A 71,391-nucleotide genomic window follows, 5' to 3' on the forward strand; every position below is an offset into this window, starting at 1 on the left:
TCTTCCCCACTTCTGCAGCAATCAGCAATTCCCAGCAACCTGATTGGTTGTTTGGGTTGGCTGATTCACCAAACAACCAATCAGGTTGCTGGGAATTACCTATTGAGGCAGAAGTGGGTAAGAAAAAGTTAATATGCGTGCCGGGACCATCGCTGACCAGAAGAGGAGCTGAGCTTCCAGGAGGAGGAGGAGGAGGAGGTGGAGGTAAGTATGTGGGTCTCGGGAGGGGCACTGTGGGGTGTCACTACTGCACTGGGGGCCGCTGGGGGGTGTCACTACTGCACTGGGGGGCCGCTGGGGGGTGTCACTACGGCACTGGGGGGTGTCACTACTGCACTGGGGGGGCCGCTGGGGGGTGTCACTACTGCACTGGAGGGCCGCTGGGGGGTGTCACTACTGCACTGGGGGGCCGCTGGGGGGTGTCACTACTGCACTGGGGGCCGCTGGGGGGTGTCGCTAATGCACTGGGGGCCGCTGGGGGGTCACTATTATCGCTCTGGGGTGGGGGACACTATTACCGCTGGGGCCACTGTGATGTTGGGGTCACTACTATCGCTGGGGGGTGGGGGTCACTATTACTGCTGGGTGGGGGTCACTATTATCGCTGGGGGTACTGGGGGGTTTCACTAGTACCGCTGGGGGTGGGGGTCACTATTACCGCTGGGGCTGCTGTGTGGTTGGGGTCACTATTATCGCTGTGGGGGGTCACTATTACCGCTGGGGCCGCTGTGGGGTGGGGGTCACTATTACCGCTGGGGCCGCTGTGGGGGTCACTATTAACCCTGGCGCTGCTGGGGGGTGTCACTATTAACCCTGGGGCTGCTGGGGGGGTGTCACTATTACCGCTGAGGCTGCTGTGTGGTGGGGGTCACTATTATCGCTGTGGGGGGTCACTATTACCGCTGGGTCCGCTGTGATGTGGGGGTAACTATTACCACTGGGGTATGTTTACATGTGGTGGAAATGGACAGGGCTGTTTCAAAATAGACAGGGTGCAGATTTTGACTACTTTTTGGATGCATAAATGCTGCAGGTTTTTCCACACAAATTTCCGCTGAGGACATTCTGCAGCATTTCCACATCCAAAAAGCAGTCAAAATCTGCACACTGTCTATTTTGAAACAACCCTGTCCTTTTTAGAACGACGGGGGTACAATCATACTTCGTGATAAGCCCCGCCCCTGACATGTTGGCACTTTGTTATAATTAAGTGGGTTTTAAGTTGCAGTTTGGGCACTTGGACTCTAAAAGGTTCACCATCACTGCTCTAGGCCATCAGATTGCTTGGGTATCCTCTTCCAGGCTGGTACTTCCCGCTGAAATTCGTTGTGGCAGTGTTGACAGTCCCATAGTACTCTTTTTGGATTGTGGAGCTAGTATTAATTTAATACATCAGGAGACTGTCAAACGTTTAGGCTTAGAGATGAGTGCTTTAGATTGTCCCATCCCTGTGTCCGCCATTGATGCTGCTCCACTATCTCAGAGAAATCTGAGTTTTTGTGTACCTAATGTCCATTTAACCCTTTCCAATCCAATGTCGGGCCTGCCCCGACATCATCATTTTCCTCCACAGCTCCAATGTCGGGGCAGGCCCGACACTGCAGTGCAGGAGTGCATCTGCACCCGATTGGCAGACACATCGGGTGCAGATACACTTGTGCACTGGTCCCCATTGAGGACCCCCTAGGAGAGGGCAGAAAGGGTTTTTAACCCTTTCTGCCTTCTCCTTTACACATTACATAGCGCTCAATTAGCTAATTGAGCGCTATGTAATGCATAGAGATTCCGGCTGGCCGGCGATCATGTGACCGCCAGTGTTACCTGACCCCCGGCGGTCACATGAACTCCGAGCCGGGAGCCTGCATTGTGGGACCTGCTTACCTGACTGGCGTCTTGCGTGTTCTCCTTCTGTCTCCCGGCCCGGCGATCATGTGACCGCCATGTGCCACCTGACCCCAGCGGTCACATGATCGCCGATACGGGAGGCAGAAGGAGAATGCGGAAGACGTCGGTCAGGTAAGCAGGTCCCTCCACGGTGCAGTGAGCACCTGCACCCTCCTGAACTCTGTCAGTTCAGGAGGGTGCAGGGAAATGTATTTTTTCTCACCCATTTTTGGAGCTGGGGAGAATGGGTGAGAAAAAATAAATGGATTGGAAAGGGTTAAGGATTGGGCTGTTTCACACGGAATGTATAACACTATATGTCATGAAATCCCTCCCTACGCAAGTAGTCTTGGGGTTGCCCTGGCTGCGCTTACACAACCCAGTAGTGGACTGGGAAAAGGGGGACATTGTTAAATGGAGCCCTGGTTGTCTGTTCGGTTGCATTTCAGCTGATATAGCCTCCATTCAGGCAGAGGAGTTGCCTGAATTTATAGCTGACTTCTCTGATGTGTTTTCCCAAGAGGGGGCAGACAAATTACCACCGCACAGAAAGGGGGATTGTGCCATTGAACTTCTCCCTGACTGCAAGTTCCCGAAGAGTCGCATGTTCAACATATCGGCCCCTGAGAGACTGGTGCCCAAAGATTATATCCAGGACAACCTGAGAAGAAATCATATACGGCCATCTAATTCCCCACTAGCAGCGGGTTTCTTTTTTGTAAAGAAAAAAGATGACGGGTTACGTCCCTGTGTTGACTTTAGGGAATTGAACAAAATCACGCAACGCAATCCATACCCTCTCCCCCTTATTTCGGATCTGTTTTCGCAGTTGAATGGCTCCAACTGGTTTTCCAAACTAGACTTGCGCGGGGCATATAATTTAATCCGGATTAAGGAGGGGGACTAGTGGAAGACTGCGCTTAATACCCCAGAGGGTCATTTTGAGAGTCTGGTGATGCCTTTTGGTCTTACTAATGCCCCTGCTGTATTCCAGTCCTTGATCAATGAGGTTCTCTCTCAGTTTGTGGGCAAATTTGTACTAGTATACTTGGATGATATTTTGATCTTCTCTCCGGATTTTGAGTCCCATGTTTCTCATGTTCGCCAGGTCCTCCAAGCTTTGCGTGAGAATTGTTTGTTCGCCAAAATAGAAAAGTGTGTGTTTGCTGTACAAGAGATCACATTTTTGGGGCATATAATTACCCACGAACGGTTCAATATGGATCCTGAGAAGGTCCGAGCGGTGCAGGATTCGGTCCTACCAGAAAATGTGAAAGCCTTACAAAGGTTCTTGAGGTTCGCCAACTATTACCGTAGATTCATTAGGAATTTTTCGGTGATAGTTAAACCTCCTACTGATATGACTAAGAAGGGTTGCTTTCCTACTAAATGGTCGATGGAAGCTATGCAGTCATTTCAGGGATTGAATAGGTGTTTTGCTACTGCTCCGGTTCTGGTGAAACCAGATTCTTCCAGGCCCTTTATTGTTGAGGTCGATGCTTCAGAGGTGGGGGTTGGAGCAGTTCTATCTCAGGGAACGGAGACATTGCAAGATCTCCGCCCGTGTGCATTCTTCTCCCGTAAATTTTCGTCTTCGGAGCGAAATTATGACATTGGGGACAGGGAATTGCTGGCGATTAAATAGGCATTCGAGGAGTGGCGTCATTTTCTAGAGGGGACGCGACACAAAGTAACGGTTTTCACGGATCACAAAAACCTCATATACCTGGAATCTGCCAAGAGACTTAATTCCAGACAGACATGCTGGTTGCTTTTCTTTTCCTGTTTCAAATTTTTAGTTACATATCGTCCAGGCTGGAAGAATGTGAAGGCCGATGCTCTTTCCAGAAGTTTTCTTCCAGTAGTTTCTGAGGAACCTCCTGCCCCTATCCTGTCTGAAGGGGTGGTGGTGTCGGCAGTGTCATTAGAGTTAGAGCAAGTCCGTAAAGCACAAAATTTGGCCCCGTCAAAGCTTCCGGCTGGGAAGCTTTTTGTTCCTGTTCATCTAGGGTTACAAGTGCTGGCCGAGATTCACAGTTCGGTGTTGGCCGGGCATCCAGGGATTAATAATACCCGTAAGTTACTCTCTAGAACATATTGGTGGCCGTCATTACGACGGGATGCGTTCAGTTTTGTTTCGTCATGTGAGGTGTGTGCCAGAACCAAGTCATCCCGCAGTCAGCCAGCTGGTATGTTATTGCCGCTGCCTATTCCTAAGAGACCATGGACGCATTTGTCCATGGACTTCATTACGGATTTACCACCTTCCGATGGCAACACGGTTGTGTGGGTGGTAGTGGATCGGTTTAGTAAAATGTGCCATTTTGTGGCACTCCCCTGTTTACCTAATGCCAAGACGTTGGCGAGTTTGTTCATTTGCCACATTGTTAGACTACATGGTTTGCCAGAGAATATAGTCTCCGATCGCGGCGTACAATTTGTTTCTAGCTTTTGGCGAATAGTCTGCTCTCGTTTGGGTGTCCAGCTTTCATTTTCCTCGGCATACCATCCTGAGACCAATGGGCAAACTGAGAGGTGTAATCAGAACCTGGAGCAGTATTTACATTGTTATGCCTCGGAAAACCAGGAGGACTGGTCGAAGTTCTTACCACTAGCTGAGTTTGCTCTAAACAATAGATCACTGGAGGCTACGGGGACTTCACCGTTCTTCTGTAACTACGGATTTCACCCATGTTTTGGCCCCCTTTCCAAGAGGGTTTCGGAGGTACCAGGAGCAAATGAGTTTTGTTCCGATATTGAGGCCGGGTGGGCGGAGGTCCAGAAAAATTTACAGCGATCCATTCGGCGCACCAAGCGAGTTGCAGACAGTCACCACTCTGAGGGGGCGGGATTCTGTGTTGGAGACTTGGTGTGGTTGTCTACTAGAAATATAAAACTCAAACAACCATCCGCTAAACTGGGCCCGCGATTTATCGGTCCGTTTAAAATAATGGAGAAGATTAACGCCGTGGCCTTCCAGTTAAAAATTTCCAGCACGATGAAGATTAACAATGTGTTCCATAAATCTCTGCTCAAAAGATTCATGGATTCCGCTCAATATCAGCACTTTCCAGCGATTTTGTGGTGTCTGTTCTATTTTTGAACGTTTAGCACTCCTAATCAATAATGAGTGCTAAAAGCCGCCGTCGGCCGCAGCATCGCTGTGCCCAAAAGTGAAAGTAAAATGCTGCAAAGCGCTGCGATTAAAATTGTGGCGCTTACTGCAACGCATGTGTGAGGGAGGCCTTAGTCTTTTACAGGTATGATGACGTTATCTTGAATTTTACCAATTACCTCTTCAAAATGTGTTACATTTTACAGCATATATTGTTTTGTGTAAATGTATTTTATTCTTATATTTGAACCACCTTACATTCAGCTTTCACTGAGTAATATGATCGGTTGTGTTTTTTTCTGTTCTTTAACAAAATTTCATTAAAAAATACAACACCAGAACCAAGTTCATACTATAAATGCAGCAGCAGAACCAAGCTCATACTATAAATACAGCAGCAGAACCAAGCTCATACTATAAATACAGCAGCAGAACCAAGCTCATACTATAAATACAGCAGCAGAACCAAGCTCATACTATAAATACAACACCAGAACCAAGCTCATACTATAAATACAGCAGCAGAAACAAGCTCATACTATAAATGCAGCAGCAGAACCAAGCTCATACTATAAATACAGCAGCAGAACCAAGCTCATACGATAAATACAGCAGCAGAACCAAGCTCATACTATAAATACAACACCAGAACCAAGCTCATACTATAAATACAGCAGCAGAATCAAGCTCATACTATAAATACAACACCAGAATGTTGCAGCCGTGCTGAGGCCTGCACCTTGCCTGCAGGCCAGACCAGATTTTGGGTGTGCCCTTGCTTCTCCTGGAGCTGAGGGGTGTGGTAGCTGCAGGAGGAAGGTCAGTCAGCACCTGGTGCTGAGTAGCCTGGCTCCTATTTAAACAGGGCCAGCACTATCTCCTGTGCTGGTCAATCACTTCAGTTGCATTTTGGACAGCGACGGAACAACACAGCTTGGTGGAAGCTCTCCTTGCAAGCTAAGTTCTTTTCTGTTTTGTTTGGTTCTGTTTCGCTTCTATTTTGTGCTAGGGCTCCCTGATAGGGACTTGTTAGTGGCCCAGGCACGTGTGCGGGCTTGCACTTGTCAGAGCGATCGGTCCACCGAGTAGGCAGGGCCCCCTCCCGGGTTAGGGGACTATAGGGAGAGTATTCCCCATATTGTTATGTTTCCTTTGCACAGTTGTGCCTTTGATTTATGTTATTGAGGTTGCACGTCCTGAGGACGCAATACAGAACCAAGCTCATTCTATAAATACAACACCAGAACCAAGCTCATACTATAAATACAACACCAGAACTAAGCTCATACTATAAATACAGCAGCAGAACCAAGCTCATACTATAAATACAGCAGGAGAACCAAGCTCATACTATAAATACAGCAGGAGAACCAAGCTCATACTATAAATACAGCAGGAGAACCAAGCTCATACTATAAATACAACACCAGAACTAAGCTCATACTATAAATACAGCAGCAGAACCAAGCTCATACTATAAATACAGCAGAAGAACCAAGCTCATACTATAAATACAACACCGGAACTAAGCTCATACTATAAATACAACACCAGAACCAAGCTCATACTGTAAATACAACACCAGAACCAAGCTCATACTATAAATTCAACACCAGAACCAAGCTCATACTATAAATTCAACACCAGAACCAAGCTCATACTATAAATACAGCAGAAGAACCAAGCTCATACTATAAATAGAGCAGCAGAACCAAGTTCATACTATAAATTCAACACCAGAACCAATCTCATACTATAAATACAGCAGCAGAAATAAGTAATTGTGTTGCAGGGTGCTGATGGGCTGACATTGGCACTTCGGGACATCAGAGGGGAGGAAACCAAGAAAACACTGCTCCATGGAGGAAAAAGATCATCTCGCCAGACGGTCCTTAGAGAGGCAATTGCCCCTAGGCTACACTCCTAGTGTGCCCCACCTTTTACCCTTAGAAGCTGCTGTCCGGTGCCCAATGCAACTGCACTAGTCACGCATAGCTAAGGCCAACCATGAGCCAACAGCAGTGTCCTTCTGCTAAAGTACTCAACCCCCAGGGTTGTACATGGATCTCATGACGGCTGCTGCAGGGTCCTTTATGTGACAGGAGCCTCCTTGGACCCCATCCTCACAGAAGCAGCAGAATCACTGAGGGTCTGCACCCCATGTGCCCTTCGTCACCCTCTCCGCCTTATGGCACTGCAGACAACCACGAGAGGGAAGCTCCCCTGCACACGATGCTGACTAGCGAGGGGTGGTCTCCAAGTTCACATGGGAATAAATAAGGTCGACATGCAGGAAATAAGAGATTGGGCCGACACATGATAAGGATCAGGGGGTGAGCGCCAGCAGCGGGCGTAGGGTGAGTGTGTGCTTGAACAGTCTGTTCCATTTCCCTATAGTGTGGGGGTAGTGCCATGCCCAGGGGGCAGATTACACAAGGGGTTATTATGGTTGGCAGCGGCGGGTGGGTGTGGTGTTCTGTACTTGTTCTCAGGATTCTCTGGAGGATATAATGTATTCCGGGGTTGGTGAGATATTTGGGGTCAATCGGCCTCCGTTCTCTCACCCATTCATTATTTAGAACATGAGATTGGGCATTATATGGGCAGCACTGGCATCTGGTCAGTTGTCTGGAGTCAGGTCTCCTGAGACAAGTCACCAGGTGTTACATGTTGAGGGTGACCCTGTACTCATCATGTGCAGGGGCCAGCAGGCAGGTATTTTGCCCCCCTGGTTGCTGCCAACTGTGAGTGCCACCTGCCTGGCAGGACTAGGATCTCTATATATATATTATATCTCCAGGCTTCGTGTTTGGAGGATTTTTGGTGACGTGTTTATTCAGCTACAAACGTGCGGTACACGACTGGCACGTTATAATGACCTGTGGCGGAGGCGTTGCCCCACGAATCGCTTGGGTTGTTATACAAGGCTGTAGGCTACAAATGTCGGGTTTTATAGGGAGCGTCTTTCAGTCTGAGTAAAGAGCAGAAAAAGGTCAAGAGGACAAGAACGCTGCAACCAACCCTGCTTGTGTCATTGCTAGTTACACCGCCACATACCGCTTATATCACTTGTAGTTACACCGCCACATACTAATAATTACATCGGCACATACCGCTTATATCGCTAGTAGCTACACCGCCACATACTAATAATTACATCTGCACATACCGCTTATATCGCTAGTAGTTACACCGCCATATACTAATAATTACACCACCACATACCCCTTATATCACTAGCAGTTACACCGCCACATACTGCTTATATCACTAGTAGTTACACCGCCACATACTAATAATTACATTGGCACATACCGCTTGTATCACTTGTAGTTACACCGCCACATAACGCTTATATCACTAGTAGTTACACTGCCACATACTAATAATTACATCTGCACCTACCGCTTATATCGCTAGAAGTTACACCGGCATATACCATTTGTGTCACTAATAATGACACTGCCACATACTAATTACACCGCCATGTACCACTTGTATCATTAATAATTACACCGCCACATACTAAGAATTACACACCACAAACCGCTTGTATCCCTAATAGACACACCATCACATACCACTAGTATCAATAATAAGCACACCTGTCCCATTAATAGGCATAGCAAGCCACATATGAAGAAAATCTAATAAATAATATGCACAGCGCTTCATACTACTTGTGTCACTGATAATTATGGCGCCACATACCGCTTTTATCATTAATGAGTACATGTCAGATTTAGCTTGTGTCACTATGTGACTACATAACTGCACAGGTCACTATTTACATATCTTACCTATGCTTATACATAGGACAGACAGCTGCCCTCCTATAAACATTCTTAAAAGAATAGCAGGTGGTGGTATAATTTAATCACTCTATGGCGGTATTAGTTGAGCACTGTATGGCACTGTTTGAGCACTCTATGGGATATTATTTGAGCACTGTGGCAGTATTATTTGAACCCTATATGGTGATATTAATTGATTACTGTATGCTGGTATTTGGGCATTGTATTGCGGTGTTATTTGGGCACTTTATGGCAGTATTACTAGAGTGTTGTAAGGTATTTAGGTGCCATATGGTGGTATTATTTGAGTGTCGTAGAATAGTATTATTTAGGTGTTGTATGGCGGAATCATTTGAGCACTGTATGGCAGAATTATTACCACTGTATGGCAGTGTTTGGGCATTGTATAGTGGTGTTGCTTAGACACTCTATGGTGGTATTATTTGAGTACTGTATGGCGGTGTTATTTAGCCACTTTATGGTGCTATATATAACTCATTGCTGGATCGATTTTACAGTCTGGTTATTCTCAGTATTTCTCCCTCCGGCCGCTGATTTACGGCGGTCAGATCAGCCGGTCGGAATTTTCACGTCTTCATTCTACATTTCAATGCGTGACATTAAAACCAGTCTGACGCCAAGAACAGGGATGACATCATCAGCGGGGAGGTCTGTAGTTGCCTCCTGAGTGATGACCCTTCTCCCTGCTGCTGTTTACTTGTCCACTGAGGTTTGGCGCAGTGTCTCCATTAATGATTGACCTTCCGCTATAAATAATCCCACCGACTAAAAATAACCTCCGAATTTCCAAACAAATCCAAAGGTAATAGTGGGAGGAGCTATGCAAATCAGCTTGCTAACCAATACGTCCTATAGGGGGTCATTACTAATAACCAGCCACATAAGTAGTGACTGCAACAGTATCACTTGATGCAATGATTTGGAACAATAAGTCCCATCATGCCCATCTTCGGTATTAGTGCAACATAATTCTGGTGAAGACATATTGCACTAACACCCCCATCTTCTACATCTATTATCATCCGGCTGTGTTAGAACCACAAGTCCCAGTAGATCGCAAGCAGAATGTCGCTCATCAAGGTGCCAGCTCATTCTTCAGTGACATGGCCAGCGATGTCATGGAGCGCCCCTCCCACACCCAGAATACTGTAACTCCTTCATTTCTGGAAAATAATATAATTATTTATTTCCAGAAGGGTATCAAGAAGCCCACCGGACCCTGATTTAAAACCTGTAAAACCAGTGCCCCTTCTCCCTCCCCCCTCACTTACCATTCCCCCACCCTTCACCACCATATGACATTTATAAAACTGAGGTCTTATGTGCCTGAGGGGGGGCATCAGGATCAGGTGTGCCCGCTACCCCTGCACCCCCTATAGCTACACCCCAGATTGCGTTTCGTTAGCTGTCGCCTTCCTGTGCCACTTCTATTCTGCAGCGGTCACTTTAATAGGGGCGTGGTTACACTAATAAGCCGCCCACACCCCTCTCGCTCTACGAGCCATGTGTTCCCTACGTCACGGATCTGACAGCGGCTCCGCCCCCCGGTATAAGAGCGTGGCGCTGGTCTCCAGCGCACAGTGTAGTAACAGCAGCTTGCGGTACAGAGCACGTTAGAGTATCCAACGCAGAGACACGTGTCCCGGCACAATGAAGGAATGTAACGGAGACGCCGATCCCCCGGTGCCCCCTGGCCTGCACCGACCCCCTGAGACTCGGTCCTGCTGCGCCCGCACCAGCCGCCTCCTCCGCGGGAACGCTCTGGTGCTGCTGACGGTGGCGGGAGTCCTGCTGGGCGCGGCGCTGGGGATGGCGGTGCGGCCGCTGCAGCTGGATGCGGCGCAGGTGTCCCGCTTCTCGTTCCCCGGGGAGCTGCTGCTACGGCTGCTGAAGATGATCATCCTGCCGTTGGTGGTGTGCAGCCTGGTGTCCGGCGCCGCATCCCTGCAGCCCGCCGCCCTGGGTAAACTCGGCGGCTGGGCCATGCTCTTCTTCCTGGTCACCACGCTGCTCGCGTCCGGCCTCGGGGTCTGCCTGGCACTGCTCATCCGGCCCGGGGAGGGTGCCCAGGGGCAGAGCGGCGCGGGAGACGGCGTGCCGGAGGGCAAGGAGGTGGTGGACTCCTTCCTGGACCTCATCCGGTGAGTGTGGGGGTCCTTCTGGGGGGTTTGGAGGTGTAAATTGTAGTTGAGTTTCTATAGGGGACTGTATAGGAGCTCCCCACATGTAACATGCTGCCCCCTCCAGAGTGACCGGTATATAGACCTGTCCCGATGCTGCAGCCTGTCGTCCTCCAGCTGCTGTTACTCAGTTGAACTCCTCTATAGGTGACAGTAGAGGGATCCCCATATGTGATGTGCTCCATGCAGAATTGTTTTGCATCCATCCAGTCTTCTATAGGAGACCCCCACATGTGACACGTTGCCCCTTTTGGAGTGACCGATAAGCTGATTTGTCCTGATGCTGCACTGCATCCCCTTCCAGCTGCTGTGTACACATCAGTCAGCTGACCTCTTATATAGGGATCCCCCATATGTGAAGTGCTTCCCCCTCCAGACTTGTCCTGCTGCCTTATACAGGGGACCCCCATTTGTAACATGCTGCCCCCTCTGGAGTGGCCGGTATGCAGACCTGTCTTCCACCCCTGCTGTATTCCATTAGTTAGGTGACTGTATGAGGGGATCCCCAGATTTGGCATTCTGCCCCCGCTGTGGTGACTAGTCCTGGATTTGTCCTGATGCCGCGCGGCGTTCCCTTCCAGTTGGGGCTGATGCAATGTTGACTGTGGATTGTGTGAGACACGTGGGAGGGGCGGAGCCATGTGTGGTGACATCACAGACGCTCCCACACGCGTCAGCAGCTCTGTTTCCGTCACTCGTGGTTGCTATTTACATGAGGAGGGTCCGGCTGCGGCTTCCTGGAATGTCTGCGCTGACTCTATGTGCGGGGAAGTTACTGGAAACGGAGGCGAGGGTTTCCATTGACACGAGCGTCCTGGACGCGAACCCCTTGTCGCCCCATATACGGCACATCTCTGTTACTGTCCCGTATCTGGTTGCTGTGTGAAGTTGCGCAGTCCGTGACGTCACCAGCAGAGACACGACGTGGCGGAATTATAACCGCAGTCATGTTCTGTAACATTCACTAAGGCAAGTGCCGCCCAGAAGAATCACCAAGCCGTTCTCACTGACTGGACTAGTTAATATAACTTCTAATAGTGCAATTAAAATCCTAATGAGACAAACAAACCTCTAGTGATACATTCCTTTCAAGGAGAAGCTAAATGAGAGGATTACTGGAAAAGACAGCTTCCAATGCTGACTGCCCCTCGCTCTCTGACCAGGTGAGGGATTATTGTGCATCTTGTGTTCATGTATCAGAACCACCATAAGGGTTACATGTTTAACCCCTGTATTTTTTGGGAAAATTGTGCTATCTTTTTACCTCCCCGAAGAAAGGTTATTTGAAGAGGCCGACCACACGTTATTTCCTACGCGTTGCGCTTGATGTGAGCTCCTTGGGGGCTGAAATGACTTCAGATAGATTGTCGCGCAACAGTGCTGTACCCGACACCAAATCGTATCAATCAGGTATCCTCTCCTTAGGTAAACAAAAAGGGAAAAAAGAGGGGGGGGGATGAGTTGGATACCAACGGAAGGGAAGATAGTCACCTATAACCTCCCACAGAATTGGGGAGAAACCCTGAGACAGACGCTAAGGTGGAGGCAAGAGGTTATGCCGGTTATGCCTGTGCTGTAACTAGATGCCCACCTGGCAGTTGCCTTACAACTCACACCTAAGGCGTTCGATCCCCTATTGCCCAACACAGGTACGGTCTCAATGTATAGCCCCGCAGATGTACTGGCGCTACACGAAAGAAAGTATAGCCATTTCTAACAAGGCCTGATCACAGCTTTGAAGTAAGGGTTTGAGAAACAGTTGACTATTTTTAGTGTAGCGCCAGTACATCTGCGGGGCTATACATTAAGACCGTACCTGTGTTGGGCAATAGGGGATCGAACGCCTTAGGTGTGAGTTGTAAGGCAACTGCCAGGTGGGCATCTAGTTACAGCACAGGCATAACCTCTTGCCTCCCACCTTAGCGTCTGTCTCAGGGTTTCTCCCCAATTCTGTGGGAGGTTATAGGTGACTATCTTCCCTTCCGTTGGTATCCAACTCATTCCCCCCCCTCTTTTTTCCCTTTTTGTTTACCTAAGGTGAGGATACCTGATTGATATGATTCGGCGTCAGGTACGGCACTGTTGTGGTAAATCTCTGAGGTCATTTCAGCCCCTGAGGAGCTCACTTCAAGCGAAATGCGTAGGACTAATCTTGGTCTGCCTCTTCAAATAACCTTTTTTTTCAGGGAGGTAGAGATGGCACTAAAAAAAATTGGGCTAACGTTCCCCAAAAAATATGGGGGTTACACGTCTAACCTTATGGTGGTTCTGATACATGAACACAAGACACACAATAATCCCTCACCTCACACGATCAGAGAGCGAGGGGCATTCAGCATTGGAAGCTGTCTCTTTTCCAGTAATGCTCATATTTATCTTACTGCTGTGTGTAAACCACTGTCTGGTCGCGTTTACGTGTTCGCATGTGGTGTAGCCGCGGCGGCGTACGTGTTTTGTCTGACTTTTTTTTTTCCCTCCCCAGAAACATTTTTCCTTCCAACTTGGTGTCGGCCGCCTTCCAGTCGGTGAGTGTTGTCCCCTCCGCTGTGTGTGAGTTTGTCAGTGGCTTCTTCCGCAGTGGTGGGCAGCGCTGATGTGCGTCTCTCTTGCAGTACACCACGTTCTATAAGGAGGTCACCATTAGCCCCCAAGACGAAGGCAATGTGTCTGCACTCAATGGTACTGTGCTCGGCATGGAGGTCAACGTGTCCGACGTCCTCGTGAACAGGACCGTGCTTAAGGTGAGCAGCGCTGGCAGCCATTGTTCCTCCAGCGTTTTCTCCGCCTTCTTGGACCTCACGGTTTTGTTTCCTCCTAGGTGCCATATGGTCAGGAGGTAGAAGGCATGAACATCCTGGGCCTGGTGGTCTTCGCCATCGTCTTTGGGGTGGCGTTGCGCAAGTTGGGGGAAGAGGGAGAAATTCTTATCAAGTTCTTCAACTCCTTCAACGAAGCCACCATGGTGCTGGTGACCTGGATCATGTGGTAGGTGCTATCAACATGGCTGCTACACTGAGGCAGCATGACCGCCGCTTGCTAACAGTCTCCTACTCCTCAGGTATGCGCCGCTTGGTATCATGTTCCTGGTGGCTGGCAAGATTGTGGAAATGGAGGACGTAGTGCTGCTCTTCACCAGCCTGGGCAAGTACATCTGCTGCTGCCTCGTCGGGCACGCCATCCACGGCCTCATCGTACTGCCGCTCATCTACTTCGCCTTCACGCGGAAGAACCCCTATCGCTTTCTGTGGGGCATAGTCAGTGCTCTGGCCACAGCGTTTGGGACATCATCTAGGTAGGCCGGAGAGGGGAGGTAATGCATGTACACAGTGACCACCAGTAGAATAGTGAGTGCAGCTCTGGAGTATAATACAGGATATAACTCAGGATCAGTACAGGATAAGTAATGTATGTATACAGTGACTGCACCAGCAGAATTAGTGAGTGCAGCTCTGGAGTATAATGCAGGATGTAAGTGAACTTCTACATGTGACACATAATCTTGTGATCAAAGTTTTCAGACATTTTAGTTGCAGTTTCCACTGTTATGCTGTAATGTTGCTTGTTTGTTGTGCCCTTTGACGTCTGGGAGCTGTAGGGTTAATGTCTCTGCTCTTCCTTCAGCTCAGCCACCCTCCCACTGATGATGAAATGCGTGGAGGAAAAAAATGGCGTTTCCAAACAGATTAGTAGATTTATCCTTCCGATCGGCGCCACAGTTAACATGGATGGAGCGGCGTTGTTCCAGTGCGTGGCGGCTGTCTTCATTGCACAACTCAACAACCACCCCCTGAACTTCATCCAGATTATCACCATCCTGTGAGTATGACACCCCCAGCGGCTTCTCTCTAGGGGCACGTTTCAGGCTCTGACTCCTCTCCTTCTCTTCCTCAGGGTCACTGCCACGGCGTCCAGTGTTGGGGCTGCAGGTATCCCAGCAGGCGGCGTGCTGACACTCGCAATCATTCTGGAGGCGGTGGGGCTTCCCACCAATGACATCTCCCTCATCTTGGCTGTGGACTGGCTGGTGTAAGTAGCAGCCCTTCGTGGCCGCCATATTTGTGGTAGTTGGTTCATGACATAATTGGGTGCCATTGGAGGGTGTATAGATTGTGGGCACAGTAGAACATGATGACTGGTGTCAGGAGATTCGGGGCATAGTGTAAAATCTCACTGGGTGCCCAGTACTACCTGCACCTGTGCCCATGAAGTTAAGAAAAACTACCTTTCCCCTGTGTTATAAGATTCTGATGGGATGCAGCTTCCCTTCTCATATTAACTGGCAGAATAGTGAGTGCAGCTCTGAAGTACAATAGATCATACTGTATTGGGCCCTCGTTGCCACCTTCCTCCTTGTACTGACTGTTTGCTGTTCCTCAGTGACCGTACCTGTACAATCCTGAACGTAGAAGGGGACGCATTTGGCGCCGGCCTGCTCCAGGTGTACAGTGACCGGACCGCGCAGGCCAGCGGTGAAGACGTGGATCTAAAATCAGTACGAGTGATGACAGAAGATCAGCCGGAGGGTGACCCCCTCTTGAAAAGGGATGCCTGTGTAGTAGTGGACAGCCCCTCGGAGAAGGAGTCAGCCATGTGAGGCGGAGCGCGTTTTGGACTCGTTCAAGGCGGTTTTATTTTTTTTATACTATATTATTTTTTTTTTTTACTTGGACTCTCTAACTTATGTGCTGCAACTTCCGGACAAACAGGTGCGTTCTCCAACGGGGGCCGCTGCCGCCTCCTTTACCTCCAATCACGGTGATGTAATTATCTGCCCACAGGTCCTCTTCCTGCGCCTGCCATGCTGCGTGGAGACCGTTCCCCGGCTCCGCCCTCTTCTGTACGACTGTGGGTGACTTGTGTGTAACTTTATTTTGGAACATTAGTGATGTTACTTCTATTTTGGGACCAAATTGACTTTATATAACAATGTGGGGGGCTGAGGTCACAACTGCCCCCCCTGGTCACACTGCCTCCTTATGGTGGTATGACTCAATCTCCCTGAGATGCTGCTGATCTAGGACTCCATGTGCACTAAGTCTTATGTGTGGAATCTCCTGAACCCAAATGTGAGTGACTGAGAGGATGATGGGGGTGGTAGTGCTGGATGAAGTAAAAACAAGAACCAAAACCTGCTGCTTTCCGCTGTCTTTTATAAACATATATATACAGACGTGACTGTCCTGGACACACTGGGCCTCGTTTATCAAAACTGTCTAATAGCAGGATGCTATTGCCTCTAGCAACCAATCGCAGAGCAGCTTTCATTTTTCCAAATCAGTTAAGAAAATGAAAGCTGCACTGTGATTGGTTGCTGGGGCCAAATGCTTATTAGGGCTTCCATCAGCTGTAGAGCTTACATTCTAATCATTCTGCTCGTTCTGTCCATGAAGGAAGTCTCGGTATGAGGGTGCGTTCACACGAGCGCATAAACGGCACGTTTTTGCGCCCAATCGTATAAACACCCTTCACAGTCTCTGGCTCACCATCAGGGCCACAGACGCTGCATCTCCTTATTATTTGCTTTATTATTTACTTTATCTTTTATCTTCTGCAAACTCTATATACAATTATATCTAAGGGATAGATACTAGAATTCATGGTGCAGTTTGCACTTTGAGCAAAAGATCAATCAGACCACTTTAAAATTGGTTAAAAGACAGCCTTATCAAATTGACTGATCTTTACCTATTTTGCTGCTGACCTTGCATGCAACATAGCTGTTAACCCTTTAGGCCATTGAATGGTGCATTAAGTACCTATGCTGCTGCTGATTCTGCATGCAACATAGCTGTTAGCCCTTTGAGCCAATAAATGGTGCATTAAGCATCTAGAATAAGAAAAACAACTTATTGCATCTGAATTGGCCAAAGACAGCTTTATGAAATAGGCTGATCTCCATCTATGTTGCTATAGGTCTCATATGCAACATAGTGGACCAAGGTAGTCTGATATCTATCACAGACGTCTCTTCCTCTATAAATCTGCCTAGATAGGCGTCTGCAGTGCTCTCAGTGACTGAAAATAAAAAGTCATAATCCGAATCACAAAATTCTGGATTAACTATAAGCAATTTATACAATTGTTACATGCAGCACCTTTCGCTATTGATAGGTGACTGTTATTAGCATTTTATCAGCAAATGCTAGTGCTTATAGTCTACAACTGTACCATAATAAGAAGAACTAAATGGTAGTATAACTTCTATAGAGGAAGAAAAAATCTCTCCTCTCCTCTAATTCTGGTAGTCTATCTGTTGGATAGCATACAGTGTTGAAGGGATCCCACACTGTATGTAAACTTATTCTGTATCAGAGGTTGCCTTAGTACATTTATTCTATCTATCACGCAACACAAAACTGTGTATAACAACATAAGTAGTTAGCCCGATAGAGGCTCTGCTCCTGATGAACCACTAAAACTGTGGGGAAACGCGTTGAGCCCGAACTGAGCCCGAAATTGAGCGGAACTAATGGACTCATATATATCTCCCAGACTATAATTAAATATCTGTGGACAATCCTATGAGTCTATTACTACCTTTTGTAGGTTCCATCATAATTGGTCAATCTTGATCATATTACGAAGTGTCCTTGTCATCTACCACCATCAGGACCTTCCTATCCCTAAAAAAACATCAGTTGTTGTGTGGAAGGGATATTGTGACATCCCTTTGTGTTTATGTCATGTGAGTCCATATAGCCCATATACGTTTTTAAAAAGGATCTTAATAAAAATATTATTTTAGTCTATAACTGTGAAGGGCATAACTAAAGTTTCTATAGACTTACCTGCTTCTGCGAATTAGTTCAATCGTATAAACATGACCATCTGAGGCATTGGTTTCCAATGTATTCGTTCGCACGGGTGATTTTACGGTGCGTAAAAACGGCAACCCGAAAAAAACCCGGAACATATGCAACTGAAATACGCGCCAACGCATATTCGATGGCCGAAAAGATAGTTTGCAAAGTAGGAACAAACGATAATACGCTTTCTAGCTCTGGTCATGATCGCTGAAAAACGTTCTTTCCGGCGATTAAACGCTGCGCACGTGCGAACGTAAATACGCCTATGCTCGTGTGACCGCGCCCTGAGTTTGTAATCTGGATCTGATGAGGGGAGGAGGGCACCATAAGTTATAAATGTTTGCAGATAAACGGATCAGCATGGAGCCGCTGTAAACAAGTGTCCTTCATTTAGAAAACAAAAGGTTGAAGGGTGAGCCCAAACCACTGCTTGTCATCCGTATTATTGCATGCTTCGAGTAAAGCCTTGTGCTTCATTTACACGGACGACTGTCTGCTGAGTGACGTCACCTCGAGTTGTTGGCGCTCGAGCGGAGACGGGCCGCCCACTGCTGGCTTCACATTCTAGGAGCGAAGAGCGTTTACACTTGGGACGCAAACTAGCGAGGATTTTTATGCTGGTTGAAAGTGAGCGACCAACTGCTGGTAAACGAATACTAAACTATGGTTGCATTTAGATGTAACGAGGAGCGCACATTTATGTTCATTTGAACAAAAATTGTACCATGCAAATGGCCCTCTAGTGCTCACTAACACAGCTTCTGTCCCAGTCCTGGCATGGTCTGTCGTAACTGACTGCACCTGCTGTGACCACGGCCCGATTAAGCTAAATTGTTCACATTATGCAGACTAACATGGATGTGTTTCTTATAAGGATCAGGAAGGCTATAGTTTCTCCGTAAGGAGAGCCCCCTAGGTGTGAGGAGGCTTATAAGGCCAGGCATGCTCCTCTGGGAAATATGCAAATGAAGAAGATGGAACAATGCCTCTGCAGCGCCACCCATTAAAAAGGAATAGTGAAAACCTGTAAACATGTAGTTTTACCACTTTTCTTTAAAATTAAAAAAAAAAAAGGGGGGGGGGGGTAAACTACTTATTCGAGTACAACTTCATGAAGGCTGCACTTTTGTCCACAAATTTTTAGTATTCCTTTCAATCCACTAGTTACATTCTGCTACTAACAGTTTGGTCTTAGGAAAAAAAATAGATCTATCCAGCCCTCTCTTTATTCACTACTTTTGGATCCCCTAGTGGATGGCAGCATTCCTGCAAGTCAATGTTAGACTCTCTTATACAAGCCTTGTAACAATAACTGCAAAGAGAAAACCAAGCTAGAATCCACACCGCCAGCTATTTTGGGGTGTTTGCCCCTCGTCAGTGTGTAGTAGGTTTCTATAGGTCTCTCACTAGCCAAGCCAGAAACCTACTGCACCCTGAGTGGTAAACCCCTCCCGAAACAGCTGACACTGGATTCTTGCCTGGTTGTTACTCCTCAGTTATATCAACTGTGTGCAGCAAAAAAAAAACGAAGGCCCAATTGTTTCCTAGTATCTTAGTGACCTTTCCCTAGGGCCCAATATTCCATAGCGGTCCTAGAATCCCCCACCAACATCGGCGCTGCTAACTGCAGGTTTTGATGCAGAAGGGTCGCCAGAATTCTGTTTTCTTTAACGCCACAGGTGCGTGGTACTGATTCTGGGACTGAAGATTCTGCAGGCGGGCAGGTTGTGGAGCAACCCCTGCCACAATTAGAGCCGTATGCTCAGTGCTGACCTGTAAGGACAGAGAGCAGCTGGTGGGGATCGCTTCTGCTAATGAGCGCCATGGATCAACTTTGAAACATGAACAGTTTTTTAATGGACACAGTTACGTTTTTGTTTTTCACGCAGGGCAGATTTTCCACAGGAGAAAATTAACACCAAATCTGTCATTGTGGATCTGCAGCAGATGCCTCTAGCCAAAGGGTGGAATTGGCTGCAGTGGAAGAACATATCCATGTCAGTGGGTCCATCTACATAAGCGGAGTCTCTGCTCGCATTTCATTCTTGCAAATAAATAAGCAACATCGTGTTCTAGTCTCTGGCACATATTGACTTAATTGCCCATTGCAAAGAATGTGGGTGTGGATCCTTTGCATGCCAAAAGTACTGCAGTGTATAAATACGTAGCGCCCTTTGTGTGACCACTGGTGTGACTCCAGGCTTAACAGGGATCACCTACGGTCTCTCTTCATATGCAATGATTTTCCAAATCTGTCGCCTTCCAACGTGGGAGATCTTGTCCTCCGCCCAGGGGGTGAGGTTTGTGGTTATTAGATAGGACTGTGCTTTGGGCCGACGTCACTTGGTTGTATATGAGTTGTGCCTGAGCATAATGCGCAAAAGTTGCAGCGGACGGCGCACGGATACCCGTTCTTGTGCCATCTGACCTGCAGGGACAGTGCTTGGTCTGTGCTAGTCTCATCTGTAATACAAACCAGATTAGGATGAGCTGCGATCTCATCATCTCTTGATAGGAAAACACGCATGTGAGCTGCTTGATCCGCTATAATACTGTATGTTTACGGGTGCGAGGAATACTCAGATATAAAACATGGCCGTTTTTGTAAGTCCTTAGAGTAAACAAGCTCCCCTGGAAGTGGGTGAAGGATGGTACTGCGGTGAGGACAGACGTGTAAAGCCAAGCTGCGGCCCGCAGCACACAGATAGAACTAAGGTTTTTTTCTAACTTGTGCAATCTTAACTACACATGTATGAAAACTCGTAGCTGGGCGTGTTGAGCTGCGAATGATCCATGACCGTACATGGTGGTGCACGGTCTAGACTCGGGGTGAAGAGGCAACTATATCCTCTGGGAAATATGCAAATACGGAAGGTGAAACAATACCTCTGCAGCGCCACCTATTGGATGGCAGCATTCCTGCAAATCAACAGCAGACTCTTTAGACAAGGATTGAGGGCTCCTTCACACTGGCAAGGGTGTGAATTATTACGGCCCACTATCACCCTCACCATCCATGTGAAACCCAAGGATCTGAGGCGGTTTCACGTTAAAAAAAAAAGCCCTGTATCACTGCAGGGATGAAGGAAACAGCGCCGGCAGGGGACCACAGAGTTCTCCCCTTGTGTACAATGACATGGGCGCTGCTGCCACTGGCCCCTTCAAAAACAATGGGCGGTATCGCAGAAAGTTAGGACATGCTGCGATTTTTTTTTTTTTTTCTTTTTCCTGCATCATATTGCGGTGCCATGCAGGGAAACATGGCTAATGTGAATGGATCCAACACACAAACCTCGCACCATTTTCTTGCCCATGTGAAGGCACCCTTCTAATGATGACTTTTTATGAATGTGTCTAAAGCCACGTTTACACAAGTGTATTACTGGTGAGTGTTCAGGCCTGATCTGGGGCTGTTATCCCAAAGGCAGATTATCATTGATTTCTGCACAGTGAGGTCGCGCCCGGCCACTTGTCCGTAATACACTTGTGGGAATGGGGCCTGAATCTCGGCTATGATTACTTATCACTCGCCTGCTCCTGCCACGTGGTTAATCCACCGCACAAAGGATGCTATTTAAATTATTTGGCACATTGTCACTGCTAAAGGCGCACGTAGGGGGCAGAGTTTGACTCGGATACAGCTGTGGATCCACATATGATTACAGCTCGTACTTAACAGCAGGAAATAAATCTACTTGGAGTGCTGCTCCAAGAGCAGCGCCACCTCCGCTGGTCAAGTGACCAGTAGCAACAGGTAGTGAGCAATGTTAAAGAGGTTGTTAAAAAAAAAAAAAAAAAAGAGCCGGGCCAGTAACTAAAAAGGGTATACTTGAAATCTTCAATCCCTAAGGACCCAGCTGAGCAGCTTCTGCTGCCTGAAGTCAAGTAATCACTGTGGGCAATCGGAGGCATCAGCGTCACCTTTTCTGGCATTAGCACTCACATCCTGAGCGCCCTGATGCCAGGAGTTCACTGCAGATGGGGGAGGGGGCTGCAGAAGCCAGTCAGCTGGGTCCAGGGATTGAACACAGGTGAGTGCACTTTCTTTTACCACTTGCTCAGCCCTTGAATTTCTTTTTGCTCCTCTCACACAACCCTTTAGTATCTGTAGGAGCGCCTGTTCCATCCTATCTGTAGCTGAAGGGCTGAAACCCGCTGCGAATTCACAGCTGACTTTTATACGGAAACGCTGCAGATTTTGCCACAGATCTGCAGCATTTCTGCTACACATGAACACACCCAAATGTAGGACTTGTGTGTCTTATTCCTCGCCATTTTCAGGATCACTACTTGCTGTCGGGGAATAGAAACACATTTACAGGCAGAGCCCAAAAACCCAGTTCCAACTCAGCTGAGGGTTTGGTACAATATATCCAGTCTGGACAATCCTCTGTAAGGCCACCTGTAGACGGCCGTGTCAGATCCCGCTGCGTGAAATTCTCGCAGCGGAATGCGGTCCCATGCCCCTGCAGAGGCCTGTGGCTTACCCGCTCCCAGCGTCTTCATTCTCTGCTATGAGCCGCCTGCCGGCGCATGCGCAGAGAGGAGCCGGACTGTCACCAGTGACATTTCTGTGCGCGTGCCTCTGCGAGACCCGCACAGAAATAGGACATGACGCGATTTGTTTTCCGCATGTGTTTTCACACGGACAAATTACAGCCATCTGCCTAGGATTGCGGTATCTAATGCAATCCCATGCAGACGGCACGGGCGGAATTTCCAGCCATGAGCAGAGGGCCATAATGAACCAGGACTCCAGCTTGATGCAATGTATCAGTGCAGGTAACATAAACTATCCGGATTTGTGCTGCTATGGTTGGCTCACAGAGGATTGTCTACACCATATGATGGGGTGTCTGGACTGTGACTGACCCCCAAGGAAACAGTGGGGGATATGTGCAGATTGTGTGGTGGGAGGAGGTGACTGCAGGCGCCGCACGGAGTCGGGATCCATCTGGTGCCAAACATGACCTACACTTGCGAGATTGAATCAGATGAACGGATGGTGGCGAGTACGTTCCATACAAGCTGGCAAAGCTAAGGGTTGAGGAGTCTCCGGTCACTATGATAGCGGCGGTTACAGCTACACGACTTTCTCCTGTGCAACCAACGTTTGCTGCAACCTCACACTGGCAATGGGGGAACTGGTTGCTGATATTGGTTTTTGTGACCTGTCACTCGTACCGCAACTTCACTGACCGTGCGAGGAAGCAGGGCTACACAGCTGTGCAACCGGTCACAGCCAACAATGGTGCTACATTCTGCCCCTATTTTACATATATAACACTGCAGTTTTCTTGACCGGAACTCCAAGAATCATAGGAGTATAAGATGCTTGGTGTTTTGGACCAAAGACCCGCAGTCAGACCGAGACACACTTCTGCATGTCGTACGTGAAATATGGCAGTGTGGTTAGCGCTGTAAGGCTCATTAAAACAGCAATATTTTTCCCTGTATTAGACCGCCTGCAGATGGCCGGGTCGGATCCCGTTGTGAGAATTCTCGCAGCGGGATCTGCCCCTGCAGTGACCAGTGCGGCTCACCTGCTTCCGCGTCCGCTCAGCTCTGTGATGTTCCGGCTGCCGCCCAGCCGGCGCATGCGCAAAGCGGAGCCGGCCCGTCGGTAGTGACATTTCTGTGCAGGCCTCTGCGAGACCCGCACAGAAATAGAACATGCCGCGATGTTTTCCCGCACGTGTTTTCAGGTCGACGAATCGCGGCTGGGTGCATAGGATTGCGTTTTGTAATGCAATCCTATGCAGGTGGGCATAGGCGAAAATTTTGCGGGAAATCCTGCCGTGGAATATCCGCCCGTGTGCAGGGGGCCATATGCATGTATTTTTTACGTACATAAGGATACATGCACATGGATGATATTTATGTCCAGTCCAAAAATTTTCAGACGGAAAGTTTGAATAAAAAATATATTTTAAAAAAAATGTACGTGTGTGCGGTCCTGTGAATGGGACAGCACTCTGATGGGATATCCATGCGCTGCCTGTTGCGAGTTGTGCCTGACAATAGTAGGTGCAACTTTTAACTCCTCCAGGTGCAGCTACCCTAAAGCCAGCTTCACATGGGCGAGAGAATTGCACAAGATTTGTGCATTGCGAGACGCACAAATCTCACAAATATGAACGCCATTCTTTTGAATGAGGTCATACAGATGAGCGATTTTTTTTCCCTGCATCACTTGCAGTAAAAATGCGTATTTTATGAACTGAATACACATCCACTCGTGTGCAGACGACTTTACGGTGTAGCCTTGTCCGTATCCGCCTCCTGGTGACAACTCACCTTTGATATCTACATATAACAACATCAGCTCAAAGTAAACCAACACATATGGGCAGTGTGGCACAGCGGGTGTGGCACCTCACGCTTCAATTTACCAAACTGGCTCAAACCAGTCTCCTCCTTACCAAGAAGCGTTCTCAAGGTCAGTGATGCTTCATTCAGTAGTTTATTAGGCAGTGCTGCCTCCCAGTGGTAAGACCCTCTATGTGCAGGAGTGTCCTCCTGAAGTAAGCGTCCCTCACCGCTGAGTATCTGTGGCATCGCAGCAGGAAGAGTGTCTCATCCTCCACGGCCTCTTGGGGGTGCTGTTGTCACAGTCTACTTCCACCTGTGCCACCCTGATTGGATGGCCAGGCTCTGGGCACTCTGTCTGTAGGCGCTTATGATCTGGTAGGATTTCTAGATAGAAGGCCAGTTTATATTCCCGCTGTAGCCCCTCCTGGTATAATTGTCAGTTTCCGGGATGCTCTTATGTCATACTCTTATTTTCTTAATTTTGGCTTTTCAGCAGTGCCGGTTGCGGAGTTGGTTTCCCTGGGTTTGGGTGGGTTGTTCTGGGTGTGTCCAGTTTGTTTGGGACCCTTTGATGTACCATGGCTTTAGGATGGTAGGTGCTTGGATTGCTGGTTTGTAGGAGGGCCCGGAATGATAGCGCCCTCCCCTGCATTAAACGTGTAGAGGAAATCTAGCCAGCTTAGCTCTAGAGGCATTGTTTGAGGTGCTCCAATAGACTTGGAGAAGGTACTTGCAGAATTCCAGGTGGAATACTTATGTTAGGCTGAAATCCCACCATGACCAATCAGGGCATGTGGGTAGACCCCAGACGTCTCTGGCGTACAGGAGGATCGAGGTGATGATGCTGCCATTGGTAGTTTGAGATGGTACAGGCTTCTGCTGGCATAAGAGGTTTGGCATGGCACTGTCTGCACATACAAACTATGTACCCACCAGCTAGATGCAACATGGGTGTCATTGTCCCGTGCCGTTCTGTCCCGTCCCAAGGGGTCTTGCACAGTTCCCCCCTCTATTTTCCTATAGCATTTATCATGTTCTACCCCGACATCCCATTCGGTCTCTCCCCCATCTTTGGCATCTTGCATAGTCTCATCATTCCCTCCCTCTTGCTCTATGGTGTCCCAAATAATTCCCTTCCTTTATGTTTGGCAGTCCCGATGACCACCTAGATCCAGCATCACCGCCTCTCCATCCTCAGTACAGCTGGGTTGGGATACTCAGGAACTTCTATGGCCCTTTCCCCAAACTTCATCTTCAACAGCTCCACGTGGCGATTTGGAGCCTGAACTGAAGCACCTGCAAAGCGCAGCGTCTGCAAGGGCTGGAGGAAGCTCTCCGGAAACTCAATGTCCTGAGGATGACCAGTCCAAGAGTCCCGGGTCATCAGCCCATCCCGGGGATAGAAAGGCCATAGATCAACATGGAGGTGGTTGATCTGGCTGTACTGCACCCTGAAGAAGTCACCCTCCACAGCCCGCTCCCACACAAAGCCCTCTTCATCTATGAGGGACCCTCCCTGAGCCCCCCGCAGCTCTGGACACAAGGTGATGTCCTCCAAGTAGATACCAAGATCTACATCATAGTCCCAGGGGATGATATCACCATGCCGCGCGGCCCCAAGTAGGCTTCCTCCTTCCAGCCAATATCGCACGTTGTTGGCTTCCAGAACTTTAATGACGTGGAGGGCAGTGACCCTCAATGCACGGAGGCAGCAGGGGGGTGTCCAGCGCCCCTCATACAGATAATCTGGGGTTTCTCCAACCACAGTCCCAAAGCAGCGTGGTGTGTCTTTGGTGCAGCCAAACCAGCGATCACCTCCATCCAAACCCCGGACCAGCCTTATGTTCAGTGCCCGCATTGTTGCTGCCTCCTCTGCCCGCTCTGCTTGGTCTGCCTTCCAACGACCATGGTCTGTGGCCGGGAAAGGAGTATGAGGAAATAGGACATCATCCATCACCTTCACCCTCCATCCACGTAGAGCTGCTTGAATAAATATGGCTGCCTGCAGGGGGCGGGAGAGAGGAAAAGGCAAGTCAAACAAGTCACGGGATCGCATTAGAATCACTGCAGCTCCAGCCACCGCTCCGCAGGAGTCTCTGTCACCGGCTGCACTGTACTGCGCGGTCCACTCCCTCCGAGACACATTCAGGTGCAGACAGCGCAGAGGTGCACGAGCTCCAGCTGCCACAAGTCTGACTCCAGGTGGAGCATCACGCAGTCCTCGAGCCATTCGCTCCAGTAGATCAGGAGGATCCAGAGCGCAGCCATCTGGTACCAGAGCCACGAGACGGGTGTGAACATGCGACTCAAGGCGGGATGCCGAGCTGGGCTGCTCAGGGGACGGGTGAAGCCTCAGGAGGGTTGCTCCAGGTACTGGCGGGTACAGAACTGTCTCTGAAGCCACAAGGATCTGAAGAGTGGGGCGAGAGTGCAGGAAGGAATGGTGCAATTCTGCAAGGCCATGCTCAAAGGGGCGAAACTCCCGCACGATGACCGTGATGCCAGCGGATAGAGGGGACTGGGGACGTCCTGCTGGGCGGATGTGGAGGTGCCAGGTGTAGTACAGCAGCAGCACATTACAGATCAGAGTCAGAGCAACCAGGACATGGCACAGCGGGCAGCGCATCCTCAGCCCATCACACACAACACAGGCCTGAGGAGAGAAGAAACGCCATGGTTAATACAGGCCTCGAAACATGTAGAATGATAGGGTCTATCGCCTCCTGGATGAAGTCCCCAGATATACAGTACTGACGGGATACAACTACAGACATACCAGGAGGGTCCCTAACTCTGCTTGAGCCCTGCTCCTCAAACAATACAGCTCTGCTATAGGGTGTCCTGTATGCGGCCATATAGAAGTACGAGGCCCACTCAAGTACAAATCTGCCTGCATGGACATATAGCGAGGAACCCCAATCTGCACACATACAGTTCAAAAAGAACTAAGGCCCCCTGTCCACGACCGTGAATTCACCAGCGATTTATGCGAATCACGCAGGATGAAGCAGGCTGAAACTTTCCATAGCGTTGCTATGGAAAGTGCCGACACACTGTCCACGAGCGGAGAATCATTGCGATTCTCCGCGGTCAGCCTATCTATTAGATTAGACTGACCGGCAGAGAAACGCGTGCGGCTCCTGGGCGGCGGCTCCCGTGGGGGAGATCTGCCACGGGACTTCGCAATGCCCATGGACAGCCAGCCTTAAAGGGGTTGTCCCGTGAAACAAAGTGGGTCTATACACTTCTGTATGGCCATATTAATGCACTTTGTAATGTACATTGTGCATTAATTATGAGCCATACAGAAGTTATAAGAAATTTTTCACTTACCTGTTCCGTTGCTAGCGTCCTCGTTTCCATGGAGCCGCCTAATTTTCAGCGTCTAATGGCCAAATTAGACGCGCTTGCGCAGTCCGGGTCTTCTTTTCTCAATGGGGCTCCGTGTAGCTCCGCCCCGTGCCGATTCCAGCCAATCAGGAGGCTAGAATCGGCAATGGACCGCACAGAAGCCCTGCGGTCCACCGAGGGAGAAGATCCCGGCGGCCATCTTCAGCAGGTAAGTAAGAAGTCACCAGAGCGCGGGGATTCAGGTAACCGCTGTCCGGTGTTCGTGTTTAACCCCTGCATCGGGGTTGTCTCGCGCCGAACGGGGGGGCTGTTGAAAAAAAAAAACCCGTTTCGGCGCGGGACAACCCCTTTAATGAACCCTTTGAAATTCCCTGGACTTCTGCATTGATCACTAATAAATTGTGTCTGATTGTAACAAAATCACAATTCTAGACACAATGTAACCAATCACAGACAGCAGTACCGCTCATCATCCACAGTGCAGGGAGGAGAAGTAAGTGAACATCTATGTTCCTGACTTCTCCAAGAGCCTACTGTCAAAAGCTGTTTATGTCTGCTATTAGAGGAACACTAACCAAGAATGGTGATGATAGAAGGAGACCACTAAGGAAGTCACTGCTGGCCAAAACAACATGGTGGTCTGTCTCATGTTCATCAAGACCACCTGGATGTTCCACGATGCTTCTGGAAAGTGTTCTGAGGATGGAGGAGACAAACGTAGAAGTTCTTATCATAAATACCCAACATGGGGGAACCACCAACCCCAAACTAACCAACCATGAAGTCTGGTTGAGGGATGGACATCTTGGCTTTACTACTCGGGGTCTGGACACCTTGTGATCATTGATAAAAAAAAATGAATTCTAAAGTGTCTCAGACCATCTTACAGGAGGGTGTAAGGGCGGCCTTCCTGGACCTCATGATGGAGAGACGTTGGGTGATGCAACAAGACAACAACCTAAGAACACAATCACCTAAAGAATGGTGAAAAAGGGCGGAAATGGTTTATGCTGGAGGGAGTGTGGGCAGAAGGGCTTCCTATCGCATATATTCTGATTCTGTCCCAAACTAAAACTATTCTGGGGAGAAATCCTTAAAGTTTTTCAGGGCGTTCTGGGATGTGGTGTCCTCAGAGATGCCAAGTTAATATTACTCTTAATAGGCTCGGAGAGTTTCCCTCCGTGTACTAGGTACTTGCTTTGCCACTCCTTAATGACAGCAAAGGCCATAACTGCTAAGCACTGGAGGGAACTTCTCCCACCAGATATAGGGGAGTTTCTGGATCGTATGGCAGAACAATGTATGTCTGAAAGGTGGTTGGCAATTTGCAATAATTCTATGAAACAATATGGTGAAGTATGGGACAAATGGAAAAAAATACATTAATATCTACTAGATGAAAATACAATGCCTGGTTGGTTTAAGTTTAGGTTTTATTAAAATGTTGCAAACAATATGAGAAAGTGTCTAAATAAGCTAATGATTCTTTAACATATGGATATAAGGGACAGGAATTGTATTGTTATTGACATTTTCTATGGATAGGTTATGATATAACTGATGGACATCTATGTTTATACGCAATGTCATTCCCTATTCACAAGTCTCTGAATATTATGATACTGTAATATATATTCATGTCTACAAAAAACTTCAATACAAATCTAATGTGGGGGGAAAAAAAAGACCGGTGAAAAAGAAGATTTGGATTGTATAATAGCCAAGCCAGAGCCCAGACCTCCCCAGGTCATACACAGCATCTATGAAGATGCTGTGTATGACCTGGGGAGGGCTGTGCACATAAGGCATCCCAGAAATATTGATGGGACAAAATGTCTAAATTCATCCTTAACATTGTTGCAGCTACAGGAAATATGTGGTGGAGGGGAGATTGCAGCTAAAAAAGGTATCTACAGGATATTACAGCCAAGGGTTCACTTATTTTCCCTCCCTGCACTGTGGATGATTAGCGGTACTGCTGTCTGTGTGATTAGTTATCTTATATAGGGCAGTGTTTCCCCAACTCCAGTCCTCAGGGCACCCCAACAGGTCATGTTTTCAGGATATCCTATAGTAAGAACCCCTGTAGCAATGTCTGAGGCACTGATAATAATTACATCATCTGTGCAATACTGAGGAAATCCTGAAAACATGACCTGTTGGGGTGCCTTAAGGACTGGAGTTGGGAAACACTGACATAGGGGGTCACTTACTGTTTCTCTCTGCACTGTGGATAACGAGCGGAACTGCTGTCTGTGTGATTAATTACATTACACATAGGGAGTCACTCACTGGGTATTATTGTATCTTGACGCCACCAGGAAATCCTCGTGGAGCCAAGATTGACATAGGGGTGACGGCCCCTGTACTCGATTGGCTGCAGAGCTTGCTCAGCTACAGGCCCTGTAAGGGCACAAAAGATTTATAGAAAAGCCATACAGCGGCCACCAGGGCTGCAGTCGCACATTCCCAGCTGCAAGTGGCTTCCCCGGCGGCGGGGCAGAAGGCGCCCCCCCCCCCCATCCCCCATCCTCGTTATACAAGCACAGCAGGCCGTCGGCAGCAGAGAGCCCAAAGCTTAGTTGCTCTGCTTTCCCTGGAGCGGCTGACAGGGACCACTGATGCGGCCGGCGGAACAGAGCTGACAGCCGACGCCCGGGAGGTGTGAGTCAGCGGCAGCCGGGAAGGAGGGGTGAGCCGCCAGGCGGCTGCGACGCATGGCTGAAATGGCGTCCGGGACGCAACACACACGCTGCAGCGTCTGCATAGATTTGTGCCAGCGCTGCAGGGTTAGGCAGAGGGTTACGATCTTCTTAGGCTTACATTATAACATGGGAATGCTGCTATGTTACAGCTGGAACATGGCAGCATTTACAGGTAATAATGTAAGGCTAAGAAGAATAGTAACCCTCTGCCTAACCCTGCAGCGCTGCCATAAATCAATGCACACTGTGCTGCTAGGACCTTCCTGCCTTGACCCTATTGGGAGCTAGGGGTGTGACAGGGGCATTCCTCCTGTCAAACCCCTAACTTCCGGTGGTGTCAAGATACAATAATACCCATTCACTGTTCCTCCCTACACTGTGGATGATGAGCGGTAAGGCTGCCTGTGTGATTAATTACATTACATAGGGGTCACTTACTTTCCTCCTTGCACTGCTGATGCTGAGCGGTACAGCTGTCTGTGTGATTAGTTACATTTTGTAATTGTGACTTAGATACAATCAGACACATTTTATCAGTCACTATTGCAGAAATCTAGAGAATTCCAAAGGGTTCACTTACTTTTTCCTGCAGTGCCGCTGCGATGGGAGGCCGGCTGCTCTTACCGTCAGAAATCCCAGATGTAAACGTGAGGGGGCCCAGAGGACCCCTGTCTATACGTCCTCAATCAGCCCTGTGGGGGAAGGTCAGGCATCACCGCCGCTGTTACATTGTAACCATCACTTAATTTCATTTCCATCGGCTGCCGCCCACGTGTCTTTTCTTTCCCCGCCCCCAGTGACGTCACCTACTCTAAACTTTATTGTTCAACGTGATACAGACATAAATAAATAAAGGCTCCTCTCCGGCATCTGGTCCCGCCCCCTCCATGCACCTGGTCAGTTAGCTCCACCTCGGTCCTCCTTGACTCCGCCCATTGCCAGTGCTTTGAAGAATATTAAACAGGTTTTCTCGGTTTTCTGCGCTCTTTGACGTGGCAGCGCATTGAGGGCGTAGCTAGCGGAGAAAACTTATTTATACCTGCAGCCTAGGCAACTGTCTGCTTATTGGCTCCCTGGAAACCCTAATCTAAGGAGTGATTGGTTGATACAATCCACAAGTTGATTTTACTGGCTCATGTCGATGTCAGTCATTTCTTGAAAGCGCTGGGCGTGGCAACTGTCAATCAAAAATATGTAGAGAAGTCGCCCTATGATTGGTTTAGCCGCACAGATGGAAAATGCTGTGGGGCAGGGGGTTGGGGCTACCTCTCTGGATCCGGCCTGTCTGCGAGGGAGGCGGGGTATGTCAGAATCTTCTGGTCTCTGGCTGTGATTGGGTAAAACGCGAAGCATCAGGAGAATAGCGGCTTGCGATTGGTCCGTTCGGCGCTCCGGGCCGCTGTGCTGTAGCTGCGGCTGCTCAGTTGTATCGCAGCCGGCTGCGGAGTGACATGCTGGGCTCGGGCGGCTCCGTGGACCGGGGGCGGCTCCGACAGTTGCTGCGGGGCAGTGTGGCCGGCCTTTGCGAGCTTAAATTATTGCGAGAACGGCAAGAGGTGCGAGTGCGGCGGGCATTGCGAGGCGGAGAGGTAAGAAGGCGGCGACAGCAGCGGTGTGCCAGGAGTGATGTCTGTATATGTCCATATGTAGAGAGCCGTGGCTGTAACGTGTACAAGCCCCGGAGCACAACACCCATCATCCCTGTGTATAACACCCATATATACCGTATCATACCCGGGTATAACACCCAGCATCCCTGTGTATAACACCCATGTATACAGTATTATTCGCTGGTATAACACCTAGCATCCTTGTATATAACAGCCCTATATACAGCATCATCCCGGAGCACAACACCCATCATCCTTGTGTACGACACCCAGCATACCTATATATAACAGCCATATATACAGTATCATCCCTGGGTATAACGCCTAGCATCCTTGTATATAACATCCATGAACCCCATATATACCATATGATCTTTGTATATACAATAACATCCCTGTATATTTATACCTTCATGTATATAACAGCCATCCTCCCTGTATATACCATGTCATCCCCAGATTTACTATGTTACATCCCTGTATATACCATATCCCCTGTATATTCCATGTCACCCCCCCCCCCCCGTACATGCAACACCTGTCATCCCCATATATGCCATGTCACCCCTGTATACAATACCTGTCAGCCCCTGTATATAACATGACACCCACCCCCCTATCTACAACACCTGTCATCCCCATATATGCCATGTCGCCCCTGTATATAACATGACACCCTCCCCCCTATCTACAACACCTGTCATCGCCATGTATACCATGTCACGCCTGTATACAACACCTTTCCTCCTCATATATACCACTTTGCTCCCTTTTATACCATGTCATTCCCCGTATTTACCATGTCACCCCGCCATATACAACACGTCATCCCCCTGTATACAACACGTCATTCAATGTATATACCATGTCACCCCAGTATGCAATACTTGTCATCCCTGTATTTACCATGTCACATCCCCGTATACAGCACCTGTCCTCCCCTGTGTATACCATTTCTCCCCTCCCTCCTCCGGATACAGCACCTGTATATACCATGTTGCCCCCCCCCCTCCCCTGTATATACCATATCATCTCTGTATATAGCATTCATGCTCCCTGTATATACCCTCCTGTATACGGTTCTTATGCTCTTCTTCCTCTCTCAGGATTTGGACCGGCAGCTCTGGGAGTTGGAGAGACAACTTGGAGAATTGCGCCTGAGAGCGGAGAACGACCAGGAGAATGGTGAGTCGTCGCGTGAACTTACTAACACCGCGTGGCGTTCAGTATATCAGCGGCTAGAGCCTGGAGGCGCTGCACGTACCGGAGGCCTGCTGATAGAACCATCAGTGTTCAGCCGCCGCCGATCCTCCTCCATGTTTTATGTTTCTGGATAACTTGAGGCTCCCGGACTTGTTCTTGTGCTGAGATTTCCTCGGAGGTCTCAGAGTCCCGTCCTGCTATAATGCCCCTTAAACCGCCCCCCCCCCCCCCTTCCCCGGGCCGCGTGCCCCCATCTCCCTCCGCTCCCCGGAAATCCTCAGAATACACAGACATCTGTTTACTAATCTGCGCCTGGTCGTGAGGGGGTTAAGTACGCAGCAGGGGGAGGATGGATCATATTTTAGATGCTGCTGCCACTTGGTGTCCTTCACTTGTCTCCCTTCCTCTGTCCTGCTGTGGCAGGAGAGGCCTCATTGCTGCTGTGTCCTGTAGAGGGCGCCGCTGCTCCGGATTTGTAGCTTTTCCTCCTGGGAATGGACGTGTGAGATGATTGACAGGTCGTACTCATTTGTGCCCAGCGCACGTTTGGATCCGGATGTTTTCCTTTTCCTGCCCAGTGGACCGTGCCCGACGCCCGCCAGTCCTGCTGCCTAGTGGAGGGGAAATTAACCTCTTGGGAATTAAAAATTTTTGGTTATTTTTCTGTTTGTTGATAACAGGAGTCAAACTAATAAACGGTGGTGAAGCCTGCGCCCACCGAGCTGCCTGCGCTCCATCCCCCCACCCCCACCCCCCTGATGCCCGTTCTAACATCTTCGGTGACTGCCCATTCCCCGTCCCTTTTGGTTCTCAGACATTTTCCAGTTTATTTTAAGGACTTAAGTATTTCATATTGCCCCCCCCCCCTCTCCCCATCGTGCCCACAGCTCCCTCGCACCCTCTCAATACAGACCACGACTCCTCCACAGGGCACTGGAGAGCCCCTTATAGCTGGGGTAGTAGTGCCCCTGCTGCTTCCTACAGGGCCCGAGCCACAGAGAATAGCCCTCCAGGATGAGCAGGTGGTCAACAGGTAGGCAGAGGGGGCTGTATATACCGGGTAGTAGGCTAGGGGAACCAAAGCTGTTGGGTAGTAGGGCCTGTAGATACTGGGTGGTGGGATTGGCAGTAAGGCCTGTAGATACTGGGTGGTGGGATTGGCAGTAAGGCCCGTAGATACTGGGTGGGGGAATTGGCAGTAGGGGCCGTAGATACTGGGTGGCGGGATTGGCAGTAGGGGCCGTAGATACTGGGTGGCGGGATTGGCAGTAGGGGCCGTAGATACTGGGTGGCGGGATTGGCAGTAGGGGCCGTAGATACTGGGTGGAGGGATTGGCAGTAGGGGCCGTAGATACTGGGTGGCGGGATTGGCAGTAGGGGCCGTAGATACTGGGTGGCGGGATTGGCAGTAGGGGCCATAGATACTGGGTGGCGGGATTGGCAGTAGGGGCCGTAGATACTGGGTGGCGGGATTGGCAGTAGGGGCCGTAGATACTGGGTGGCGGGATCGGCAGTAGGGGCCGTAGATACCGGGTGGCGGGATCGGCAGTAGGGGCCGTAGATACCGGGTGGCGGGATCGGCAGTAGGGGCCGTAGCTGCCGGGTGGCGGGATCGGCAGTAGGGGCCGTAGCTGCCGGGTGGCGGGATCGGCAGTAGGGGCCGTAGCTGCCGGGTGGCGGGATCGGCAGTAGGGGCCGTAGCTGCCGGGTGGCGGGATCGGCAGTAGGGGCCGTAGCTGCCGGGTGGCGGGATCGGCAGTAGGGGCCGTAGCTGCCGGGTGGCGGGATCGCCAATAAAGGCCGTAGATGCTGGGAGGCAGTGGTAGATATTGAGTGGAGGGGCTAGGGAGGATTGATCTTGGGATTTGCTGTTGGCTGGTTGATACTGGGCGGTGGGGTGGGGAGAAAGATGCTAGAATTTGGTGTTGGGGGGGTTAGCTACAGGGCGACAGGGTTGGCGTTGGCAAGGAGATGGTAGATAATGGTTGGCGGTGAGGTAGTAGCTATTGGGCGGTAGATACGGGATGGTGGGGTTGGTTGTGGGGGCTGTAATGCATAACATACAGCCGGACCGTTGCTGATGGCGGGGTGTGAAGGCTGTTATATGGGTTAAATTTTCACGATCGTCCCAGGTCCCACCTCTTTGTAGGCTCCTCCCACCATCACGTTCCAGGTGGTATCATTATTTTTCTTTCTCTTTTTCTCTCGCAGCGGAGTATGAAGCTGACGGTCCTGAGTCAGGTGACGTGTTCCTGGATCGAGTCCCCCGGGTAGGACAGGCTGAGGCTCGGATGCATTACGCCAGCGAGCGCCCCAAGAGCGCAGGTGAGGTCCGGCGAGGTTCCCCGCAGCTCCTGTCGCTTCTCCTCTTCTGTGTGTAACTGCCCCGCTCTTCTTTCTGCCCCCAGGTGATCTGGTTATGGGACCCCATCACCCTCGTTCCTCTTCTTCTCGTCTTCTGGTGCCTCGTTCCATGTCTGCCCCTTACCCCTCCCCCTCCTCTCCCCCTCCCCCGCCGCCGCTGCCAACCGCTCGCCGGGCTGAAGGTTATATTCTCTCTCTGCTCCGTCGCCAGCTCCGAGCCCCATACCTGCGTTCGGTTTCTGCCGATCGCCCTCCTGCCCAACCAGCCCCCGTGTGTAGAATGGCAAGCACCACCTACACCCCGACTCACCGCGGCCCCCGCAGAAAGCACCCCCCTCTCTTAAAGGGCCACAGTGTGGAGGGGTCTCCCCCAAAACCCCCAAGGAAATGCCTTTCTGCAGAGGAGCCGCCGCGCAAAAGAGGCGGCCGGAGGACACCAAGGTCCCTCTCAGAAACTAGCCTGAGGGATGCTGCTCCACGGCCGGAGGAGAACGTAGACCTCAGGGTCCCCCCAGAGGCGTGGCAGGGCTCCAGGGGCCACTTAGATGGCTGGGTCAACCCCCGCGTGTATAAGAAGAGCTGGGCCAATACCCGGGCACACACAGAGGGCTGGGCAGACCCACAGAGCTTTGTGCAGGAATGGGGGGACCATCCGGCCAATATGCAAGAAGGGGGCCGCTTCTACACCTTGGGAAGAGATGGGAGGGTCCCGACAGCAAGAATTGGTCCCCCCTGCAGGAAGTGGAGGTCCACAGCCGAGATTAGTGCGGGGGTCCCAGAGGGGGAAGCCAGGGTGGACTCCGAAGGAGAAGAGGAGGAGGAGGAGGAAGAAGGGGGCTTGGTGTGGCCCATGCAACTTCCCCCCCGGGACGCCGAAGGGCGCCCCCAAATGTTTAAGGTAAAAGCTTCTCAGGCTCTTAAGAAAAAAATCATGAGGTTCCACACGGGGTCACTAAAGGTCATGACGACCGTGTGACCTGCCCTCCTGACTTTTCATCGGTACAAACTCCCCAATTCTGCACTCCTGTCATTTACCCCATTGAAGAACACTACAGTCAGCATCTACCCAGCCTGAAGTGGCTGATAACTGGGAGCCATAGACTGCATTCACTTTTCCTACAGTCAACCTCTCCCAGCGCAAAGTGGCTGATAAAAGGGAGCAATAGACTATTCATGCCATTCTACATTTAGTATCTGTCTAGCCTAAAGTGGCTTATAACAGGGAGCAATAGACTGCATTCACTTTGGCTACACTCAGCCCCTCCCAGCTTGAAGTAGCTGATAACATGGGTCAATAGCTGACATTCTCTATCCTTAGTTTGCGGGTGTAGTGTTCCTTTAATGTGAGCGCTCGCTGTACTGTGACTCCCACAATGCATCATGGAAGTTTCTGCTGTTCTCGAACTACAACTCCCATGATGCACGTCTGCTGCTGAGGTTGCATGACTGTTTAACCGCTTCTGTCCAGCTCTCTCCTGACGGTTCCTCTAGCAGCCTCTCTCCTGGGTTTGCCCTATGCTCCTCCCCCTTTGGGGGTCATGTGTACAGTAATATGTGTATAATGACCGGGCCCCTGTGTACAGACGTGTATAGAGGCGCCATTGATCGGTTGTACGTACAGGAGGCGCCGCTATTGCTGATCGCTGTAAATATCCGCCATTGTTTTGTATCAGAACTTGTAAATAAAGTGTTTCTTGTCACTTTGTGTCGTCACGTCTTCATTCAATCAGGATGTTGCGAGGTGCGGTACGTCCTGGCGGACAGCAGGGGACGCTACAGAGCGGGCCTCCCCCACTGGTGGCTGCCATCGCAATACTCCACTGTTGACACCCGTTGAATGGCACAGCTGTACTATGCTGTTTCCCTTCTCTGCGTGTGTCAGTATTTACTGAAGGTCTTGCATTATATTCATAGATCAGGGTTGTAGGCTTCTTCCATAGTAGGGGTAAGACTGCTGGGCAATTCTCTAAATGATGGTCCCTCTCCTCATCCTGATTGGTGGAATGTTCCAGTATCTTAACGTTTTTGCGTTGGCTTGTGAGATTCTCACACGGTTGTAGCGATAATAATTCTGGCGTTTTTTCAGTATTATTTTCTGACCCGCTGTCCATTGCACCTTAACCGCAGTCCTCGGAGGCGCTGCAATTGTCGCGCTGACCTTTGTGGACGCTACGATTGTCCCTTTGATCACCGTTTGATGGTTGGACCAATCGACATGGCCGCCTTGGTTGTCGTTCCATCCTGCGTAGAATATTTTCAGGGGGCTCTTTGCAAACAATGTTGCAGCCTCCATCGCTGCAGAATCCGCGTCCACATCGGCCCCTCACACACAAAGCGCCGTCTGTCTCATCCCAAGTCGTCATGGAAACTGAACAAAAACTCCCAGTCCAAATATAACACAGAACGTGATTCATGCCGAGTGCGAGAGGAGGGGGGTTGTAATCCGCAGGCCGGAGACTGCTGCGCGCTCGGGGATTATAATGTACAACCTCCTATTATCGGTGCCCCCCCCCCCCCCCTGTATAACACACACCGACTCTAGACCCCCCATAAACCACCCAGTGAAGGAGAGACACCGCTTATGTGTTATATAACCGGGCGATATACCGAATATCACACTACAAGCAAACACTAACCGGCTTGCTTTATCAGACCGCCATCCAGTAGCGCGTTGGACCCCTGTGCCCTTCAGCAATTGATCGTGGTGTAGATTCCACTAGGAGATAAAATGGTTCTGCAGGAATATCGGCCTTCTTGTAGTTGCTGCAGATTAGATGGTGGGGCTGACATGTTCTGACCAGCTGACAGGAAGGGGTCATCGATTCATGCTGCTTGTGCCAAATTCTGACCTCGCATCAGCACAGAGTAACAGAAATATGAATCAATCTGACCAGGTCAGGTTTTTCTGCTGCTCAGTGATACAATTTTTTACTCTTCTACCCGCTGGAGTCTTGCTCTTCTGTTTGTCGTAGACACAATGGCGCTTGAACTGGTCATCTGTTATAAGCCATCCGTGCTAAGGAATTGTGAATTGTGCATTCGGACACGTTAGTTGGAGTTCCAGCGATGTATTTGCTTGACAAAAATGCTTGTTGGTCAGAAGGATTCCTGACATCCTCCTCCGACCCCTTTCAGTGATAAGTGATAAGTTTTTTCTATCCACAGGATCCCCTTTCACTGGATGTTTTTCCTTGATCACACCATTCTCGGTATACTCTCCACATTCCCTCTGCATTTGGCAGTGAGACCCCGACTAGTCTAGCACCGATGACCCAGCCTTGTTGGAAGTCGCTTCGATTGCTGGATTTTCCCATCTAATGTGGATTCACACAAACTGATCTGTGGAAAACTTGGCATATGATTTTATGCTCCAGGGTCACGGGGAGAATATCCATACAGGGAAGCACCAACTATGAGAGAACCGGGGGCTCTAATAAAGGGCGTTGGTGTATACACCCAGTTCACCTTCATTTGGTTAAGGGGATGGGGGGTGCGGGCAGCAGAGTATCACATCATTCCCAGTATTGTACTTATTTATCCCAGTAGGCTCCTCCTGTAAGCCCCCTCTGGCGGACCCCCTGCATAGTTAAATCATACAGAGGTTTTCCATTCAAACAAGATGGAATTTTCCTCACTAATTGTGCTCGTTTTACGTAAGCGGCCATGAAAAAGACACAACTTGTGGTTTCCAGGATTCATTGGTTCTGCCACATAAGTCTCTCCTCTATTTCCACCCTATAGGTTGCATTCTCCGTATCCCCCCTGCCACACTCTGCTCCGGGCTCCAGCAATTACATCTGATCACAGGGACATGTGCCTGCAGCCAATTACCAGCTGATCTTGAGTTATTTGCAACCAGTTATTGGCTGCAAGGGTCACATAACGCCCGAAGAAGAGTGCAGCGGCGCATGGGTCATCTCGAATTGACAGTTGCAGGTGAATGGAATATGACTTTTATGTTTTTTACATGCTGATCATTTAAGTTTTTTTTCTTCCCAGACCGCCCCTTTTAGGGTTCAGTAGCTGATGCAAAAAGTAAGGAGAGGATAACATGACTGCATTCACAGGTGTAATCCAAAATGTCCCAGCGACCAACCATTAACGCAAACTTTTACCCTCGGTTTAACGCATAAAAGCCTCACCAGGGCCAAAAGCCTTTCCCAAACCGAACTCTTTCCAGAGATTTTGTCGCCGAACGCTGTAATCTCTGGCACCCTGGCGAATAATTTTATATCTGCATTAATCGGTGACATGGGGCGCTGTGACGACGGGTCCGGCTGATCTTCAGAATCCATCCAATGTGTGCTTGCATCATGCATGGAGGCATGTAATCGGCCCCAGGGCGTTGCGCACAATCATCTTTTCAATGAAATGTCTTCATAACTTTTTATAAACTTCCACAGTTGGTCCAGCTGGAGCGGAAGAGATGCCGGCCATCATGTCATGTCAGGTGCCACCTATGTATAGAGACCACAGGATCCATCATTCACAATGGGTAATGTCACAGCTCACCTCCTCCCATCCCTACAGGATACAAGGCATACACACACCACTTCCCCTACAGCAGAATATATTGGGTGATGGTCATAGCTCACCTCCTCCCTGCACCGATCACAGAGCATGTACGCAACAATGTCTCATGAAAATCTATAGGTGATGGTGACAGCTCATCTCCTCCCCCTCTCTGTACAGATAACAAAGCGTGCATACAACACTCTCCCACAGAAGTCTATAGGTTAGGATATAGCTCACTGCCTCCCTACCCTGCATTGTGTATGCCTTCAACATTCACTGGTAGAAGTCGGTAAGTGATGGTCATAATTTACCTCCTCATCCTCCCCGGGCAGAGCACGCCCATAACACTCTCCCATAAAAGTCTATAGGTGATGGTCATATCTTACCTCCCCATTCCCCTTGTACAGATATCAGGACATGCCTACAACACAGTCCTATAGAAGTCTATAGGTGATGGTCACAGCTCACCTCCTTCCCCTCTCTGCACATGTCACAATACAGGGCTGCGCAGAATGGAAGCTGCATTTCTTGACACATACGTTTTAGCAAATAGTGACCCATGAAGAGAAGGATAAGCGAACACTGTGATCCACGGCTCTTACTCTTGCGAGGTTCCTCCTAGATGATGACCCCCAACACGTAGATATGGCGATTGAGAAGACTGCGGTATCTGTCCCTGGGGGCTTGTGCTACCAGAACCATTATTGTTGTTACTCATATGATGGGACCGCAGCTGCCAAAGTCAGTCCGTATCTTTCCAGACAGGCACCCAAGAGCCCAGTGTGCTGGGCGGGAGCGCCAGGAGGGGTTGTCTGAGGGCCTCATCTGGGACTCCTGCAATGAAAGTCAGAAATAAGGAAACAGTAATCCTAGCCCCTCTCCATCCGCCGTCCTGTAACACCCCCCATCACCTGCTGTGGATGCCCACGTCTACAGTCCCACCGTTACATGCTGTGCAGATGTAGAGTACGAGCAGCAGGAGGACAACACGCTCAAAAACAAGATGGCGCCTTGTTCCTTCAGCATTCCAACGGTGTCTGTGTGGATAGAGGGTCTGTAAGTGGGGTCACTGGATGATGAGGCAACAGGAGAATTACATTCCGGGGTCACAATAAGTGGCGCAATAAATAGTCACTTCTAACTGGCAAACATGGACACACAAGTGTTAACCTTGATTGTTACAGCGCTGAGGAATATGTTGGCGCTGTATAAATGGGCCTTGTGTATCCGCAGTGCCTGGCAGTAAGATGTCCTTGTTGCCCATGACAACCAATCAGAGTGCAGCTCTCATTTTACCACAGCAGCTGCTATGTGATTGGTTGCTAGGGGCAACAGAGACATTTTACTGCCAGGCCATGCTGATAAATGTGTCACAGGCAATAGCTGATTGCTGGAACAGGGGTCAGATGTGATCCCCGCCAGAGCTACACACGGCCGAGTGTGATATTGGGCCAATCTCGTACACGTACGAGATCACTTCAGTCCACATGTTTTCAATGGTCATGTGATGTGGCTTCCAGCCCCTAAAGATAGGACATGCCACTATTTTCTCCTGCGCCACAATGTGGGGAAACAAATAAAAAAAAAAAATCGCTCATGTGTATGACCGTATTTAAAAAAATGGGTTCATATTTGTGCGCCTCGCAGCGCACAAATATCGTGTGATTTTTTTTTTAAAGGGGTTTTCCCATTAGACATTTATTCTCTATTCACAGAATGGTGTCTGATCGTTGGGGTTCCAATTGCTTGGAAGTCCAGCAATCCTGAGAATGGCGCCCCCCAATGACTCATGTGCCGCTCCATTTACTTCTATAGAATGGAGGAAGGCTGCTCCATAGAAGTGAACATGTGCGCTTGGATGGGCTGGTCATATACTTGCTGATATACTGATACAAGAGGGCAGGTATATACACCACATATCCCTCATCATGCAGGTAGCACAGGTGAAGATGTGCGAGGTCATGGGTATCTTCACCTGTGCATATTGCTCCTCCGTTTGCCTTTCTGTGACTTATTTTTCTTGCCTGTTTATATTTTCCTAAGGTCTCCTTCACACGAGCTCATGTGTTTTTACGTTTGCCCGTACGTAGCGTATATGCGCGTGAATGACTTTTTGATACAATCAAGTCCCGAATTAATATGCTTATTTAAAGCCCTTTACATGGAGCGCTGCTGAGTGAATGTTAACAAATATACAGAAGTGATATCCTTCGGCAGAAATCCTTCAAATGGCATTAAAATGCCTAATTAAGGCGAGCTGTCTTCTTTTTCCAGCGTTGTACGACGGGTAACTCCCTCCCTTTTTTCCAGCTGTCATAGAATTCTGTGGGAGCTTTTTGGTTATCACGGCGAAGGATAGGGCAATACTGTTTTTTCAGGCACCGTATAGAATATACTGCCAAAAATGGTTGCGTAGGTCCTATTTTTTTCACATGCATATATTTTACGCGGACAAAGTCAGTCTAAATGAAGCCATGGTTGCGTTTTAGGTGCGTTAATACATGCATAAATACGGTCGTATGAATAAGCCATAAAGGTCAGAGATTTATCCTTAATCCATAGTCTTTAATGGAAAACCACTTTCAGTTAATGTCCCTCACGCACACTTAGTGCGTCGCAGTCATATGTTGCATGCGACTGTATTCACACAGGTGATTCCGATTTTTTTTTTTAAGAAGAATATTTATTTTTTTGTGCAAATTTGTTTTGATTTTAATGTGTTTTTGCAACTTTCACGCACAAATTCTGTCCGTTCACACACAAAAACACACAAATGTACTAACACTTCCTGGTTCTCTTAATTTTTTTATGGTTCCCATGGTAACATGCATTAAAAACAGGTCGTACTCGCATCATTTGAGTACAATATGTTCTTTTGACGCATCTGTTGACTTGCATAGGTTATTTCCATCAGACAAAAACGTGACCCGCTGCCGTCCCGCCCCTCCCATCGCAAATAGTGGCAAGGGGTGGAGACGAGGACACCATATATGGGCTCGGCATGAAAACCCAGCCAATATACAGTCGTCTGCATAAGCCCTGAGTGTGTATGGATTTGATTAATTACATATGAATTAAGATCCATGATTTGTAATTTTTAGTTTTTCCCTAAAAAACCTTGTGGAAATTGATATACTCCTCGTATATAAGGGGATATTTATGAACATAATTTTCTTTTTCCCTGGCATGGGAGGGCGCTCATTTTCATCATACTTTCTTGCGCCCAGATATGGAAAGGTATAAGCCTCTTTATATGAAATCAGTGGGCTTTAATATATAAATGACCACATTTGATGGACCATTATTTGGATTAACTGATGGTGCATTGCTTTGTAATTTTATCAATAGTTATTAAAAGTTAAGTTTTATTCCTTCAGTGAGCCCTTTTATACTTAGGAGTTATACTGCCACTGTGCTAGTTCATAATAATGCAAACCAATGTGTTCTATTGCCTTCCAATGTCAAGATGATTTTTTTTTTTCTTTCTGAAAATTGCATGAAACAATCTTCCGTGTGAATTAACCGTACATCGATGGCTACAATGGAAAAAGTCGCATGCAACCAAAATCCAACTAAAGGCCCATTTAGACCAAACGATTCTTGCTCAAAATTCATTCAAAGCCGTCTTTTGAGCGAGAAAGATTGGGTCTAAATGCATGGCCATTGTTGTTTAAATGCGCTCATCATTGTCTTTCAGCTAGGTGAAAGACAATGATGAGTTTTATCAGTACCATGCGCTGAGTTCTTAGCAGGATACCGCTGATACTATTGTTTCAGCTGGTGTCCTGCTCGGAGAACACAGCAGAAGATAGCGAGCCAGCTGTGTTCTGCATACCCCGCTCGGAGCGCTCAGCTGTGTACCAGCTGAGTTGTCCGAGAAGACAACTGCTGTATGCAGTAGATAGTGGTCCCGCTTGTCTTCTGCATACCCCACTCAGAGCGCTCAGCAGTATAAAAGACAGCGCTCCAGCTGTATTCTGCATACCCTGCTCAGAGCGCTCAGCAGTATAGAAGACAGCGCTCCAGCTGTGTTCTGTATACTCCGCTCGAAGTGCTGAGCTGTATACCAGCTAAGTGCTCCAAGAAGACAACAGCTGTATGCAGAAGATAGCGGTCTTGCTTGTCTTTTGCATACCCTGCTAAGAGCGCTCAGCGATATACCAGAAGACAGCGCTCCAACTGTGTTCTGCATACCCCGCTCGGATCGCTCAGCTGTATACCAGAAGACAGCGCTCCAGCTGTGTTCTGTATACCTCGTTTGGAGCGCTCAGCTGTATACCAATTAAGCGCTCCGAGAAGACAACAGCTGTATACAGAAGATAGCGGTCCCTCTTGTCTTCTGCATACAGCGTGAGCCTTCATTTACACACTTATGCAAAAAGAACGCTCAAAACTGTCACTCAAACTGCCGTTTGAGCGAATTTTGTGCGATCATCTTGCCGTGTAAATGCACACAATGATTATCGCTCAAAAGATTGGTTTTGAGTGAATTTTGAGAGATAATCGTTGTGTTTAAGTGGGCCCTAAGTTGAATTATCTGCGACTGTCAAATCACACATCACAACAACAGTGACAATAATTGTTGTAACGTTGCATGTAGCAAGTATCACTGTGCAGCCCTCGCCTGAGAGCCCAAAGGACCCCTCCCCAGGTATATAGTATAATGAGCTGCTGCCCAGGTGTGCATCCCCTCCACCTGCATGGAACAATGAGGTGACATCAGTTAGCTCCGCCTCTCTCTGGGGACCATCTTCATGTAGAAGGCGACCTGCCACCTGTCATTACCTGGAGGAGAAGCCTGGAGCCCGCACTGTCCTCCTGCCTGCTCTGCACCCTCAGGATACAGGTGGGTACAGCCAGTGATGGGGCAAGTCTGCAGGGTTGGGGCTCTTATGGGGCAGTTGACTGGGAGACAATGTATTACATGGCCTATAAGTTTGACTGCTGGTGGGGTCTTTTATTCATCTGCGTCACGTGGGGAGGATTATTTGCACACCTGTTGTAGCTCTATTGTCCTCTGTTACTAGCACTGATGTGATGCTCTGTGGAATTGATGCTCTGCAGACGCCTAAGGCACTTGCTGCATGTGTAGCTGTGGGTCACATACATGTACTGCACCCATGTGGGGCCCTCTGGGCTCCTCTGATCAAAATCATCTTGGTGGGGTAATTGACTTCCTATAAATTGGCCCCAGTGTGAGTTGGGGGAGACACTGGAGCTGCCGTCATGCCACATGACAGCCCCCGCTCCTTTATATAGATGCTGGCTAAAGAGATTGTGATGATTAGATATGATATATAATAATGAGATCTCCTCCAACCTGGTATACAGGACCGCTGTTTGTATATAGATGGGCGAGCCGCACCCTCCCAATACACTGCTCTCATCATAGAATGTGCATTGTGTGGTGGGGGATGGGCTTGTGCGGTGTAATTGCTGTGATTACCTGCCTGCTCCCAGGGGGTGACTTACTGACTGCAAGGATATGACCCACACCTGCTGCCAAAAGTATGTGGTCCCCACCCATACAATCGGTGGTTATCAGTCTCACCCATTGTTAATGGGTACACCCATCATCCAGTAAATATGTCCCTGACTGTCCCCCAGGATATCAACTGCTCTGCTTCTCACCCGTAAGAGATAGAAGCAGCGACAGCGAAGACGTGACCACACAGCACAAGACAGATGAGAGCCGAAACACATGGGATATAAGATTCATTTCTAACAAGGGCAACAGTGGGCATCGGCACCAGGGCCTTGGCTCAAGGATGTCAGTGCCAGGGCTGGTCATTTGGACCTCTGCTAGGATTGGTCATCCAGAGTGTCGGTGCCAGGGCTGTTCATCCAGGGCATTTGCTCCAGGACATCGGCTCCAGGACGTCCATGCCAGGGCAGGTCATTCAGGCTTCCACACAAGTAACGGTCACCCAGTGTGTCGATCTCAGTGCCAGGGCTGGTTATTTGATCCTCTGTGCCAGGGCTGGTTATCCATGGCATCGGCTCTTGGACATCAGTGCCAGAGCTGGTCAACCAAGCCTTGGCACTAGGAATGGTCATCCAGGGTTTCGGCTCCTGGACTGGTCATCTAGAGCATCATAGGCCGGGTTTTCCATGGCAACACATGGCTATAAGACCAACTCCATAATATTGACCATAGTTTTGTGGTTCACATACTTTTGTTTGCGCAAGCAATGTTCTTACTCCATATATCACATCCTTCTGTTGCTTCATTACAGAATGTCAAACAATTTAGCAAAAATTGTTGAAGCCCGAAAAGACGTGGAGCAACTAAAGATGGAGGTGAACATAGAGCGGATGAAGGTGAGGCAGACTCCTGGCTGTGGTAACCAATAGGACTGGCCCAAACCCCTGGATCTCCCGCGGCTGCTCAATCGGATGTAGTATCCTATAATGTAACTCCACCCAGAAGTTATATTTTAGGTGTTACTGCACCAATTGGAGAGGTTGTCACAGCCCTGCCCCCTCCTATTATCACTGACAACCCATCTGAATATCATGTCTAAGAGGTAGTCACAGCTCCACCCCCTGGTGATGACATCACTTAATATAAATTTATAGAGTTTAACCCTTTTTGTTGTCTCTCAGGTGTCACTGGTGGTGTCGGACATTCTCATTTTCTGCCAGTCTCACTCCTTCTCGGATCCACTTATCTCTCCAATTCCGCCTGCTGAGAATCCTTTCCGGGACAAGCGGCTGGTGTGCACCGTGCTGTGAGGTGCTGGGATCTGGTCCTATTACTACATAGATTATCTGTGCTGTATGCAATCATTAAAGCTCTCGTTGTCACCCGGCTGCTGGCGTTATATAACACTTTTCTTCAGGAAACTCCCCAACATGTAGCAAATGTAAATAGCCTTGTTAGTGCCCCTCTTGGCACCCAAGACTCTCCCCAAGCTCCATCCTCATCAAGAATCCCTGAAATGGGTTTCATTTATCAAAACTGGCTTAAGCCCCATTTACACGCAACAATTATTGCTTAAAATTCGCTCAAACTATGTGTTTTGAATGATAATCGTTGCGTGTAAATGCTACCATTGTTTGCTTTCTGGCCGAACGATGGATTTTTAGTTGAGTTAAAAATCCAACGCTCGGCCGGAGAGCTAATAGCATGGACTGCATGCTGTCATTCTTCATGAGAGTGCTGATAACACTGTATTCAGCTGCAGGAGAACAAAGGAGCTGAATGCAGATAACAGACCACCTGCTGTTATCTGTATACAGCTCAGGAAGGCTCATTTACATGTATATAAAGCAAATAAGATACTAATGGGCATTAGTGCCTATTAGCAGCTTATGCAAAATGATCACTCATACTGTTACTCATCCTATCTGTTGAACAAATTTTGAGCTATCATCTTTGCGTGTAAATGGGGCCTAACAAATAGGACCAATCAGAACTCAGCTTTCATTTCTCAAACTGCTGTGGTAAAATGAAAGCTGCACTGTGGTTGGTGCTATGGGCAACAAAGCCAGTTTTTGGTTTACATAGTCTTGTTAAATCAGGCCCAATGTCTCTAGGCCAGAGATAGACGATCGTGTTGTGGTCACATTTATGTGCCTTTGATATACACGATTGTCCTGACCTGCTTTAGCGTCTGGGTCAGGCCAGGATGCTCATTCATATTACGGATGCATAAATGTGGCGGTCACCAGCCACAGGGCTTATTTACACAGGTGTATATAATTTAGGTCTGTGAAAAAATGCCATGTTTTCGCTGTTTGCCTATGTGGTGCGAATTTGATGTGTATTCACATTTAAAAAAACGCAGTGAATACACAAGTTACATCTGCAGGTTTTTTATACTACCACTGACTTTCATGGGCCATTTTGCTGCGATATATATAAAACTTTTTTTTTTCAAGTGCGTAAAATGGGCACATCTGAATACACAAATTTAATGGATTCCTGCTGGCTTGGGGGTAGACAGCTTGGCAGACGTCAGGTGACCGCTGCGGCCTGTCGGAGGCTGCAACTTTAAAACCCAAACTCCTGGCATCATGGCACCCAGGATGTGAGTGCTGATGCCAGGAGTGCACTCTCTTTTTAGGCCAGGCCCAGCAGATGGATAGGATTTTGTTGTAATGATAAAACCTCTTTAGGTTGCGCTCACATGTTGCGGAAACTTTAACTTTTAAAGTGAATGGGATTAAAGCAAATCCTGATTAGAGGTAGAGGGGAAAAAAAGTTTTTTCTGCTGTAAACGTACAGCAACTTACGGTTTTTTTACATTTGCAAAACGCGCCCTCAAAGTGCAAATCCGCTCCAAAAAGAAGAAAATGAATTTACATACTTTTTTTCCATAGAGCATTGCCTGAAAATGTCTTTATACAGCAGCCAGGTGTCTTTGATGAGAAGCAGCGCCTCCCTAGAGTGCAGTCAGCACTCTCTATAATCTGTTGATCTAAGTAATAAGATGGCACTTTGTCTAGTAAAGCCCTTTCACACAAGATGGTAATCAGGTCAGAACGTTCCCCCGGCAATCGGGTCATATGAAGGGACCAATGTTCAGCTGACAGACTGACTGTCCGTTCATTGATAAGAATGCTTGCGGTTCGGCTTTACCTCTCCCTATGTGAACAGGTAATGTGCAGCCGCCCCATGGACCTGAGCAATCGTAATAGAGATCTTCATCCCGGATTCTGGACCTGTGTAGAAGAAAATTAAATGAGCGCTGATTAATTACATCTGGGTGAGAATATGGCCAGGGTAAAAGGATTTAAAGTCACCGTTCTATAAACTGCCATCATGATATTCATTAATCTGTATAATAAGTCAGCGCTCTATGATGAAAAACACCAAAGTTTAATACGAAAACTAAAGTCATGATCTGTGGATGCTTTCTTGTCAGACATTACATCGTAATACCACTAGGTGGCGACAGTGTCCATATCATGAAAACAGTCAGGACAATGACACTCTTGACACTTGGGGTACAGAATATCACACTGACATTTGGACAGAATAATGACATGCCGACACCTGGGAGTATACAGATAGTGACACCTGGGGGACAGGATAACTGCACGCTGACACCAGGGTATACAGAATAGCCGACACCTGGGGGACAGGACAACAGCACACTGACACCTGGGGTAAACAGAATAGTGACACTTTGGAGACAGGAGAATTAGACACGGAGGTAGTAAGTCTTACCTGGGGTATACAGAATAGTGACACATAGGGGACAGGACAACGGCACGCCGACAGCTGGGGATATACAGGATAGTGATACTTGTGGGGCAGGGCAACGGCACACTGACAACTGGGGTACACAAAATAGTGGTACCTGGCGGACAGAACAACAGCATGCTGACACCTGGGGTATACAGGATAGTGACACTTGGGGGACAGGACAAGGGCACAATGACTCCTGGGTGAATACAGGATAGTGATACATGGGGGACAAGACAATGGCATATGGCACCTGGGGTATGCAGAATAGTGTTACCCGAGGGACAGGACAATGGCACACTGACACCTGGGGTATACAGAATAGTGATACATGGTAGACAGGACATGGTACGCTGACAGCTGTGGTATACAGGATAGTGACACTTGGAGGATAGAGCAACAGCACGCAGACACCTGGGAGTATACAGGATAGTGATATCTGGGGGACAGGACAATGGCATGCTGACACCTGGGGTATACAGGATTGTGATACCTGGGGGACAGGACAATGGCATGCTGACACCTGGGGGTATACAGGATAGTGATACATGGAGGACAGGACAACGGCACACTGACACCTGGGGTATACAGGATAGTGACACCTGGGGGACAGGGCAATGGCACGCTGGCACCTGGGGTATACAGAATAGTGACACTTGGGGGACTGGACAACGGCACGCTGACACCTGTGGATATACAGGATAGTGATACCTGCGGGACAGGGCAACAGCACACTGACACCCGGGGTATACAGAGTAGTGATACCTGTGGGGCAGGGCAACAGCACGCTGACACCTGGGGTATACAGAATAGTGACACTTGGGGGACAGGACAAGGGCACAATGACACCTGGGGGTATACAAAATATTGGTACCTGGGGGACAGGACAATGGCATATGGCACCTGGGGTATACGACAATGGCACACTGACACCTGTGGTATACAGAATAGTACCTGGGGGACAGGACAATGACACGCTGATACCTGGGGTATACAGGATAGTGACACTTGGGGGATAGAAAAATGTGATTGTTCTCAGCAAGAGAAACGACGTAATCTTGTAGATATGATACCTTTTAATGGCTAACAAAAATACATGATGTAATATTTGTATATTTGTATTTTTGTTAGCCATTAAAAGGTATCATATCTACAAGATTACGTCGTTTCTCTTGCTGAGAACAATCACATTTTGCTCTACTGGTTAACACGGTACCAGATCTTTGTTTTCATTATACCTTGGGGGATAGAATAACGGCAAGCAGACACCTGGGGGTATACAGGATAGTGATACATGGGGAACATGACAATGGCACGCCGACACCTGGGGATATACAGGATAGTGACACCTGGGGGACAGGACAATGGCACGTCGACACCTGGGGGTATACAGGATAGTGACACCTGGGGGACAGGTCAACGGCACGGCGACAGCTGGGGATATACAGGATAGTGATACCTGGGGGCCGGGCAATGGCACACTGACATCTGGGGTATACAAGATAGTGACACTTGGGGGACAGGACAACGGCACGCTGACACCTGGGGTATACAGGATAGTGACACCTGGGGGACAGGACAATGGCACGTCGACACCTGGGGGTATACAGGATAGTGACACCTGGGGGACAGGTCAACGGCACGGCGACAGCTGGGGATATACAGGATAGTGATACCTGGGGGCCGGGCAATGGCACACTGACATCTGGGGTATACAAGATAGTGACACTTGGGGGACAGGACAACGGCACGATGTCTCCTGGTGGAATACAGGATAGTGATACATGGGGGACAGGACAATGGCATATGGCACCTGGGGTATACAGACTAGTGTTACCTGAGGGACAGGACAATGGCACACTGACACCTGGGGTATACAGAATAGTGATAGCCGGGGGTATACAGGATAGTGATACATGGTAGACAGGACATGGTACGCTGACACCTGTGGTATACAGGATAGTGACACTTGGAGGATAGAATAACAGCATGCAGACACCTGGGGGTATACAGGATAGTGATACCTGGGGGACAGGACAATGGCATGCTGACACCTAGGGTATACAGGATTGTGATAACTGGGGGACAGGACAACGGCATGCTGACACCGGGGGGTATACAGGATAGTGATACATGGAGAACAGGACAACAGCACACTGACACCTGGGGTATACAGGATAGTGACACGTGGGGGACAGGGCAACAGCACACTGAAACCCAGGGTATACAGAATAGTGGTACCTGGTGGACAGAACAACAGCATGCTGACACCTGGGGTATACAGAATAGTGACACTTGGGGGACAGGGCAAGGGCACAATGACACCTGGGGGTATACAAAATATTGCTACCTGGGGGACAGAACAACGGCATGCTGACACCTGGGGTATATAAGATAGTGACACTTGGGGGACAGGACAATGGCATATGGCACCTGGGGTATACAGAATAGTGACACTTGGGGGACAGGACAAGGGCACAATGACACCTGGGGGTATACAAAATATTGGTACCTGGGGGACAGGACAATGGCATATGGCACCTGGGGTATACGACAATGGCACACTGACACCTGTGGTATACAGAATAGTGATACATGTGGTACAGGACAATGGCACACTGACACCTGGGGTATACAGAATATTTGTACCTGGGGGACAGGACAATGGCACGCTGATACCTGGGGTATACAGGATAGGGACACTTGGGGGATAGAATAACAGCAAGCAGACACCTGGGGGTATACAGGATAGTGACACCTGAGGGACAGGACGATGGCACGCTGACACCTGGGGGTATACAGGATAGTGATACATGGGGGACAGGACAATGGCACGCCGACACCTGGGGATATACAGGATAGTGCTACTTGGGGGACAGAACAACGGCACGCTGACACCTGGGGTATACAGGATAGTGACACCTGGGGGACAGGACAATGGCACGCCGACACCTGGGGGTATACAGGATAGTGCTACCTGGGGGACAGAACAACGGCATGCTGACACCTGGGGTATACAGGATTGTGACACCTGGGGGACAGGACAATTGCACGCCGACACCTGCGGGTATACAGGATAGTGCTACCTGGGGGACAGAACAACGGCACGCTGACACCTGGGGTATACAGGATAGTGACACCTGGGGGACAGGACAACGGCACGCCGACAGCTGGGCATATACAGGATAGTGATACCTGTGGGCCGGGCAATGGCACGCTGACATCTGGGGTATACAGAATAGTGACACCTGGGGGACAGGACTACGGCACGCCGACACCTGGGGATATACAGGATAGTGATACCTGGGGGCCGGGCAATGGCACACTGATATCTGGGGTATACAAGATAGTGACACTTGGGGGACAGGACAACGGCACGCTGACTCCTGGTGGAATACAGGATAGTGATACATGGGGGACAGGACAATGGTATATGGCACCTGGGGTATACAGAATAGTAATACCTGGGGGTATACAGGACAGTGATACATGGGAGACAGGACATGGCACGCTGACACCTGGGGTATACAGGATAGTGACACTTGGGGGATAGAATAACAGCACGCAGACACCTGGGGGTATACAGGATAGTGATACCTGAGGGACAGGACGACTGCACGCTGACACCTGGGGATATAAAGGATAGTGATACCTGGGGGACAGGACAATTGCACGCTGACACCTGGGGTACACAAAATAGTGGTAACCTGGTGAACAGAGCAACAGCACACTGACCCCTTGGGTATACAGAATAGTGACACATGGGGGACTGGACAACGGCACGCCGACACCTGGGGATATACAGAGTAGTGATACCTGCGGGACAGGGCAACAGCACGCTGACACCTGGGGCATACAGAATAGTGACACTTGGGGGACAGGACAAAGGCACGATGACACCTGGGGGTATACAAAATATTGGTACCTCGGGGACAGAACAACGGCACACTGACACCTGGGGTATACAAGATAGTGACACTTGGGGGACAGGACAATGGCACACTGACACATGGGGTATACAGAATAGTTGTACCTGGGGGACAGGACAATGGCACGCTGACACCTAGGGTATACAGGATAGTGACACTTGGGGATAGAATAACAGCAAGCAGACACCTGGGAGTATACAGGATAGTGACACCTGAGGGACAGGACGACGGCACGCTTACACCTGGGGGTATACAGGATAGTGATACATGGGGGACAGGACAATGGCATGCCGACACCTGGGGATATACAGGATAGTGATACCTGGGGGTATACAGGATAGTGATACATGGGGGACAGGACAACGGCACGCTGACACCTGGGGCATACAGGATAGGGATAACTGGGGGACAGGACAACGGCACGCTGACACCTGGGGGTATACTGGATAGTGACACCTGGAGGACAGGACAACAGCACGCTGACACCTGGGGGTATACAGAATAGCCGGCACCTGGGGGACAGGACAACAGCACACTGACACCTGGGGTATACAGAATAGTGACGCTTTGGATACAGGAGAATTAGACACGGAGGCAGTAGGTCTTATTTTTGATGGGGGAGGGGGGTCTTATTATACTTACCTAGCAGGCTCGGTCCAGGTCCCTCCTGCTGCTCCCCACAGCTCCGACGCACTTCCCGCAGTCCTTGGCCGCTCATACAACATCATTTCCTGGTTACATAATTCATAAAGCCCGCCTCCAGGAGAGATGGCTGTGATTGGTTCTTCGACCGCTGCTCAGCTAATCAATGCAGTGCTTGATGAATTAATGCGATGACTGTGATTGGTTTATCCACCGCTATATTGATTGGCTGAGCAGCAGTTGAAGAACCATTCAACAGCCATTGCGGGATTTATGAATTGACATGGCCAATCACAGCCATCGCATTGGTTCATCCAGCGCTGCATTGATTGGCTGAGTAGTGGTCGAAGATCAAATCACAGCCATCGCTTCCTGGAGGTGGGATTTTCGAAACCCGTAACCAGGAAGTGATGTTGTACGAGCGGCAGATGACTGCGGGAACCGCGCCGAACCCCCAGAGAGGAGCGGGAAGGGACCTAGACCAAGCCTGCTAGGTAATGTATTCTTTTTTTAAATGTAGTTTAACTGGAGCATATTTTCGGGGAAAGGGCTTATATTTCAAGCCTCCCCAAAAATTAGGCCAGGTCTTATTTTCGGGAAATAGGGGCCCATTATTATGTCAATGACTGAATACAGCTGGATCCTTTATTCTCTTATTGCTCCTTCGTCCATCTTGGGTCATGTGACTGCACCCCCACTGATCATGCCTACTGCGTGTACGCCCCCGCTGTGTGACCCCTGCAGTATTTACCACTGCGCTCTATTGCTCCACACAGGAAGCTTTTAGTGTCATTCTGTTTGCCGAGTTGCTGTGTTTGCGGCACATTTCACATCCTCTGGAGATGCGATTACACGTGTCACTAGGCCCCTCGCAGCGACAGAAGCCATGACTCGTAGACAGGAAAATAAACATGAGGCATCTTGCTGCCAAGATATACAATGCCTTCCCAGAACTGACGGACACAAGAGGATACAGGAATAGAACGGAAACGCCGCAAATATTCAGTGTAAAGTGCGGCATGGCGGAATGATTTGAGAAGCCTACTATCTGCGATAAAGCTTCCTGCCAGAGACGGCTTCTAATACATTACCAGCCGTGAATGGCAGAACGTAACACATATAATAGAGGCGGACCGCTATATAATATCACTCATGTAATAGAGGTCCTCCACAGTGTGTTATCACGCATGTAATACAAATGTTCTACCGTGTAAACTTGTTCAAAGTTTGTGTATTACATGTCTATGGTATCAAAAGAAATTTCCCAAAGTTTTAGGTTCCTCCAGCTACTGGTTCCTGAGTTAGACTCCCTGCAGGTGCCGCACAACAATTAATAAAATGGCATTTTTTAGCTATTAATAAATTTGGAAATAAGTGATCATAAAAGCTAAAAATTGGAGGTTTTCCACAACTTTTTAGCATCTACCCAAAAGGTGATACATACCTGATATTTGCACCATGTACTATACTAGTGGCAGTCACTATTCTGGAGAATTTTCAGCTCCTGAAGACCTGCAGGCACTTCACAGCAATCCATCAAATATGTCATTGTTTACAAAAATTATCAAATTACCACTATTCAAGCTTAATTCTAAAAAAAGTCAGCATAAATGTTTTTTCTTACTGATGCTACCGGTATGTGAAAGAGAACTGTTTTCTGTATTAAATCAGTAAGTTTTCATTTTGCAGTGCCACCTATGGTTTGCTTCAGAGGCATAACTTGAAGCTTCTGGGCCCCAATGCAAAACGTGTAACAGGGCCCCCAACTATAATGCTTTATTCATAGTACTTGGCTCCCTATAAGGAGAAGAGAGGCCTTATGGGCCCCCTAAGGCTCCTGGGCCCGGGTGCAACCGCATCCCCTGCATCCCCTATAGTTACGCCCCTGGTTTGATTACAATTTCTGTTAAAGTGTGGGGTTTTATACACACGCAAAGCTTAAGCTCCCCTCAGTGACGAAGCCTGTTTTGCACCTTTTTTTCATAGTCTCATTCCTAGAGCCATAACGTTTTCATTTTTGTGTTGACATAGCTATATGAGGGCTTTTTTGGTGGGACAAATTGTACTTTTTAATGGCATTATTTTTGTGTACATATACTGCATTGTATAACTTTTATAAAAAAAATATTTTTTTTGGGGGGGGGGAATTAGGGGGAAAAAATTCTGCCATTTGTCTTCTGGATTTCATTTTTAAGTGTACAAAGCCAGTAGTGGTAAAACCAGCATGGACCAACGCAAGTCTTAAGACATGCGGTTTAGCGTGATGTTACCACCTGCAGTGTTATTTGGAACACCATTAAGCTTTGCGCGTACATAAAACCCCATAGTTTGACAAAAATTATAGCACACCATAGGTGGTATTGCAAAATGCAAACTTACTGACCTAATAGAGAAAAAAATATAGTATCAGTAAGAAAAACATTTAAACAGACTTTTTTTTATAATTAAAGGGGTTGTGCTGCGAAAGCAAGTGGGGTTATACACTTCTGTATGGCCATATTAATGCACTTTGTAATGTACATCGTGCATTAAATATGAGCCATACAGAAGTTATTCACTTACCTGTTCCGTTGCTGGCGTCCTCGTCTCCATGGTGCCGTCTAATTTCAGCGTCTAATCGCCCGATTAGACGCGCTTGCGCAGTCCGGTCTTCTCCCTGGTGAATGGGGCTGCTCGTGCCGGAGAGCTGGTCCTCGTAGCTCCGCCCCGTCACGTGTGCCGATTCCAGCCAATCAGGAGGCTGGAATCGGCAATGGACCGCACAGAGCCCACGGTGCACCATGGGAGAAGACCCGCGGTGCATCGTGGGTGAAGATCCCGGCGGCCATCTTAGTAAGGTAAGGAAGAAGTCGCCGCAGCGCGGGGACTCGGGTAAGTACTAAACGTTTTGTTTTTTTTAACACATGCATTGGGTTTGTCTCGCGCCGAACAGGGGGCCTATTGAATAAATAAAAAACCCCCGTTTCGGCGCGGGACAACCCCTTTAAGTTTGAAAAGTGGTAACTTTTATAATTTTTGTAAACCATGACATATTTCATGGATTGCTGTGAAGTGCCTGCAGGTCTTCAGGGCCTGACAATTCCCCAGAGTAGTGACTGCGCCACCAGTATAATACATGGCACAAATATCAGGTTTGTATCACCTTTTGGTTAGATACTACCGTAGCCCGAATTTCCTTCCGCGAAGAATGACAGATTTTGAGGCACGCTTCGAGCAAAGTTTTTCAGTAGCTTTGGAACCAGAAAAGTTACTGATGGAGCCATTAAACTTAGCATAAAAAGTTGTGCAGGACCTCAGATTTTGGGCTTTAATGATCACGTAGTTCCACATTTATTAATAGCCAAAAAAATGCCATGTTATTCATTGTTGTGCGTGCACACTTGCAGACACCCCCCATAGGGGTGTAACTCTGGAACCAGTAGCTGTAGGAACCTAAAACTTTGGGAAATTTCTTTTGATACCACAGGTATGTAATACACAAATTGTGAACATCTGAGATGATGAAGGTGGGGAGCATTAGACCACTCAAAATGGAATGACTCTCTAGTTAAATATGCAGTTAACTAAAATCCCCAAATCCTTTTCCATGTCATTTCTCCATGTAATACAGACTCTCCCCATGTGATATCACACATATAATACAAGCACTCTTGGTGTAATATCACATACAGTATAATTCATATGTCACTCGTTTTCTCTTCTTCTGTGTGGTCCTTGAGTTTAGCTCTGGTACTATTTAACCCTGTATGTTCCCCTGCTGACCCCCAGACGGGAGTCTATCACTGGTTTACCATATTTGGGGTGAGGAGAGAAGAATGAGGTGTTCAGTGCAGTGGGTGAGCTGCTCACATGGCGTCCTCGACTGTTATCTGCACATTACAAACTGCGATAAGTGTGGGAGATGAAAGCGCCATGAGAGGATAATTACGTGTTTATGATGGAGATTTCTGCAGAACCCAGACGGGAAGAAGGAGGTGTATATATGGAAACCCCGAACACAGGATGAGCCAGAAACACACAGCAATCCATGGAACCCACAAAATATAGGAACGGTCATGGTAGCCATACAATAATATCATATAATGTATACTTCTGTGTGCTGTCATACAATGCTCCATGTGCTGCAGTACAATGCTCAGTTTGCTGTCATACAATGCTCCGTGTGCTGTTATACCATGCTCTTTATGCTGCAGTACAATGCTCCGTGTGCTATAGTACAAGGTTTTGTGTGCTGTCATGGAATGCTCTTAATGCTGCAGTACAAGTTTCTGTGTGCTGTTATACAATGCTCTGTGTGTTGTTATACAATGCTCTGTGTGCTGCAGTACAAGGTTCTGTGTGTTGTTATACCATGCTCTTTGTGCTGCAGTACAAGGTTCTGTGTGCTGTTATACAATGCTCTGTGTGCTGCAGTACAAGGTTCTGTGTGCTGTTATACAATGCTCTGTGTGCTGCAGTACAAGGTTCTGTGTGCTGTTATATAATGCTCTGTGTGCTGCAGTAGAAGGTCCTGTGTGCTGTTATATAATGCTCTGTGTGCTGCAGTACAAGGTTCTGTGTGCTGTTATACAATACTCTGTGTGCTGCTAACAACCCTATTACATAATATTGCCTTGTACGTAAAGGCTTTCTGTAGATGATGACAGCACGGAGTATAATGGCTGGGCCGGTAATGTTGTGCTAGTGTGTTCAGGTTTCACGGTTGGGGGGGGGGGGGATGTCTTACATGATGCACTACAAATTTACAGTAAATGCTCTCTGCATATCCAGCGCAGACGTCAGAAATTCCTCACATTCTCTACACGGGAACAGCAGAGACATCAGCGACCAACATCTCTAGAATAGCAGAAATGATCATCATCATGAGGAAGATTTGGAGGTACAGGGACCATGTGCAGGAAGAGCGCAGGGAGCGGAGATACAAGGACCGTGTGCAGGAAGAGCGCAGTGGACGGAGATATAGGGACCGTGTGCAGGAGGAGCGCAGGGGCCGGAGACAGGCCGGAAAAGCGCAGGGGCTGGAGACAGGCTGGAAGAGCGCAGGGGGTGGAGATATGGGGACCATGTGAAGGAAGGGTACAGGGGGCAGTGATACGGGGACCGCGTGCCGGAAGAACGCAGGGGGCAGAAAAACTGTGAATGTATGCAGAGGGCACAGACAGAGGGACTGTGTGCAGGAAGAGCGCAGGGGACAGAGACAGGCAGGAAAAGTGCAGTGGATGGAGATACGGGGACCGTGTGACGGAAGCGTGCAGGGGCGGAAATATGGGGACTGTGCGCAGGAAGGGTGCAGTGGCTCAGACACGTGTAGGAAGAGTACAGGGGGCGGAGACAGGCAGTAAGAGCGCAGGGGACGGAGACAGGCTGTAAGAGCGCAGAGGGCGGAGAATCCGCGACCTTTCCGCAATGCCAATTGTGGAAGGGCTGCGGGTCGGATGGCTTTCACTGACTTTAATGGAAGCCATACGCCTGGAATCCGCACAAAAGTAGAACATGCAGTGACTTTTCTTCCGCAAGCGGAAATCACAACCGCTGTCCACTTTGAGCGGACATGTGAACGTTCTATTCTTGGTAATGGATGCGGAATGCTGTGAATCATCTGCGCGGGTAACGATTGCGGATTCCACAATCCAAATCCGCCATGTGCAGCCGGACGCTGAATCCTAGGAGTGCGGATGACACAGCTCGGGAGGACGAGGCTTCAGTACCGATGAGATGCTATATAAAAAAAACTAAAACCTGGTAAGGAATATTAGTGAAGTTGTTTACATCTAGTTTTCAGTGTCGTTAATCAAGTTTTTTCTTGCTTATTTTATTTAATTGCTGTTAATTTAGGTTTTGTGTTTAGTTACATAATTGGGATCCAAACAGCTCTGCGTTCCGTCGTCACACTGGATCTCCGGATTTATGTTGTTTATATATACTTTTCTAAATATGGTTAGTTTAGTATCAAGTTTTTCATGTTTTTATTTTTTTTTTCAGTCTAAGGCCTCATGTCCAGTAGGAAAATACAATCCGCGCAGAATCTGCCACGGATTTCCACACAGATTTGCTTTAAATGGGTTTTTTTTGCATGCAGATATCCGTACACATTGCTATCAATGTGATAGCAATGTTGCCGATCCGCGCGGAATCCGCGGCAAAATGGAGCATGCCGCGTTTTTTCTCCCGCGCGTGAAAAACGCAATTCTTTTAAAATGCCATCCGCGGGTGCAAAAGTCAATTTAAAGGGGTTCTGACACTAAAAAAAATAATTTTTACTCACTTTGCCAGGACCGATCACCAGACATGTCCCCTCCGTCTCGCATTTTCTTCTGTGGCTTGTAGAAGCAGAGCAGGAGCGCTCAAAATGACCGCTCCCTGCTCTGCTCTTTCTGTCAGCCACTTCTGAGGTGAACGGACGGGCCGCCCACAACAAGCACGTCACAAGCAGTGCTTGCTGTGGGCGGCCCGTCCGTCCTGACTCAACTCCGAGATTTTGCGCATGCGCAGTGGAGACGCGGCCCGTCCTGACTCCTGTCAGAGGGCACCTCTCCACTGCGCATGCGCGCGATACAGGAGCGGCGCGGCTCGTGGAGGAAGAAGCAGAAGAACAGCGCCTGCCAGGAGATGTCAACCCCCCCCCCCGATGTCAACAACAACAGGAGACAAGGTAAGTATCATGTTTTTATGCTTTAACAGCCATTAAATCGTGGGTTCCCTGTGTCCATTAGGCAGACCAGGGAACAATGGCTGCTAAAGCATAAAAAAATTATTCATGTCAGACCGACATGATGGACCGAGGATGGCAAATGAATCCCTATGGGCAAAATCCGCTGCGGATTCCGCGGCGGAAATCCGCAATTCCATTTAGCTAGTGGACATGAGGCCTTATGGGTTGTGGTTGCTTGTGATGTGGCGATGGCTGTGAGCGTTGTGTGTGTTTTAGCCTGAAGTATGGCGAGATTAGTTGGCAGAGAGTTTCAGTTTAACTTTTATTCAGTAATAATTTTTTGTGTGCTTTTTGTTAGCCGCCATATGGGGGAGGTTTCTGTTCTTGTTTTTGGTAGATGCCCCCTCCCCCACGTCTCGTTTTGTGCATACAGCACATGTGTGTGAGTTGTGCTAGTAAACATCCCCACCTGTGTGTATGTGTGATGTATACAGAAGCTCCTCCAGTAAATAAGTGTCCCCCACAGCTGCAGCCACCATGTTACACTGCAGGGTTACTTTCAGCTTCTGCCAAGGGGCAAAGTTATAGGACAGAACAGTCCTGGCAGCAGGGTGCAGCCCCCACAATGTTACTTCCTCGAAAGCAGCGTGCAGCCACCATAATGTTACCCCCTCGGAAGCAGCGTCCAGCCACCACAATATTACCCCCTCAGAAGCAGCGTGCAGCCACCATAATGTTACCCACTCGGAAGCAGCACGCAGCCCCGATAATGTTACCCACTCGGAAGCAGCGCGCACCCCCGATAATGTTACCCACTCGGAAGCAGCGCGCAGCCCCGATAATGTTACCCACTCAGAAGCAGCGCGCAGCCCCGATAATGTTACCCACTCGGAAGCAGTGTGCAGCCTCGATAATGTTACCCACTCGGAAGCAGCGTGCAGCCACGATAATGTTACCCACTCGGAAGCAGCGTGCAGCCCCGATAGTTACTCCTTTGAAAGCAGCGTGCAGCCCCAATAATGTTACTCATTCGGAAGCAGCGTGCAGCCCCGATAATGTTACCCACTTGGAAGCAGCATGCAGCCCCGATAATGTTACTCACTCGGAAACAGTGTGCAGCCCCGATAATGTTACCCACTCGGAAGCAGCGTGCAGCCCAGATAATATTACTCCTTTGAAAGCAGCGTGCAGCTCCAATAATTTTACTCCCACGGAAGCAGCGTGTAGCCCCCACAATGTTACTCTGTCGAAAGCAGCGTGCAGCCCCCACAATGTTACTCCCTCGGAAGCAGCATGCAGCCCCCCCAATGTTACTCCCTCGGAACCAGCGTGCAGCCCCCACAATGTTACTCCCTCGGAAGCAGCGTGCAGCCCCAACAATGTTAACCCCACGGAAGCAGCGTACAGCCCCCACAATGTTACCCCCACGGAAGCAGCATGCAGCCCCTACGATGTTACCCCCTCAGAAGCAGCGCGCAGCCCCGATAATGTTACCCACCAGAAAGCAGTGTGCAGCCCCCACAATGTTACTCCCTCGGAAGCAGCATGCAGCCCCCACAATGTTACTCCCTCGGAAGCAGCGTGCAGCCCCCACAATGTTACTCCCTCAGAAGCAGCGTGCAGCCCCCACAATGTTACTCCCTCGGAAGCAACGTGCAGCCCCAACAATGTTACACCCTCGGAAGCAGCGTACAACCCCCAAAATGTTACTCCCACGGAAGCAGCATGCAGCCCCTACGATGTTACCCCCTCAGAAGCAGCGCGCAGCCCCGATAATGTTACCCACCTGAAAGCAGTGTGCAGCCCCGATAATGTTACTCCTTTGGAAGCAGCGTGCAGCCTCGATAATGTTACTCCTTCGGATGCAGTGTGCAGCCCCGGTAATGTTACCTACTCGGAAGCAGCGTGCAGCCTGGTAATGTTACCCACTCGGAAGCAGAGTGCAGCCCCGATAATGTTACCCACTCGGAAGCAGCGCGCAGCCCCGATAATGTTACCCACTCAGAAGCAGCGCACAGCCCCGATAATGTTACCCACTCGGAAGCAGTGTGCAGCCTCGATAATGTTACCCACTCGGAAGCAGCGTGCAGCCACGATAATGTTACCCACTCGGAAGCAGCGTGCAGCCCCGATAATGTTACCCACTTGGAAGCAGCATGCAGCCCCGATAATGTTACTCACTCGGAAACAGTGTACAGCCCCGATAATGTTACCTACTCGGAAGCAGCGTGCAGCCCGGTAATGTTACCCACTCGGAAGCAGCGCGCAGCCCCGATAATGTTACCCACCCGGAAGCAGCGCGCAGCCCCGATAATGTTACCCACTCGTAAGCAGCGCGCAGCCCCGATAATGTTACCCACTCGGAAGCAGCGCGCAGCCCCGATAATGTTACCACTCAGAAGCAGCGCGCAGCCCCGATAATGTTACCCACTCGGAAGCAGTGTGCAGCCTCGATAATGTTACCCACTCGGAAGCAGCGTGCAGCCACGATAATGTTACCCACTCGGAAGCAGCGTGCAGCCCCGATAGTTACTCCTTTGAAAGCAGCGTGCAGCCCCAATAATGTTACTCATTCGGAAGCAGCGTGCAGCCCCGATAATGTTACCCACTTGGAAGCAGCATGCAGCCCCGATAATGTTACTCACTCGGAAACAGTGTGCAGCCCCGATAATGTTACCCACTCGGAAGCAGCGTGCAGCCCAGATAATGTTACTCCTTTGAAAGCAGCGTGCAGCTCCAATAATTTTACTCCCACGGAAGCAGCGTGTAGCCCCCACAATGTTACTCTGTCGAAAGCAGCGTGCAGCCCCCACAATGGTACTCCCTCGGAAGCAGCATGCAGCCCCCCCAATGTTACTCCCTCGGAACCAGCGTGCAGCCCCCACAATGTTAACCCCACGGAAGCAGCGTACAGCCCCCACAATGTTACCCCCACGGAAGCAGCATGCAGCCCCTACGATGTTACCCCCTCAGAAGCAGAGCGCAGCCCCGATAATGTTACCCACCAGAAAGCAGTGTGCAGCCCCCACAATGTTACTCTCTCGGAAGCAGCATGCAGCCCCCACAATGTTACTCCCTCGGAAGCAGCGTGCAGCCCCCACAATGTTACTCCCTCGGAAGCACCGTGCAGCCCCAACAATGTTACACCCTCGGAAGCAGCGTACAACCCCCAAAATGTTACCCCCACGGAAGCAGCATGCAGCCCCTACGATGTTACCCCCTCAGAAGCAGCGCGCAGCCCCGATAATGTTACCCACCTGAAAGCAGTGTGCAGCCCCGATAATGTTACTCCCTCGGAAGCAGCGTGCAGCCTCGATAATGTTACTCCTTCGGATGCAGTGTGCAGCCCCGGTAATGTTACCTACTTAGAAGCAGCGTGCAGCCCGGTAATGTTACCCACTCGGAAGCAGAGTGCAGCCCCGATAATGTTACCCACTCGGAAGCAGCGCGCAGCCCTGATAATGTTACCCACTCAGAAGCAGCGCGCAGCCCCGATAATGTTACCCACTCGGAAGCAGTGTGCAGCCTCGATAATGTTACCCACTCGGAAGCAGCGTGCAGCCACGATAATGTTACCCACTCGGAAGCAGCGTGCAGCCCCGATAGTTACTCCTTTGAAAGCAGCATGCAGCCCCGATAATGTTACTCATTCGGAAGCAGCGTGCAGCCCCGATAATGTTACCCACTTGGAAGCAGCATGCAGCCCCGATAATGTTACTCACTCGGAAACAGTGTGCAGCCCCGATAATGTTACCTACTCGGAAGCAGCGTGCAGCCCAGATAATGTTACTCCTTTGAAAGCAGCGTGCAGCTCCAATAATTTTACTCCCACGGAAGCAGCGTGTAGCCCCCACAATGTTACTCTGTCGAAAGCAGCGTGCAGCCCCCACAATGTTACTCCCTCGGAAGCAGCATGCAGCCCCCCCAATGTTACTCCCTCGGAACCAGCGTGCAGCCCCCACAATGTTACTCCCTCGGAAGCAGCGTGCAGCCCCAACAATGTTAACCCCACGGAAGCAGCGTACAGCCCCCACAATGTTACCCCCACGGAAGCAGCATGCAGCCCCTACGATGTTACCCCCTCAGAAGCAGCGCGCAGCCCCGATAATGTTACCCACCAGAAAGCAGTGTGCAGCCCCCACAATGTTACTCACTCGGAAGCAGCATGCAGCCCCCACAATGTTACTCCCTCGGAAGCAGCGTGCAGCCCCCACAATGTTACTCCCTCAGAAGCAGCGTGCAGCCCCCACAATGTTACTCCCTCGGAAGCAACGTGCAGCCCCAACAATGTTACACCCTCGGAAGCAGCGTACAACCCCCAAAATGTTACCCCCACGGAAGCAGCATGCAGCCCCTACGATGTTACCCCCTCAGAAGCAGCGCGCAGCCCCGATAATGTTACCCACCTGAAAGCAGTGTGCAGCCCCGATAATGTTACTCCCTCGGAAGCAGCGTGCAGCCTCGATAATGTTACTCCTTCGGATGCAGTGTGCAGCCCCGGTAATGTTACCTACTCGGAAGCAGCGTGCCGCCCGGTAATGTTACCCACTCGGAAGCAGAGTGCAGCCCCGATAATGTTACCCACTCGGAAGCAGTATGCAGCCCCGATAATGTTACCCATTCAGAAGCAGCATGCAACCCCGATAATGTTACCCACTCGGAAAGAGCGTGCAGCCCCGATAATGTTACCCACTTGGAAAGAGCGCGCAGCCCCGATAATGTTACCCACTAGGAAGCAGCAGGCAGCCCCGATAATGTTACCCACTCGGAAACAGAGTGCAGCCCCCATAATGTTACCCACTCGGAAGCAGCGTGCAGCCACAATAATGTTACCCACTCGGAAGCAGCGTGCAGCCACGATAATGTTACCCACTCGGAAACAGCGTGTAGCCCCGATAATGTTACTCCTTTGGAAGCAGCGTACTGCCCCGATAATGTTACTAATTCGGAAGCAGCGTGCAGCCCTGATAATGTTACCCACTTGGAAGCAGCAGGCAGCCACGATAATGTTACTCACTCGGAAATAGTGTGCAGCCCCGATAATGTTACCCACTTGGAAGCAGCGTGCAGCCCAGATAATGTTACTCCTTTGAAAGCAGCGTGCAGCTCCAATAATTTTACTCCCTCGGAAGCAGCGTGCAGCCCCCACAATGTTACTCCCTCGGAAGCAGCATGCAGCCCCCACAATTTTACTCCCTCGGAAGCAGCGTGCAGCCCCCACAATGTTACTCCCTCAGAAGCAGCGTGCAGCCCCAACAATGTTACTCCCTCGGAAGCAGCGTACAGCCCCCACAATGTTACCCCCTCAGAAGCAGCGGGCAGCCCCGATAATGTTACCCACTCGGAAGCAGCATGCAGCCCCGATAAAGTTACCCACTCGGAAAGAGCGTGCAGCCCCGATAATGTTACCCACTTGGAAAGAGCGCGCAGCCCCGATAATGTTACCCACTAGGAAGCAGCATGCAGCCCCGATAATGTTACCCACTTGGAAAGAGCACGCAGCCCCGATAATTTTACCCACTAGGAAGCAGCAGGCAGCCCCGATAATGTTACCCACTCGGAAACAGCGTGCAGCCCTGATAATGTTACCCACTCGGAAACAGCGTGCAGCCCTGATAATGTTACCCACTCGGAAGCAGCGTTCAGCCACGATAATGTTACCCACTTGGAAACAGCATGCAGCCCCGATAATATTACCCACTCGGAAACAGCGTGCAGCCCCGATAATGTTACTCCTTTGGAAGCAGCGTGCAGCCCCGATAATGTTACTCATTCGGAAGCAGCGTGCAGCCCTGATAATGTTACTCCTTTGGAAGCAGCGTGCAGCCCCGATAATGTTACTCATTCGGAAGCAGCGTGCAGCCCCGATAATGTTACCCACTTGCAAGCAGCGTGCAGCCCAGATAATGTTACTCCTTTGAAAGCAGCGTGCAGCTCCAATAATTTTACTCCCTCGGAAGCAGCGTGCAGCCCCCACAATGTTACTCTCTTGAAAGCAGCGTGCAGCCCCCACAATGTTACTCTCTCGGAAGCAGCATGCAGCCCCCACAATTTTACTCCCTCGGAAGCAGCGTGCAGCCCCCACAATGTTACTCCCTCGGAAGCAGCGTGCAGCCCCAACAATGTTACTCCCTCGGAAGCAGCGTACAGCCCCCACAATGTTACCCCCACGGATGCAGCCCCCACAAGGTTACCCCCTCAGAAGCAGCGGGCAGCCCCCACAATGTTACACCCTCAGAAGCAACGTGCAGCCCCCACAATGTTACTCCCTTGGAAGCAGCGTGCAGCCCCCATAATAGTACCCACTTGGAAGCAGCGTGTATCTCCGATAATGTTACCCCCTCGGAAGCAGCGTGTAACCCCTCATAATGTTACTCCCTTGGAAGCAGTGTGCAGACCCCATAATGTTACTTCCTTGGAAGCAGCGTGCAGTCCCCACAATGTTATTTCCTTGGAAGCACCGTGCAGCCCCCACAATGTTACTCTCCCGGACGCAGCGTGCAGCCCCCATAATGTTGCCTCACAGCAGGATGCATCTTACCAGTTCATTCCAGCATCTTAAAAAGCCGTGACATTAGACACAGGTGGAGCAGATGAGGGCAAGTGTTGAGAGGATCCTGGGGGAAGCGTTTTATTTTCCCTCAGACTGAGGGCGGCCTCACACGAACGCATTTGCGCCTGCAAGGTGCAGCATATAGAAGCCATTCACTTCAATGGGTTCTTTCACATATGTTTTTCCCCACAAATTCCGAGTGTGGGGAAAGAACACGACATGTTTTATTTTTGGTGTAATTGCGCACAAAAGGCTGCCGTCTGCCCAAAATTGCGCAGTGAGTGATCTCGGCAGCGCAATAAAGTACAGTAAAATACGCCAACCCAGTACTATAGCCTGCCATCATGCAGAATACATAGCGCATATGCGTCGCATGATTGAGGGCATATATGTGCTTACGCTTGTGTGAGGCCGCCCTGAGGTCGGTTTTACACGGCCAAGAAACTCGTGTGAGATTTGTGCGTTGCAAGAATATACAAGAGTGATGTTGGATAAGACATATAGCGGGGAGGGGGGGATTAAATCGCTGCTATCTTTTCGCATCGCCCATTATTTTCAATATGACAGTAAAGCACATCGGACGGCGTGCAATGTGCACGCGAGTGCGTGCGAGGTTTCCCATTGAAAACAACAGGATCAATACTTTACTAATGTGATATGGCAGCATAAACGGATGTATGAAGGTATAAAATCGTTTTATTACCCCATTACAAATGAATGCGACGTTTCGGCACTGTTTATGCTGCCAGTTCATCATTCATATGGACATTTATCTGGAGCCTTTCTGGTTTTTTGGCTCTTAACTGGCTTTTGCATTTTTTTGATTGCCTGACCCTGGTAAGGGATTATTTAGTGCTGTTGGTGGGACTGACTTTATACTTTACTAATGTGATGCATTTTTTACAGAAAAATTGTTATGACAACACATATTGGCGAACACACGTGTACATAGCATTGTAGAGAGCGGCCCGGAGGTGCTTGCTAAAGATTACCCAAGAAAAGCAGGACTTCTGGAACAACCAGGCCTCACTCCACAGCACTGCCTGGCAGTAAGATGACCTTGTCACCTTCAGCAACCAATCAGAGCGCAGCTTTAACTTTCCCTCAGCAGTTTAAGCAATGAGAGCTTCGCTGTGATTGGTTGCTCTGAGCAACAAGGACATCTTACTGCTGCTGATACATGGGGCCTATTTTGTTCTCTGGACAGATGAGGCAGAGAAAGCGTTGTGTGTCTGCGGGATCTGAAGACTCTTGACAACCATTGACTGCATTTCACCAGATGAAGCCGTTACCTGCAGTGTAAAGTATGGTGTGGACATGTTCTAGTTTGGGCAGCTCACCATTATCCATTAGGACTTTGTGGCTGAAGAGAACCTACGGCCATCTGAAGCTCAGCAGAAAATATAGACAATCCCCCTCATCATCCAAGGGTGTAGCTTCTTTCGGTTTATGGGTGCGTTCGCCTCCGTGTTCAGTAGTTGCCTGTGATAATAGTGATGGGTGACCCCGCGATGACTGATATTATACGTGAAGATTATGGCTGCTACGGTTATCAGATAACAACAGCTATATTCACCTATCCCAATGTCTATAAATAACAGTGTTAACCCCGTGCTGACTGGGCCCCCGCTGCGACTCCTATTTGTGTTCGGGGCAGAGCCGTCAGTGAGTCAGCCGCAGGGCCATGTGAGGATCTGCCATACAATAGCAGGAAATGGTGCGAGGACAATAATTTCCTCCAAGCATCTGGCAGAAGAGAAAACAGGAGCGCACAGCAGAGGTGCACAACCCCATCACCGACCTAAGATGACATCGCATGGACCACAGTGATGACATCACATGGTATTATACACAACAGTGATGATATCACACACTGGCAACTATGATGACATCTCATGGTATACACCATACTGATGACATCACACACCTACACTTATGACATCACATGGCATTATGCACAACAGTGATGGTATCACACATGGGTAACTATGATGACATCACATGGTATACAGCATATAAATCAGATTACACACTTGCAACCATGTTAATGTTACATGGAATACACCATACTGGGGACATCACACACCAGCAACTATGACATCACATGGTATTATACTTGACAGTGATGGCATGCAAAAAAGGGAAGTGGAATAATAACTCTGCAGAGCCACCTATTGGAAAGCAGCATTCCTGCAAGTCAATGTTAGACTCTTTATACAAGCCTTGTAACAATGACTGGGAAATGAAAGCCAAGCCAGAATCCATACACAGACAGCTGTTTCGGGGTGTTTGCCCCTTGGCTAGCACTTCACACTTTCTCAGCCCACAGAACACAAAAAATAAAAACGGAATATACACTTATTTATGTAATCGCATCACACATTGGCAACTATGAAAATAGATAGAACAGCAGCAAATGGAGAACACTAAGGTCCTCCTGGGGGTATATCAGCCTGATTAACAAGGCTTGCTTGATAAAGACCCTTGCACGGGTCGAAATGTCGCTAGTTGTTTGCTATAGAGGAATAAAGAAATATAATTTTTATTTCATCTCATGCTGCCTGGATCCTTTACAGTATATCTTGACATTGGCAACTATGATGACAACTCATGGTAAACACCATACCGATGACATCACACACCTGCACCTATGATGACATTGTGAACGTATAAAGAGTATTTTGTGTTACACTTGTTATTCAAAGGGGTTAATATAGCTTAGTTTGAAGCTCCTAAAGCAGCACAGACCTGACTGAACTATTCATGGTAGTAGGGGAGCTTAAACATTTCCTAGAGACCATATTTAGTGATTGTATCCGCATTCCTTTTATCTTCCAAATTAAGCAACACGTCACATGATATATTAATTCATCAGTCTTGGACTTTTGTAATGATTTGTCACTTTTTACAGTAATAAGGTGTGACTTAGGGTGTTGGTTCACTGTGATTGGACATTATACTTTTCTTTGTTCCGTTCTGTTTTTCACAATAAATAAAGTTAACACTGGGCTGGGCTTGCCAGAAAGAGCACAGTGGTGAGTTCACACTGTTGGTGTCTCTTGATCTTTCTCTGATGATCATGGTTAATTAATTTGGAAACATAAGAGAACTTAGATCCCGGTAGCCTTATTGCTGATTCTCAATTTAAAGGAGTACTCCAACAACATTACATAGTATAAATCACACTAATGCCATCACACACCAGGTACTATAATGACATCACATGGTATTTTAAACAACAGTGAGGGTATTACACAATAGCAACTCTGATAGCATTATATGGTATACACCGTACTGATAACATCATACACCAGCAACTATGATGATGTCATATGATATTATACACGAAAATGATGACATCACAAAATAGCAAGCTTCGGGTGACATAGGCGCACTCCCTTTGCAAGCTGAACTCTCGCGATCGTAGGAGTCTCGCGCATGCGCTGTCTGACTCCATTTGACACAGCCGCAGTTTTACTTTCCGGACGCAGGCATGGAATGGAGGTGGAGTGATCCTTTGGCGAGGTAATCAGTGGTGGAGGACATACATATGTGATTAAGGTGTATCGTTTACTGTCATTGATTGTAGGTGATGTAGTTTGCATAAATAGCATGAATTTGTACCATTTGTATAAGCTTGAGGAAGGCCATCACGGCCGAAACGTTGCTGTCATTGTGATGGTGCAATAAAGTCTTTGTCAATTACATCCGCTTATGCTGCCAGTCACTTCTTCAGTTGGAGGATCACACAATAGCAAGCTTGATGACCTCACATGGCAGTGAACTCGACAGTGATGACATTACACAACAACAGCTATGATCACATCACATGGTATTCAACATACTAATGACATCATACACTGGAAACTATGATGACATCACTTGATACATACCACAGTGATGACATTATGTGCCAACAATTACAATGATGTCACATTGTATGCACCAGATTAATGACATCATACACTAGCAATTATGATGATACCACATGGTACTATAGACCTACATGAAAGCGATGACATCACATACCAGCAACTATGATGACATCACATGGCATACACCACTAGGTCATGTAGCACTGGTACCCTTGCACCTTTTTTTTCAGCCTTAGGTTCTGTTCACACTTGTGTTTGTCTTTTCTGTTCTTTGTTTCTGCCATGTGAGCTGCACAACGAAAATGAGGGAAATGCAGAATCCAGGACTTCATTAACACGAACAGCGCCTGATGGACCCCATTGACTATATGGTGGGCCATGAGGCTTCCAGCGAGCCACCCAATATTTTACCAGCCCAAATGGTGCAGCATGTGTAGTGGCCCAGAACACCATCCTGGTCCCCTCCATAAATGTCATACATGTTTTGTCTCATGTGGAAGCGCTGTGCAAAGCTGTCATGTCATTTTCTGTATGCGTGTTGCACAGCTGCAGCGTCTGAAGGGTTAACTTTAATAAAATCATTGCATGCCTGTAAATGTATCAGTTGGTCTTGTCATGTGGTACAAGTGAGGTTATAAATGAGAGTGTTTGAGAGCAGGAAGAGAGTCCATCTTCAGGAGTTCCAAC

General features: G+C 48.9%; 4 protein-coding genes and 1 long non-coding RNA gene across 8 annotated transcripts; 4 read left to right on the forward strand and 1 right to left on the reverse strand.

The window, feature by feature from the left end:
* The first annotated feature begins 10,069 nt into the window (after positions 1-10,069).
* Positions 10,070-16,122, forward strand: SLC1A5 (solute carrier family 1 member 5). The gene is made up of 8 exons (XM_066581482.1): positions 10,070-10,955; positions 13,477-13,519; positions 13,607-13,735; positions 13,813-13,979; positions 14,053-14,286; positions 14,616-14,810; positions 14,886-15,020; positions 15,372-16,122. The coding sequence occupies exons 1-8, from the start codon at positions 10,465-10,467 to the stop codon at positions 15,586-15,588; spliced, it is 1,611 nt and encodes a 536-aa protein (XP_066437579.1). The 5' UTR covers positions 10,070-10,464; the 3' UTR covers positions 15,589-16,122.
* An 8,128-nt stretch (positions 16,123-24,250) lies between these two features.
* On the reverse strand, positions 24,251-30,918 carry FKRP (fukutin related protein). 3 transcript variants are annotated; one of them, XM_066581484.1, is made up of 3 exons: positions 30,749-30,912; positions 28,039-28,159; positions 24,251-26,765 (listed from the first exon to the last, which is right to left on the reverse strand). In XM_066581484.1, the coding sequence occupies exon 3, from the start codon at positions 26,736-26,738 to the stop codon at positions 25,290-25,292; it is 1,449 nt and encodes a 482-aa protein (XP_066437581.1). In that variant the 5' UTR covers positions 26,739-26,765; positions 28,039-28,159; positions 30,749-30,912; the 3' UTR covers positions 24,251-25,289. The 3 variants fall into 3 exon arrangements, with proteins under 3 accessions (XP_066437581.1, XP_066437583.1, XP_066437580.1); XM_066581486.1 differs by lacking the exon at positions 28,039-28,159 and having other exon boundaries at positions 30,793-30,918; XM_066581483.1 differs by lacking the exon at positions 28,039-28,159.
* A 652-nt stretch (positions 30,919-31,570) lies between these two features.
* On the forward strand, positions 31,571-37,045 carry DACT3 (dishevelled binding antagonist of beta catenin 3). The gene is made up of 4 exons (XM_066581487.1): positions 31,571-31,757; positions 32,885-32,963; positions 35,193-35,306; positions 35,390-37,045. The coding sequence occupies exons 1-4, from the start codon at positions 31,620-31,622 to the stop codon at positions 36,319-36,321; spliced, it is 1,263 nt and encodes a 420-aa protein (XP_066437584.1). The 5' UTR covers positions 31,571-31,619; the 3' UTR covers positions 36,322-37,045.
* A 5,407-nt stretch (positions 37,046-42,452) lies between these two features.
* GNG8 (G protein subunit gamma 8) lies at positions 42,453-46,662 on the forward strand. Of its 2 annotated transcripts, XM_066581489.1 has the most exons (3): positions 42,454-44,706; positions 46,097-46,181; positions 46,467-46,662. In XM_066581489.1, exons 2-3 carry the CDS (start codon positions 46,098-46,100, stop codon positions 46,593-46,595), a joined length of 213 nt encoding a protein of 70 aa, XP_066437586.1. In that variant the 5' UTR covers positions 42,454-44,706; position 46,097; the 3' UTR covers positions 46,596-46,662. The 2 variants fall into 2 exon arrangements, with proteins under 2 accessions (XP_066437585.1, XP_066437586.1); XM_066581488.1 differs by having other exon boundaries at positions 42,453-46,181.
* Positions 46,663-58,435: 11,773 nt separating this feature from the next.
* On the forward strand, positions 58,436-69,873 carry LOC136580703 (uncharacterized). Its single transcript, XR_010787000.1, has 2 exons — positions 58,436-59,366; positions 67,736-69,873. It is a non-coding gene; the product is annotated as an uncharacterized lncRNA (long non-coding RNA).
* Positions 69,874-71,391: the final 1,518 nt, after the last annotated feature.

The sequence above is a fragment of the Eleutherodactylus coqui genome, chromosome 10 (assembly GCF_035609145.1).
Source record: "Eleutherodactylus coqui strain aEleCoq1 chromosome 10, aEleCoq1.hap1, whole genome shotgun sequence".
NCBI lineage: Eukaryota > Metazoa > Chordata > Amphibia > Anura > Eleutherodactylidae > Eleutherodactylus > Eleutherodactylus coqui.

Bases quoted from the DNA above. Each gene is read 5' to 3' on its own strand.
- GNG8 (XM_066581488.1), top strand. From the start codon at position 45,972: ATGGCAACACATGGCTATAAGACCAACTCCATAATATTGACCATAGTT. The intron at 46,182-46,466 runs GTGAGGCAGACT...GTTGTCTCTCAG, and splicing joins TGAACATAGAGCGGATGAAG to GTGTCACTGGTGGTGTCGGA.
- DACT3 (XM_066581487.1), top strand. From the start codon at position 31,620: ATGCTGGGCTCGGGCGGCTCCGTGGACCGGGGGCGGCTCCGACAGTTG. The intron at 32,964-35,192 runs GTGAGTCGTCGC...TTTCTCTCGCAG, and splicing joins GGAGAACGACCAGGAGAATG to CGGAGTATGAAGCTGACGGT. The intron at 35,307-35,389 runs GTGAGGTCCGGC...TTCTGCCCCCAG, and splicing joins CGAGCGCCCCAAGAGCGCAG to GTGATCTGGTTATGGGACCC.
- SLC1A5 (XM_066581482.1), top strand. From the start codon at position 10,465: ATGAAGGAATGTAACGGAGACGCCGATCCCCCGGTGCCCCCTGGCCTG. The intron at 13,980-14,052 runs GTAGGTGCTATC...CCTACTCCTCAG, and splicing joins CTGGTGACCTGGATCATGTG to GTATGCGCCGCTTGGTATCA. The intron at 15,021-15,371 runs GTAAGTAGCAGC...GCTGTTCCTCAG, and splicing joins TTGGCTGTGGACTGGCTGGT to TGACCGTACCTGTACAATCC.
- FKRP (XM_066581486.1), bottom strand. From the start codon at position 26,738: ATGCGCTGCCCGCTGTGCCATGTCCTGGTTGCTCTGACTCTGATCTGT.